Source organism: Lactuca sativa, chromosome 3, assembly GCF_002870075.4.
Source record: "Lactuca sativa cultivar Salinas chromosome 3, Lsat_Salinas_v11, whole genome shotgun sequence".
In the NCBI taxonomy this organism is placed as follows: domain Eukaryota; kingdom Viridiplantae; phylum Streptophyta; class Magnoliopsida; order Asterales; family Asteraceae; genus Lactuca; species Lactuca sativa.
Genome location: NC_056625.2, coordinates 154,347,793 through 154,419,881, shown reverse-complemented (window position 1 = coordinate 154,419,881; position 72,089 = coordinate 154,347,793). Strand labels below are relative to the sequence as shown.

General features: G+C 40.9%; 1 protein-coding gene and 1 pseudogene across 1 annotated transcript; both read left to right on the top strand.

Moving 5' to 3' along the window:
- The first annotated feature begins 14,924 nt into the window (after positions 1-14,924).
- On the top strand, positions 14,925-16,653 carry LOC111896318 (probable E3 ubiquitin-protein ligase BAH1-like 1; annotated as a pseudogene).
- Positions 16,654-18,054: 1,401 nt separating this feature from the next.
- LOC111896321 (protein translocase subunit SECA2, chloroplastic) lies at positions 18,055-20,218 on the top strand. Its single transcript, XM_052770067.1, has 4 exons — positions 18,055-18,693; positions 19,161-19,256; positions 19,337-19,422; positions 19,551-20,218. Exons 1-4 carry the CDS (start codon positions 18,616-18,618, stop codon positions 19,672-19,674), a joined length of 384 nt encoding a protein of 127 aa, XP_052626027.1. The 5' UTR covers positions 18,055-18,615; the 3' UTR covers positions 19,675-20,218.
- Positions 20,219-72,089: the final 51,871 nt, after the last annotated feature.

Genomic DNA, 72,089 nt, shown 5'->3' with positions numbered 1-72,089 from the left:
AATTCGAGATAGAAGCTTGGATCTGAGGATGCTACTTCAGATCTAAGCTTGTGATGGTCCTATATGTCATAAAGTTCCTGTATAAGAGTTTTTGGTGAAGCTCTTTTGTCCTTAGCCTTAACCCTAGAGCATTTTGGGCTCATAGCTCCTAGATTTCGCGAAAAGTTTGCCACTTTACGTGAGGAATGGCTTGTAGAAGGGTAGATCTAGGGATTTGAGCCCCTGCATGGCTTGGAAAGGCTCTGTATGGAATGAGAACTGAAGAGACTCAGCGAGTTCCATGGGTGAACTCGACGTGTTGGATGAAGATAGGCATGAACTCAACGAGTTGGAAGAACAACTCGATGAGTCTGTTGAAGATTGCCTTGGACTCGGCGAGTCTGTTCTTAGACTCGACGAGTCATGTCATGAAGTCCTAACCTTTTTGGTTGAGCTGTGAATCGGTGAGTCCAGGGACGACTCAGTGAGTTGAGTGAGAAAGGACTTAGAGTTTGTTGGACTCGGCGAGTTGAGTCGATGATTGGAAGTTTTCTGAGTTTAGGGACTCGACGAGTCAGCGGGTTGACTCGGCGAGTAGAGTCTTTTGGTAGTTATTGGTATTTATTGAGTTGACCAGTTGACTTCCAGGGGTATTTTGGTAGTTATTGGTATTTATTGAGTTCAGTCTTTTGGTATTGATCAGTGGTGGAATTCGTGTCGGAGGTTGGAGCAGCGTGATCTTATCTTTTTAGTCAGCAGTTGCGAGGTGAGTTATCCTCACTATATCAACAGGGTCTAAGGCACCAAGGCCGGCCCTTTGTCGGATGGAATTTTGGGTAGTTGTTACGTTATTGATTTGTTATATGTTTGCATCTTGGTTTTTAGGATGGTGTATGTGAGAGACCTGGTTAAGGTCAGAATCCTGGTATATATAGGATGATATTATGTTAGTGACCGGTTAGGTCGGTATCCTGGTTAGAGTATGCTATGTATGTGATCTGCTAAATCGGTTGGTTAGTGATGAATTGCTATATGATTATATGTTTATGTGTACGTGGTTGGTTGACTGGGGTTGCGTTGAGGCGGGTCCTGCTTTGTGCTATAGGCCAACATACCCAGGGCGGACCGGATATTCCGAAGGCCCAGAGAGCGGTCCGGATAGGCTGTAGGCCCCACGAGGGTGGACCAGACGTGCCGAGGCTCGGAGAGTGGACCAGGCCGACTGAAGGCCCGGTGCGGGCAGACCAGTCATATTGAAGACTCAGAGTGTGGACCAGGTGGGTTGAAGGCCCGGTGTGGGCGGACCAACCACACTACATACTTGAAGTATATGGCTAGACGCGAAGGGTGGACCAGGTGGACTGAAGGCCCGGTACGGCGGACCAGTCGCACAGTAGACCCGAAGTGCATGGCTGTTCTGTTATGATATGACATGTTATGTGTATGGTATATGTGGTTGGTATTTTAGGGGTATCTCACTAAGCTTTCGGGCTTATAGTTGTGGTTTAACATTTCAGGTACTTCAGGAGACCGTGACAAGGCAAAGGCATGATCGTACCGCTCCTCATGTTTATGTTTTATGATATGTTTTTGGGAATACTCTGATAATAAATGTATTGAAAACCTTTTTGTAATAACTTAATGAAATTGGGTTGTTTTTGAAAAGTTTAAATTGGTTGGAAATTTTAGAGCGTTACAAGTTGGTATCAGAGCCTTGGTTTAAGTGAATTGGAGGAACATTCGTGTGAATCCAGTCTCAAATCAAGGAGAGTTTTTAAAAGAGAATTTAAAATGGTTTTAAAAAATGAGTAAAGGGGACGCGGAGGTACGATCAATCGGAGCCAGTAAGTAACCCTAAAATGCCATACAAGTTATTTGTTTATGAGATATGATAGAACAGCATGCTAGTACTAGGCTAGGGATCTTCAGGAATTGCATGATAGAGTTTCCTGATTTATGATGCCTGCTAGCCTAGGTTTCTTTATGTAAGAGATTTCCAGTATTCCTCTAGGAGTGAGGGTTGAGTGCTTGTAATGCATGTTCATCACTAGGGTGTTGTGGTGATACTTGAAATAAATATGGGTAGGTGTGGAAGGTAGTATGGGCTCGTACTACTGAAAGCACAGGACCCATACGCGTATAAGGGAAGTCACAACCCCTAGGGCTGGGTTAGGAGTTGGTTCCCAGGTTAGTGAGAAGCATCTGATGTTTTGTAGTAATTTCAGTATGGTGGTTACGAGGCATGCTGGGAGCGGATCCGGGTCAGGATCGGGAGTAGGAGGGGGCGGTTAGGGTGGATCAGCACCACCCGAGGTTATCGGTCAGATGAGCACAGACGAGTTGGATGCTAGGATTCGTGAGATCTTGCATGATGAGGTTGCTGCTATGTTCCGGGTCGAGTTGCCGGAACTGTTTCGGTCGATCAAGACCGCCATGGTCGGGTATTTTGATGAGCGCTATGCAACTATTACAGAGACGGCGGCCGCGGCGGCTACAACGGTAGGGGGAGGATCCAGTAGAGGTTTTCAGTATCGGGATTTCGATAATACAAAGCCCCCTACTTTTGATGGAGTTCAGGATCCGATTGTTGCTATGCGATGGTTGTTAGATGTGGAGGGATGTTTCTTCACATGTTCATGCCCTGCTGATCAGAGGGTGAGGTGTGCTCTGAACCTGTTAAGGCTCGGGGCGAAGGATTGGTGGAGGTTGACTACGGGGTCATATTCGGATGCGCAGCAGGCTGCGGTTTCTTGGGATCATTTTCGGGAGATGTTCAGCACTCGTTATGTTCCACGGGTTGAGAGAGAGAGGTTGGCTCAGGAGTTCTTGGAGCTGAAGCAAGATTCATAGTCGGTGACGAAGATCACCAGGATGTTCACTGAGAGGGCGATGTTTTGCTCGGAGTTTGTTTCGGAGCAGGCTCAGATGTCCCGATATCTGAGTATGCTCAAGAGGGATATCAGACAGTTTGTGTCTACGCAGAGGTGCGAGACCTTGCTGGAGTTGCAGGAGGCCGCTCGGCGGCGTGAGTTGGAGATTGAGTTGCAGTTGAGAGAGTAGAGGCAGGCCCCGGTGCAGTCGCAGCCGGGGCCGAAAAGGTCCAAGACCGTTGATTCTAGGTTGGGAGATCAGAGCAGCCGCACTTGTGGGAACTGTGGGAAGGGTCACACCAGATTTTGTAGGTCCGGTGGTGCGTGCCGCAAGTGCGGGAGAGAGGGGCATTATGCGAGGGATTGTCGTTAGTCAACCCTAGTTCAGGATATGAGGATTTGTTATCAGTGCCATCAGGTTGGTCACATGAGGGCCAACTGTCCACAGCTTACTGCAGGACCGATGCAGGCTCCAGCACCGACCACTTTGAGGATTACGGGTGGAGGTCAGCGTGGAGCGGAGCCCCCGAGGGCTCAAGGGTGCGCTTTTCAGCTTACAGCAGAAGAGGTCAGGGCATAGCCGGATGCAGTTGCGGGTATGTTTTCGTTTTGTTGTTGTCTGGATATCTGGTTATTTATGTAGTGTTGTATTTTATTCGCCGTTTTGCGTGCTTCATGGTTTGGTTGGGAGTGTTAGTGTTGAGAGAAAAACTTTGAGATACACTTGACAAAAAATGGTTAGAAAAAGTATATAGCAGAATAGTTAATCTCGAAGGATCTGTTAGCTCAACAATAATATTAATAATTAGAAGTTAGTGAGTTAGATGCGGAAAGTAAAGTAATGTAAATGACAACAATTATTTTATCAAGAATACATGTAAGTTGATTCATAAATTGGAATGCATTCAAACCAATGTTAGTAAGTGAGATCAAACTTAGTGAAGAATTCACAAGGACTTGCTCCGAAGAAAGATTATGATCAGATATGATAGTGAGAAATGAGAGACAAGAAGATTTCTGAGATAAGTAGTAAAGAGACTTGAAGATGCGTATTTGATTCAGAACAAGTGAGTTCTATTTATAGAGACTCAAGCATTACAAAAGATAACTTCTAGAAGTAGCCATGCAAGGCATACTGGAAAATAGAAAGCATAAATAAAAGACAAAAAAGACTAAGTACAAAGGCTTGCTGTCTTCTGACTTCGGATGACTACGGTAGATGCTTTCATTGCGGTAGCAAGCTGGTTGCGGTTCCAGGAAAGTTCAAGAGGGTCACTTTCAGTGTTCTAACAATTTCCCCCTAAGTGACCTCTTTAACTTTTATCACTTATCAAGACGAAGATGCTTGATTAGGATCCACCAAAACTTCCTGACACTTTCTAACCAAGTGATCCTCCTTAGAATTTCAAACTTTACTTCTGGAGTGGTATATTTTGACTTTTCAACTGCAGTCCAATAGATGTCAAGCTGCTTCTTTGTTAGACGATGAATAACAGAGGTAGGGATGAAATATTTGACATTATCAGTTTTTCTTTTGAAGATGACACCGAGTTCAGGGAAGTTGGATGCACCTAAGGGTCTTTCTTCAAAGCCTTCGGAGGGCATCGGTGCTGGATCAATTGGAGGTAACTCATGATTCTCCGCAGTGATAGGATAGATATCTACATCGATTTTAGCAAAATCGTAAACAATATCCATCAGAAAGCTATTGACTCTATCAAGTGCAATTTGCATCTTCAGGTATTTCTCTGCCTTGCCCTGGAACACTCTTGCAATGAGGAAAATCTCCTCCGGATTCGTGCAAGGAAAATCAGCTTGGTTTCAGACATAATCTTGTTCCCTTCGGGTCAGTGTGTATTGGAAAAACTCTGCCTTCATAAATTTTCTGGCTCTGTAGTTTACCACTGCGGATGGTCGATCATTTGACCAAATGTGCTCAAAGGGAGAAGCATGCTTTGCATAGAATTGAGAAAGTCTCTCAAATTCCATAGGCAATCATTTGGCATCTGGAAGGCTTTGATCAAATGGCTCAAACACAGTGAAGTATTTGGCATTGGGTGAGATGGGGATATCCTAGTAACTATCAGTAGGGGGCTCAACATATGTAAGATGAGGAACGTAGTCTTCATCCAACAGTCTTCGGTGTGGATTAACCGAAGAATTGAAGAGAGTTTCATCCATGACTGTATCAAATCCGCATAGCCTCCATATCTCTTCACCAAGTTTGGCTACCCTCCAGTCTTTCTTCCTTTGGGCGGTGGTGGGAGAATCTGTTGAGCTTGGAGATGACATATGCTCCTCAAGATGTTTGAAGTGTGGGGGAGTTTGAGGTTTCTCCGGAATGTGAGGCGCAGTGTGAGATGATGGTTACGGTGAGGTAATTTTGCCAGTGATGATAGGTGGAGTTTGATGTGGTGAAATTGATTGCTGAGATTGATGATCGTGTTCTGATTGATGAGATTGACGGGCTTGATCTTTTTCACTTCCCCCTCTTGAGGAAGTCTAAACTAGAGCTTCCTCAAGCCGTGTCCAAAGGCCATCAATTTTGGAGAAGGCCTCCTGAAATTGAGCCTTGATAGCGTCTGTGAGTTGTTGATTCGTTGGAGAGGATGATTTGAACAGTAGGCGATGAATCTCCTTAGTGAGGTGAAGGATTTCGGGGCCATGGAAGTTGGTTGTTAATGGTCGTTGAAGGCGGTTGATGGTGGAGTGAAAACTGAGATGGTAGGCTCATAAGCGGTATGAGTTTCATCTATTATTTTTTGAGACTGAGAGGCTTGATCTTTGATAGCAGTTTAAAGATCATTTTTTATTGCAGTGACCTCGGAGATAAGGCGTTCAGTGGCTTCCATGAAGTCTTTGTGGTCTGCTTTGTGATTGTTGTCGAGGGATCGGATTCCCATTTCGACCTTTAAAGATATGCGCTCTGTCACACCCCAAAACCACGAACGGCGGAAACGTTCAGGGGTGGAGGACGTCATGTACAGTATCACAACAGTGTAATATAATAAACAAGCAACAACATCATCCATTGCATTATAAGTAGAGTTTTAATACATGTGTGTTATTTCATAATGTACAACAGTAAAATGAATAATCAAAATAAGGCAAGTCTTGTCTATGCTCCATCTTCTCAAAAACCTGGCCATCGCACCTGTCTAACTGATGACCTGAGAATACAAGTTATTTTGAAAGCGAGTATCAGCTTTAAAGCTGGTGAATTCATAGGAAATTAAGTGACGTTGTCTTGCTTATGAAAAATCTGTTATGAAGGCCATGTAAACTTTTAACTGAAAATGTTGATGTAAGTATGAAATCCCTAGAAAAACCCTTATTTTCTATAAGTATGAACTGTAGTCTTCTACAAAGACCCGAATGTTTTGTAAGTAAAATGATAGTTTTTCCTTTCTATTGACTAGTACTAGAAGTGCTTAGTCTAACTCATCGTTTATGTGAAAGTATCACAAATTAAAGTAAACAGGAAAATGTACTACTGCAAGTGTTGTCACTGGGTACTAGGACTAACACAACATCGCCTTAAGCGAAATATGTAACCTAATGAACATCCGAAGATTGTCCAAAACAAGTATTAATGTAAGTTGTACTACTGTAAGTGTTGTCACTGGGTACTAGGACTAACACAACATCGCATTAAGCGAAATATGTAACCTAATGAACATCTGAAGATTGTCCAGAACAAGTATTAATGTAAGTGTCATCGCTGGGTACTAGGAGTATCACAACATCGCAATAAGCGAAACGTATAACCTAATGAACATTCGGAGATTGTCCAATTGTCCTCTGTAGCAGCTGCAGGTGGGTGGAAGGGTTAGTCCCAAATCGATCTACCTAATATAAGTAGTAACCTTAGGCCTCCGTAGATGGTCATAGACCACTGGTGCTAATCAGTGGGGTTCGGAATGGTAAGTCCCGCCTAGCTATCCCATTGAACCGAGACAGGAAAGACAATTTACACAGTAAGTACTAATAAATCATCCTCTTAGTTCTAAGTACAAGTATCCAAGGTAAGTAAATACAGGATAATGCACCTATGTAGAAGTGTTCCTATATGGTATTCATGTAAGTGTGTTCATGTAACGGGTAAGTATATGTAAACATATTCATGTATCATGTAATCCTAAGTACGTGTACTCATGTATCATGTAAGGTATTGGTATAGACTCATGAATGAACTAACTCTTGTGTGATTCCTTGTAGTAGTAATAATGTTTGATATCTTCTAACTATCCCTATGATAATTAACAGGAAGGTAGGTGGTTGTTCAAGTAGATTTATGCACCTTCGATACACCAGGGTGTGGGAAACTGAACGAAGGATGAAAACTATAATCTCTATCATATAATGAACATATGCACATAAGTATAGTTTGATTCAAGAAGGTAAAATAATGGTTTTGCAAGATATCTAGGAGTTTTGAACAATAATTATGAATGACTTGATGTCATTTTAATAAACATTTCAAAACTAATACTTTTGTTATCAAGGTATTTTAAGATAGAAAACCCCTTCATGTGTCACCTTTTGAAATATGTGAAATCTACTGAGTGAAAACACAGTTACAAAATACATAAGATTGATTTAATAACATACTGTTTTCTACTTGTATTCCCCCCCCCCCCCATTAAAACGTTTAAAATCATTTAAAACATAGATTAAGGGGTATGAACTCACCTGTAGTTGGTGATTGGGATGAACTGAACGGTATAGGATTGCTAGGTGTCAAGTGAGGACTTGTACACACACTACGATCCTAATGAACATACAATCACACATATATGCATTCAATTAGTCTTAAATCACTAAATGATAAATTTAAGACATCCTAGACATAATAAACACTTTATAGAAGTGTTTTAAGCCCTAAGGATTGCATCTAAGCTATTGTGGGACAAGGTACTTGTGTTTAGGGTTCCAAAGGACCCCATATATGAGTTTACTCCTCATATACTAACACACATGGAGTTTACGGTTGTAAACTCTTGAGTTTACGGCCGTAAACTCCCAACCATGGGGTATTTGTGTGTTTTGAAGTCCCAAATGCTTTCTAGAATTATTCTAACTTGGTGGTTCCATCCTTGAAGGGGTTTAAGGTCTAGAAATACTCCAATTAGGAGTTTACGGCCCCAAGGCCATTCCCCTTGGAGTTTACGGCCGTAAACTCCCTTGGGGTGTTGTTTTTGTTGTTTTCAAGCCTCATGCATTTGAAGGATAGGTTCTAGTCAATTGTTTAAAGCTAATGAGGATCCTAGGCACACTTTGGTGCCTTTGTTTGGTGTTTACGGCCTAAGAGCATTACCAAGGCCGTAAACTCACTTCAAGAGGTGATTTTGATGCTTTCAAGTCCCTTGCACATATGGTATAGGTTCTAGGCTTTTATTCCAAGCATATGAAGGCATTAGGCACACTTTGGTGCCCCTTTAGTGAGTTTACGGCCCATGAACCATGTCATGGCCCTAAAATCTCTTTGAAATGTGATTCTTATGTGTTTAAGGCCTTAGATTAAATGGGAAACAATTCTATGTAAAGGTCTAGGGCTTTAGGTGTATTAATAACACCCTTTGGTCCATTTCCATGGAGTTCACGGCCTAAGATTGCTCTTGGGCCGTGAACTCCCATGTGTTTGTGTTCTTTGATTGTTTTCTTGTCCTTAATACACCTACAATTGAGTCTAAGGCAGTATCATAACATAAGGAACAAGCTAGGCTCGGTTTCAGGAGTTTACCGCCCAAGAACACCTTGGGGAGTAAACTCCTAGATCTAATGATTTAGCCATCTAAATCATGTTATAAGCACCTAATAAGAATTCTAACATTACTAAAAAGAGTTACTCACGTTTTGGTATGAAAACCCGAAGATCCGTGAGAGAGAAAATGGCTTTTCTCTAGTTGGAAATGTGAATAATGAATAAATTTGGTTTAGAAATCTATTTATAGTCCTGAGATATTTTTGGCAGAAAATATTTTTATTCCTGAAATGATCTCTAATATAACAAAGTGTTGGAATAACAGTGTTGCACAAAGCCCTAGTGCACCCACTCTCCTGATATTTCCTGAAGTGTAAACCCTGAATTACTCAAACTTACGCGAAAAGTCTGAAAATTAACTGTGACTGCTATAACTTCTATTGAAGTGATATAGTTTGTACAGAATGGAAATTTCAGATTGTCACACGCTCCGTAGCCAGTCGTTCTCTTGCTTCTAGTCTTTCTATCCTTTCAATCAGCGATTGAGGTCCAGGAACATCCTCTGGTTGCGGTTGAGTTGGCTTGACCGCAACCACGATTTGATCGACTTTTGCCTGGAGAGATAGAAACTCTTTTCTGATGATTGCGTTATTCTTCTTCTTCTTCTTGGGCTTTGAGGTGGAGTGGTGAGAACCACTTGATTCTTCACCTTCATTGAACATCATGAGGTCGTCGTCAGAAGGAGAGGGTTTGTTTGCTTCTTGTACCTCATCATCATCAAGACCGAAAGTAGGAGCTGAGTTGATTGTTATTTCAGGACCTTCGTCTTGTGACGTTTCAAGAACCATAATGGGAGGAATTTGGGTGGTATGTTGGACTGCGAATGCTGCTTGAGCTTTGAAGAGTAAATCAGCCTTCTGAGACATCCAGTCTTGAATATGAAGAATTCCTGCTACAGTATAGGCATTGTTGATTGCATCATCCCAATACTTAGCAACCACCTGAAGTTCTTGTTCCTTTTGCTGTTGCTGTTTGATTTGTTGAACCTTTCAGGCTTGGAATTCCCTTCGAAAAGTAGCATATTTCTTGATTTCGGCATCAGTAGTTGGTTGATATCGACTCCACGAATCACTTGAATCATCTCCGTCAATTCTTTGAGTGCGCACCAAGGTGTCCCTTGGGTTCACGGATCCTTGCACATGTGTGCTCACCGTGGCTAAACCACCTGTAAATGATGGAAGCAGAGTAGGATTTCCGGAGCTTCCTTGGTCTCTGTGACCCGTAGTCACATTTGGCCTTGGCTCCGTTCTGGCATGAGCGAAAGAAATGCCCTGCGGATGGATTGGTGTTTGAAGTGTTTGGGATATGTTCAAGTGGACGGAGTCTAACTCCTCGGGAGAAAAAACATGCAGTCGGGAAGCCCTGGAGACCTTAGGGCGATGTCCAGATTTATCTGCTTGAGATAGAACTGGGGGGCTGTCTCCACGTTCAGATGATGATGATGATGATGAAACAAGCTCACATGATGAGCTTGAGTGGTATTCGATGGTGGTATTTAATGGAGCTGTGGAAATCCCAAGGACTACTTTCACCTGTGGAGAGGCTGAGGTATCAGTCCGGTCACGCATTTGGCTAGAGGTATTGGTGGTTTTTCTTTTCTTGAGGATTGATATTGGTTGTCTATCTTCCTTATAATCACTGCCAGATACAGTGGTGGGTTTGGTTTTGCGTTTATTAGAGGGTGCAGTTGGTTTGGGAGCATCCTTCTGTGGTGGTTTTTGTTTCATTTTGGATGCCAACGTCTTTCTTCTTTCAAAAAGATTGGATAGAGTAGTGGCAGAGGGGACTGCGGTACCCTCAGGGATAATGGTTGCGGATGGAAGAGGCAGGGAAAAAGGGTATGGGGCAATACCCTCTGTAGCCTCAATATGGTCTGAGACATCAGCAGTCTCAGGACCAAGAGTAGAGAGAATATGGGTGGGAAGCCTGCGGATTGGTCCAAAAAGAGATTGATCGGATGAAGCATTGTACCTTTTGAGATCTTTTGTAGCGAAAAGATTGATGTCGTTGTCGATGGGGATGGCTGCATCGGCATGAAGATCCAGGATGCACAGTGACCAGAACCTAGCAAAGATGAGTTATGTTGGGTTTTCCTTGCAGTGTTCCTTAGGGATGTATTGAAGGAAGTCATCTCATAGAATTTGCCCGTAATTCACATCATGCCCTGTGAATATGCTCTAAACCAACTCAATGAGCTTAAGCCCCATATTGTCGGTTCCTCCGGTTCTGCTGGATAGGCTTCGGATGATGAAGTGGCACACATATTGCCATACTGCGGGCAGTTGATTTTTCTTGAATTCGCCGATACCGTTGATTCTTTTCTGGTATCCCATTTAGTATAGTGCAGCAGTAATATCCGACATTGATGGAGAGAAGAACTTGATCGACGGATGAACCAGTAGATTGATGGACCTTAAAAACTTCTCCTTGGTCAGAATGACCAATGCGTCATTCATAAGATGGAGATGCACTTCTTGTAGGGTTTTGGAGTGGTCGATATGCCGAGAATGCACACTTGAACAAGGTGGAAATTTGTACGATTTCCGTAAGTGCATCAAAGGATCCAAACAGAGGGTGATTCTTAAGGAACTTGATCATGAGCTTGATGGGAGCATTGTATGAAGGATGATCTTCAAATACAGCTCTGAAATTGCTGGAGGCGATTGATGGAGAGTCTGAACCTGTTGGATTTGCAGAACCTGAAGCCTTGGATTGCTTCTTGGATGCACCAGATTTCACCATTGTGAGAAAAGAGAAACAGAGTTCTTGAGAGTTATGGAGTTTTTTTTGAAAGTTGAGAGACAATCGATATTCAGAAAGCGTAAAGGATTGGTAGAGAAGAAGATGGGTTTATAAAGGGGGTGGGGTGAAAAAGGTTTTACCCTAGGTAAAGGGTAAGAAGAGGATAAAATGATGATTGGGTTTTATTGAGGGAAACGATGAATGATGGATTGAATCTCAGCCACAGATATTAAAAAATGGGTTGAAAAAGATTTGGGAGATATCCAAAAAGTGTTTGCATTTAATGTAAAGACGGACGCATGTTTATACGTCAGGTAATCGTGGGGGTGATGGGAAAGGAAGTGGTAACGGATGGGACGTGTTTGGGAGATGGGACGTGTTTGGGAGAGGAAAGGACAAATTAAGAATGAGTTGGATGGAAATATGCTCTTTTTGTCATCATCCCTAAAATAGGTCTGATAATAGTTTATTTTTTTTTAAAAGAGGATGACGGTTTCAATGAGAATGTTTTATTTTATTTAATGAAGGATCATTAAATAGCACACAAGTTTTTTTTAAGTTGAAAAACAGCAGTTGAGAAATTATCACAAAGATCACGGATGAAAAACTTCATTGCGGTCGGAGGTGTCATTGCGGATGAACAAAGGAAAGATTGCAGTGAGAAGCTGAGAGGAAAACACTTTGAACAAAAATTAGTAACAACAGACCATTAGGACCCCTGAGCGATACGTATGACTAGACCTGGCAATTTCAGACACGAAGACACGAATCTGTGAGAGACACGACACGACACGAATACACGACACGAATACATCTTAAAAATTGATATAAAGCTTATTTTTCATAGTGTAATCGTATCGTGTCAAATTTGTGGCTGACACGTTTTCATGACACGAATACACGAATTGCCAGGTCTACGTATGACATATGGTTGTGGTACCTAGACTGCGGTACAAAAACCATCCATCATATGTAATTCTCAGTTAGAACCGCAACGGAGACCAAGGATGGTCTGTGGTAGCTAACAATTCAAAAAGAATTGCGGGTCTGGATTCATCATTCCCAACATTTGTAGGAATACATTGAGTTTTGTAGAGTCAAGTGCTTTTGTAAAAATATCAGCGATCTCTTCATGAGTAGGAAGAAAGATGAGTTCAATATTACCTTTCAGGATATGATCTTTGATGAAATGATACCGTAACTCAATATGTTTTGTCTTGGAGTGCTGAATAGGATTGTGAGAGATCGCTATGGCACTTTCAGAGTCACAGTAAATTGGTATCCGCAACATTCTGTACCCATAGTCTTGTAATTGTGTCTTCATCCAAATGACTTGGGAACAGCAGCTGGCTGCGGCCACATATTCTGCTTCTACGGTAAATAAAGATACACAACTTTGTTTTCTCGAGGACCAGCTGACAAGTCTTCCTCCTAAAAATTGGCAACCACCAGATGTACTTTTTTGATCAAGTTTGCATCCGACATGATCTGCATCAGTAAATGCTTGAAGACTGAAGTCATTGCCTGCGGGGTACCATATACCCATAGAGTTACTTCCTTTTAGATACCAAAGAATTTGTTTGGCTGCGGTCATGTGTGACACTTTTGGATCAGCCTGGTACCTTGCACACACACCGGTTGCGAAGACAATGTCAGGTCTGCTTGCGGCGAGGTATATTAGCGAACCAATGATACCTCTATAAGTCTTGTGATCCACAGATTCACCAGAGAGATCAACAGAGATCTTATATCCGAAGGCCATAGGGACCTTAGCAGAAGAACAATTGTCCATTGAGTATTTCTTCAGAAGTTCAGTAGTGTATTTCTCTTGATGAATGAATATTCCTTGCTGAATTTGTTTGACTTGGAGACCTAGAAAGAAGTTCATCTCTCTATTCATGCTCATTTGAAATTTTTTTGTCATGAGCTTAGCAAATTCATCCACCATTCCTTGATCAGATGATCCGAAGATGATATCATCCACATATATTTGTACAAGCATAAGGTGAGTCCCGTTTGATTTTCTAAATAATGTGGGATCAATCACTCCTCTTTTGTATCCTGAAGAGACTAAGAATTCAGAAATAGTTTCATACCAAGCTCTAGGGGCTTGTTTCAAACCGTAGACAGCTTTCTGAAGCTTGTAACAATGATCAGGGAACTCGATACTTTCAAATCCGGGAGGTTGTTGAAGATAAACCTCTTCTTTTAATTCCCCATTGAGAAAAGCACTCTTAACGTCCATTTGGTGCACTTTGATGTTTTTGTGAGAGGCATATGCTAAGAATATTCTGATTGCTTCCATTCTAGCTACCGGAGCGTATGTCTCATCGTAGTCAACACCTTCCAGTTGTTCCACAGTACGTCGCGGATGAGGAGATGAAGAAAGCCCGATGCCACAAGATGTTAAGGGCTGACATCAGGGAGTTCGTGAGCAGGTCCGGCTGCAAAATGTTGGAAGATATTATGTCTCGGGCCAGAGAAAGGGAAATTGATTTGGAGCAGATCCGGAAGAGGAAGTCGGATGAGGTTCAGGTAGCCGCGGGTTCGGGCAAAAGGCCCAAGGGGTCGGATTCGAGATCATGGGATTATCAGGACCGCAGTTGGTGCGGGAAGTGTGGCAGGGCGCACAAGGGCGCGTGCAGGAGTGGTAGCGGTGGTGAGTCTTGCTGCTTCAAGTGCGGTCGGACTGGTTATTTTAGCAGGGATTGTACTATTACCACCACTCAGGGATCCGACTTGATATGCTTTCACTGCAACCGGCGGGGCCACAAGAAGGCCCCACTACAAGAAATATACCCTTTAATGACGCGCAAACAATGACACTCGCTGATTTACGATACGCTTTTTCTGTGTGTCCTAAAAATATTGTTAGTTTTTAGAAATATGAAGGGTAGTGGACGCGCATTTTTGCGTACCCTGAAATTGGTGTCCAATAGAAAAAATTTAGAAACACGGAGGGCACCTATGTTAAACGGGTATCGTGTAACAATGTCGTTTTATATTTTTTGGGTGAAATGCGCCTCCATCCTTTAATAAAAGGTGGGAAATGAAATCCCAAAAAATTCAAAACCCCGCTTGTTCTCCAATCATCTCCCTTTCATCTTTTTGATGTTGATGTTATCAAAGTGATGCATCTCCTCCTTCTGATGTAAAATCCTCTATCGAAGAAACCCTATTAGCACTGTGCAGTTATGAATCTTTCTCCCTTTCAGATTTTTGGCGCTCTGCAACCATGATACCAACTACAAACAACAATGAGCCCTAGATCATATTCAATACTCATCCATCCCCCATTCACCACTTGCTACCAGCTATCAGCATTTTTACGGACTCCAAGCTCTGAATTAGGGTTTACTTTGGCGATAATTTCAACTTTTCTTACACCAGCATCCCAACTCTTCGGTCCTAAATCCCCTGCTGCTACTCCGCCTCTTTTCTTCTGGCTCTACTGCTCTTCGAAGCTCGACTCCACTTCACTCTTCATAACTCAATCACCCTTCCAAAATATCAATTCTCACATACGTCTCTCCTTTCCTTCTAAACGAACTTACACTCTTATAGTCGCCATGGACGGTACAGGGAAGGTATATAAACATGTTTTTTTTTTCATTTTAGATATTTTTTATGTACTATCAGATCTATTGGTTGATATATCACAAACTTACTTTGTCTGCTTATAACACGATTTTGTATGGTTGTTTCCTTGAACAAGAATCAGTTACTGATGCACACAAGTTGCTCGACATAATGTCTCTGTTAGGTGTTCACCCCGATGAGACCACTTTTGGCTATCTTGTCTATCTATATGCAACAAAAGAACTCGAGCACAAGATGATTGAACTACAAGACTTGGTATCTAGGTTCAATTTGCCCAATAAATCCATTTTTATTAGTAATCTGCTCAGGAGGTTATATGAATCTTTCTGGACAAAAACATCATTATAATATATCAACATCATTTGTAACCTCACTTTTTTCACAAGACAAACTTTTTTGACTCTAAAAGTATTGGAGATTTGACTAGTCGGTTAGGATCAGATTGTCACGGGAAACTATAACTAGATTGGATGAGAGTACTTCTTACTGTTGGTGGTGGGAACTGGGAAGTTCCATCCCTAGCATCAATGTCTGATTCTGCGATTCTTAATGCATTTGTTTGTATTGTTTATAATTAGTAATCCTGCTCTTTACACTTGCTGACTCTTATGAACTACCAATTTTGACATTACATAAATTTTAAGAACAGACCATGAATATGTGTCTTATGTATTGTATACGATTGTGATGTTTTTATTCATGATTTGTTTATGAATGTAGGGTGTGATCGAATGTTCTTCAGCGAGATAATGAAAGAAGATTTTGATATAATGGGGTGTATTAGCTCTAGAGTCAGACATCTTGGCCAACTTAATTGCAAAACTCGTATGCTAAGACAGTTACTACACTTGTTTCAATGTTTCAAAAATGATCAACAAGCACTTGTACTAGAAGGGCAGATGTTAATCAAATATGTTATCATGAATGCTATAGCTCTTAGGAAAATTCTTAAGAAATACGACAAAGTAAGCAAATATCCTATTCTTTCTTTAGATTGCTATTTTTTCTTTTCTTTTTGGATTGACGTGTTGCGATTATGATTTATGTTTGTTTTTCAGGTGCACAACTCTGTAAGTGGCGTGAACTTTAGGTCTAAGCTTCAGGCTGAACACTTGGAGATCTTACAATCACCATGGTTGACTGAACTGGTGGCTTTTTATATGAATTTCAGTGAATCAAATGAAAAGATCTGCTATGAGCTTTGTAGTTATTTCTCTTGTGATCTCAGCGTTATAATTTCAAAACTTGTATTGAAATTGGTGCTTCCAGATTATGTAATTCTGGAATACAGTCTAACTTGTGCTCTATGCTTGGTATGACTGACTATATATTGAAATTATGAAAAGTTCATAGCTTAAGATTACATAAATTGTAAAACGCTTTTACTCTTGATCCTCAGCTACTGTTTTTCATCCATACGCGTTGAGCCGTGGACATATCTTTTGCATGATGTGTGCTTGTTCATCAGGATTTGTTTTGATGTTTAAAGGGGTGAAATCTGCAAGCCAAAGATGAAGTATTTGGTAATGCAGGACGCATAACTGAACTAGATTTACTTCTAAAACAAAGGTAAACAAGCAGCGTATTTTATTGCAATAAACTCTTGACATATTTACATTTTAAATGAATCTTACTGAGCATTAATGTGGCATTTGCAGGTTTAGAAAAGAATGGGAGGAAAGACTTAATGAACATTGATGTGGCCGAGGGTAATTATGTCAATGCAATAGATGGTTTGAATAATAATAATAATAATTATACCTGAAGTAGGGTGACTGCGATTGTGTAAATTTGAGTTCCGTTTTAAGTTTTAAAATTTTAAATAATAATAATAATACCTGAAGTAGGGTGACTGCGATTTTATACTGAGCACTAATTGTGGCTTGTTCCCTTACATCAGCTCCACGAGAATTGTCATTTGCTAATGCAAGAAAAGCTTCATCAAAACAAGATAACGCATCTGGTAGTTGATTTTGTTCAAGATGCACTAGCCCAATATTGAAACAAATTGAAGCACCAGCCCCACGTGGAACCTATTATTTATGAAAACAATTTTAATAATGCATATTCTTTTTCATTTAGTTATATTTTTGGTCCTTCAATCTACCTCATTTTTGCAATTCACGTCCCCAAAAGGTTTTTATTGCATTTTTCATCCTTATTTGACTATTTTTTTAGTCCCTGAGTACAACAGATTTTTGCAACTTTGTTCCCCAAAACAACATATTTTACTTAGAAACCAAAAGGACCAAAATTGTAAGAGACAAAAGTTCGGGACCGAAACTGTAATCTACTTATTTTATATGATAAAAAATTTTAAAAAGAAAAACTTATCCACCTGTCCAAGTCGCACAGATGTTGGAAGAGGAGGCTCAGAAGGTTTCACTACATTAACAGCTCCCAGACCTTCAAGGGAGCTTAAATCAAGTGGTTGGGTCAACGTCGGAGCGTTGACCACCGCCTGAAGTGGCGGCATGGCAACAGGTGGAGGAGCCATGGATTGTGGCGGCACACCGCCATCCGGAAGTCCAAACGACTCTTTAGAAACCAAAACATTCACAGGCACTTGAGGAATTTCACTAGCGGGACCCACCGATGACTCCCTTGAGGATTCTGATCATATTGCGAAAGATAAGTGCCAGGTGGCAGCAATGCAGCCGCCACCTGTAACGACGGAATAGTATTTTGAAAATAATCCTCTGGAATTGGCCGCAGTCCCACCGCCGCTCCGGTTGCCACTTCCGGACCACCCGCCGGAGACATTCACAGTTTGTTCGTGAGGTACATTTAAACTGCACAAGTGCACCACTCTATGGAGGAAGTGACGACCTGCTTTCTGATGCCCCTTCATTTGACCTACCAGTTACATCAGATGTGAGTTTCTTTACAATTCTTGCCTTTTTCTCTTTTCCTTTCTACTAGATATTAAGTGAATGTATATATTGCTAAAACACTACATCAAATCCTTTGCTTCAGTTTGATGGATTTCAGAAGAATTCTATCCAAATGGTAAAACCAGCAAAGGGAACAACAACTTTGGCTTTTATTTTTAAGGAAGGTGTGATGGTTGCTGCAGATTCCCGAGCTAGCATGGGAGGCTATATATGTATGCATTTCTCCTTCTAAATTATAATATATCTTTACTTGATTAATAATTAATTATGAATCGAAAGCAACATGATTTGAAAGCATTAAATAGTCTTCAAAAACACTCGTTTAATTTTGTTTTTTGTTTTTTTTTTTTGCAGCATCTCAATCTATGAAAAAAAATCATTGAAATTAATTTGTATATGTTGGGCACAATGGCTGGAGGAGCTGCAAATTGTTAAAAATGGGAGTTCTATCGCCAAGATGTCTAGTACATTGTTAAAAATGGGAAAGTTCTTATAATAAACGAGGTATTAAAAACATCGTATTTTTATTTTAGGAGAAAAAACTAGTTATATTGCTGTAAATTAATGTTCATTTGAAGTTGACGGGGAGAGTGGAAGAAAAAAGACGATGGTCAGAGGGGATTCACCTGGCTGTGGAGGCAAAAGAAGGGTTACCAATCCAGGTATATATTGCGATTGCCTGCCACATCATCATTCTTTTTGACAACTCTTGTTTAAAGCTATTACCTTGTATTCCTCTTGGGCTTTGCAGGCTGATTCAGTTGTAATGGCACAAATCACATACCAATCAATGTTTAAGCTTTATCCAAAGCTTTCAGGGATGACAGGAACTGCAAAAACTGAAGTAAGTATTCACTTTCTATATGGGCTAAAAATATAACAAGTAACAATAACTACTTGTTTTCATCTATTTGTGTGTTATAGCATCCTACTTTCATTGCTTTCTACCATACTAGCATACTCTTTAAAAAGATATCTTTCATAAGGCACTGTACTTTGAAAACTATACCACTTATGGTTATAGCTGTATACTTTCATTTTTTTTCTTTTTAGGATGTTGTACTTTAAAAATTCTATCAAATTATAGCCGTGAAAAGTGCTGTTCATTTTGAAAGACATTGCTATTATTGTTTAGATTTTTCAAATCCATTGTTGTAATATGAAAAGGATGATAGTAGGATTCTATTGTAAACAGATATATGAAAGTACGTTGTTATTTATTTCATTTATCCTCGAATTACATATTGTTCTCGAGCTGAATCAACTACAGGATATCTTTCTCGACTTATGATGCATTGTCAATATTTACAGGAAAAGGAGTTCTTGAAAATGTTCCAGATGCTTGTTATTGAAGTTCCCACAAATATGGCAAATATTCGTCACGATTTACCTATCCAAGCTTTTGCAGTAAGAAATTATTATTCTGTTCAATAACCATTCTACCCTTTTATCATCTTTAACAGTGCTTCTAATTGTTTTGCAAATAGAATGCTCGTGGTAAATGGGAATATGTTCGTGCAGAAGTTGAAAGCATGTTCAGAGTTGGTCGTCCTGTTTTAGTGGGGACCACTAGGTACTACTACTTCAATGAAATTCATTCTTCACTTGTGATTTTGTAGTATTCATTCTGCATCTTTATGCATGCAACCAAGTGTGAAGATATTTTCTTATCTTTATTTATTTATTTATTTATTGGTGCAGTGTCGAGAACTCAGAATATCTATCTGCTTTGCTGAGGGCTAGCAAGATTCCCCACAATGTCCTCAATGCACGACCAAAGGTTTGTTGTCTACTTTTTATAGGATTTATCAATGAAAATAGATAGGATTTTGGGTTAACCATGTATGTAACATGGCGACTTGATTATTGTTTTCAGTACAATGTCTTGATACGAAAAAAAAAACTGAGAGTAGGATGCTGGTAATTAGAAATAGGTAGCTATTCTTTCATTTGGCCCTAACGTTAATGTGAATGATATATGGTTTTGGGTAAATAACGCAGCTAAATACGTGGGCAAAAGTGAGAACAAGAGTTGGACATATGAGAAGGCAAAATCTATAATTTCAGAGTCAATTGAAATGAGCCAGTCAATGGGTTTAGATGAACTGCAAAGGCTTGTGGAAGAACAGTCAGAGATGTACCCTCTTGGTCCTTGCATTGCAATTGCCTATTTATCGGTTCTAAAGGACTGTGAGATTCATTGCTTTCATGAAGGATTGGAAGTCAAACGACTTGGTGGTCTCCATGTCATTGGGACATCTTTGCATGAGTCCCGAAGATAGAAGTTTTTGAGCATGTTGCTGATGAAAAAGATAGAAGTTCTTTAGGATGCTGCTAATGAAGTTTATGCAGAGAAGGAAAAAGATAGAAGTTGTTGGCACATAGTAAGCTAGATAATGCAATTGTATATAAATGAGTTCATTTTTTTATAACATTTACTCACTATTGGAATAATTATTTGTATTTGACATATTAGTGAAATGAATTATCTTTGTTATTTATGGTATTTTATTTATTATTATGAGATTTCAAATGTATTATTTAATATGAAAAATTAGTAAATCTATAAATAATATTTTTTTAAAACATTTAAAATTATGATACGCAAAAATGTGTGTCATCTTTATTTATGACATGGCCTTTCTTGACAGGGGCTTCCTTGATACGCATTGCGTGTCATAAACACGCGCGTCGTAAGGTTACGACACGCAAATGCGTATCGTCTTCCTTTATGACAGGGCCTTCCTTGATACGCATTGCGTGTCATAACCGCGCGTCGTAAATGCGCGTCATAAATGCGCGTCGTCTATAGACGACGCGCAAAAGCGCGTCGTCTCTCTTTATGACAGGGCCTTCCTTGACACGCATTTGCGCGTCGTCTAAGCGTTTTACGACGCGCAATGAGCGTCGTAAAAGGCCTTTTTTCTAGTAGTGCCCAGTGTCCCAGTTTGCTTTCGGCAGGACGGGTTATGGCACCTACCCCTGCAACCTTGAGGATCACGGCCGGCCGGCAGGGCTGTGCAGAGGCGCCTGCGATAGGAGGCAGGGATTTTCAGATGGCCACCATGAAGACGCGAGCAGCGCCGGACGTTGCAGGTATGAAATTACCGTTTTCGGTTCTTTTATTTGTGCATGATTATATTGTTATGGTTCTGCATCAATTTTGGTATGAGTATTGTATTATGGTGTGGCTTGCTTGTGATCATGTTATATGCCATCTGCATACCTTGGATATTTGTATGGTAGTTAGGGGATGTGCTCTATTGAAGAAGGTTGCAAAGGATGCAGTAACTATAGCATGCTTGGGAGGGACTTGGTACGTCTCGCTAAGTTGGAGTAGCATAGTTTTAGAGATGGTTTGGTTAGATCCTGAGCTATGGTAAGCTTGGGTTCCTCAGCAGATTGTCTATGGAATGGTAGTAAGGATTGGGATTTCCTTTGAGTTTTAACATCAAGGGGTAAACAGGATCGAAGTGGGGGAGAATCCTCCGAGTGTGCAATGGTGGGAGCACACCGACCCAAAATGGGCGCGTGACCTCCGAGAAGGAAAAGGAGTAGTTCAGCCTGTGATGGATTGAGGATTCAGGGTTGGGAGTTTGAGAAACTCCCCATCAGCTGGTGCGTGTGATGGTAATGGTTAGTACGTGGTTGGGAATTCAGGTTGTGGATCGCCCTAAGGACTCGAGGGAGTCGGAATGAGGACCTTGAGAGCTAATGGCACATGGGTGCCTTGTATTAGCAGTCAGTGATGTAAGACTATGGGGCAGCCGTAGCATTCACTAGCAGTCAGTGGTGGAAGTGTTGTAAGACTACGGGTAAGCCGTAGCATTCCTTAGAAGCTTTGTTAGCAGAGTTGGGGTGAGGCCCTTATCTCCTAGTGATCAGTTAGGGATCGGGAATGGGTAGTGGATGAGAATGATAAGGAGTTTTCCTGTATAGCCCTAGAGAGGTGAGACCTTGGGAGAGGCCGCTCCAGGATATAGTAGGGTGAGACCCGTGGGCGAGGCCCGAGCGAGAGTGGTTAGACTAGTGGGACTAGAAGGTTAGAGACGGGTGGGACCCGTGGGCGAGGCCCGAGAGTTTTAGCAGCAGGTGGGACCTGGTAAGGACCTTAGTGTTGAGATAGGGGATTGGGGATCCCACATTTGTTGTGCCTGAATGGCAGATTAGATTGAGCAGTCATAGGTGGTCGAAGTTTCTTCGGAAGTCGCTGGGAGCGACTAGTAGTGGTGTTGGGACTAGCTACCGGTGGGGGCCGGCAGTCCAGGCATTGATAGGTTGGTAGGGACCAGGGTGGTCTCAGTTCATCCGGAAGGCGGATGAGGGATAGCAGAAATTCTCAGTCAGTAGCAGTGCGGGTATGTAGTGTATGGTGGAATTCAGTTAGTTGACCGGGAGGGCTCGACACCAAGTTTCGACAGAGAGGAGAGTCAGTGGTCACTGACGGTGATGACCCGGGCTGGTTATACCGGGGGTGATGGAGTTCGTGAAGGATAGGACCTTCACAGGGACAGAGGAAATAGTTGGTTATGGAGCTTTGCCTCGGTAAGGCAAGGAAATTGCGCAAGGAAAGAAGGGGTGAGTCCCTGCGGGTTCAGTGCAGTAATCAGAGGGTACCAGAAGGATTGTCGGTTGCGTAAGTTGTGCTTTCAGGATGTTCAGGGTCAGGGTTAACCCAGGATTATTATTCGCAGGGATTAGTGTTAGTCGGAATGACCGGGCAGAAGACCAGCAAAGGTAGGCCGCGGGTGTTGGAATAATTGGTGGGGTATTGGAGGCAGATCGCAGGCGGTGGGCCATAGCAAACTTCGAGGACGAAGTTTAGTTTAAGTGGGGGAGAGTTGTAACACCCAAAGTTTTGAAGGTCAAGAAAGGAAAGGAAACCATAACTTTAAGGAGGGACTCGGCGAGTCATGGACTGACTCTGCGAGTCCGAGCGGGATCCGGGTCGAGGAGTAAGTAACCGACTCGGCGAGTCTGGTCTGTACGAGGAAAACCCTAAATTCGGGGCTTGGAGCCTTTTTAATCGTCTCATTCTCTCCCCTAGGGTTCCTTTACTGTCTCTCACACCCAGAACACCGCACCCTAAGTCTCCATTGTGCTTATTCACGATTTTAGCCATTTTGAGTGATTTAAAGGAAGAAGAAGAAGTGGGAATCATTGAAGCATCAAGGAGTGGACTTGGATCTGAAGATTGGGGAACCCTTCTGAGGTATTGAAGGTATTAAGTCGTTCCTCTCCTTTAGATCTTCTTTGGTTATGAGTTTTGGGGCTTTTAAGCCATGTTTAAGATCTATCTCGAGCTTGAAGTCCAGATCTGAGGTTGCTACCTCAGATCCATGCTTGTTTTGGTTTAGAATCCGATAAAGCATCAGCCGTTGAGTCGATTATGGAGCTTTCTTGCCTTAAACCCTAATTTATGGTGTATTTTGCCTAGATCTCCTTCTCTACACGTAAAGTTTGCAACTTTACGTGAGGAATAGGCTTGGGAAGGGTAGATCTACAGTTTGGAGTCCATGCATGACTCAAAAGTCCTCTGCATGTATCTAGATCGGAATGGACTCGGCGAGTCCTTCGAGTGGACTCGGTGATTAGCTTGAAGATGAGGAGGAACTCGACGAGTGGGATGAAAAACTCGTCGAGTCGGATGAAGTTGGGCATGAACTTGGCGAGTTGGAAGAACAACTCGGCGAGTTGGATGAAGATTGCCTTGTACTCGGCGAGTCTGTTCTCGGACTCGGCGAGTCAGTTCATGAAACCCCAAAACCTTCGAGTTAAGACTCGAGTCAGTGAGTCGAGCAAGGACTTAGTGAGTTGGACAGGACAGGATTCGGGAATCAGTAGACTCGGAGAGTCAGGGGATGACTCGGCGAGTCAAGTCGTGATTGGAAGGACTTTGAGCATAAGAACTCGACGAGTAGGGTTGACCTGGAAGGTTGACTTTGACCAAGACTTTGACTTAGACCAGAATTGACTTGGTTGACTGTCGGGGGTCAGTTAGACTAAGTGTTGCATTGATATTGGTAGCTCGGGGAGCTAGTGGAGCAGGAGTTCAGAGAGTTGCCGGTTGGCAGCAAGTGGGATCATCAGCAAGTTTAGCCAGTGCAGGTGAGTTTCCCTTTTGTATGAATGGGTCTACGGCCACAATGCCGGCCCATGTAGTTATGAGTAGAAGACCCGGGGGTTAGCCCTAGGCACAGTATGCTAGTATGATATTCAGGACGAGGTCCAGTGATAGCGGGCGGGTGCCCAAGGAATGGTTTATGTGATAGTTTATACTTGTTGTCTGTGTGATACTTGTATGTGCCAGGTAGGGAGGTGAGTGTGGGTGAGGTCCCGCATCTCACCAATAGCAGAGTGTGGATGGTGTTCCACATCTCATTAGCAGCAGACCAGGGGCGAGGCCCAAGTTAGGGAAAGAGTGAGTGTGGGTTGGGCCCGTATCTCACTATCAGTGGTAGCATGGATGGGGTTTCATGACTCATCAGTAGAGATCGGTTGTTAGGACCGAAGGGTAGTCAGACACCCCAGATACGTCTGACAGTATGTGATATTATGTTTACATGCTAGCATGATCTGTTATATGAGTTAGAGGCGGTAGGGGGAGATAGTCCTCCAGACTACCGGTCGATAGGGCCGAAGGGGCGGTCGTGCCCAGCCATGCTAGATAGATTATGTGATATATGTGTTATGTGGTAGTAGTAGGGGGTGAAATAGTCCCCAGTACCCGGTCGAGAGGACCGAAGGGGAGACCAGCACCCAGATATGCTAGTCAGTACCCGGTCGAGAGGACCGAAGGGGAGACCAGCACCCAGATATGCTAGTCAGTATCCGGTCGAGAGGACCGAATGGGAGGTAAGCTCCCAGATATACTAGTCAATATCCAGTCGAGAGGACCGAAGGGGAGGCCAACACCCAGATATGCTAGCCAGTATCCGGTCGAGAGGACCGAAGGGGTAGGTCGGGCACCCAGGTATGCCTGACAATATGTGTATGTTATGTGATTGTATGGTATGAGGTATGATGGGGGAACTCACTAATCTTTGTGCTTACGGTTTTCAGTTTTGGTTTCAGGTACTTCCGGTAGCGGATGATGGAGCTCGGGATGATCGCATGGCACACACCATAGATTAGTCAGCCTAGGAATGTTTTACTCTGATAATGAACATGTGTTTTGAAAACTATTACTTTGATTATGCTTCGAATCGATGATTTTACTTCAATATTTTATTAAAAGAAATTTTTAGTCTTGAATTTTGGGACGTTACATCTTTGGCAGATCGAGTTTGTATACCTGCGGATGGAATCCCAATAATTTGACCTGGTGGGTGATCCTTCATCCATACATGTAGGCGAGGCATCAGATGATCAGCAGCTGTGGTAGAAGGAATGTTTTCAATATCAGAGGTTGCTTCAAGTGAGGAAGGAAGTTCCCCTGGATTTGAGAACAGCCTGCTGAGTCATCTTGACTTGTTGGAGTGAGAGAGACATTTTCTTTGATAGGTTCCCTCTGGATTGTTGAAAGGAGTCTATCTGGAACCTGAGAGGGTTCCCCCTGGACTGCAGGTGGGAGAGTGACAATTCTTGGATCGGTTCTAGTATCAATATTCTCTCTGAGTTCATCATCCGAATCTGATGATTCATTTGATGGAAATGCTTCTCTGCTGGCAGGAACTTGAACAACATCAAGTACTGGAACCTCGATGGTTGCAGCTAGATCTGGAGTAGAGCTTTCCCCCTCAACCGGAGAGGTGGAAGTCTTGAGAGAAACTTCTTCGGATGTAGATGGTCCAGAGATGTCAACATGTTGTTGTTAAGCGGTGGGAGATATAAGAACTTCTGATAGTTTTGCCGTTTCAACCGGTTCAAAGAGATCATCAGAATTGACTTCTACTAGGTTTAAAGGGCCAGAAGATGCAGGAATGTCACATTCCATGATTGCGGTGGTTTCAGTGGATGAAGGGGCATCGCGGATGTGAGAATCATCGAATTTCACATCGAAGCTTTCAATGATCAGCCTTGTACGTCTGATAAGGACTCGATAAGCAACCTTGTTAGTGGAATAACCAAGGAAGATGCCCTCATCAGACTTTGGTGCAAATTTATTAAGCTGATCTCTGTTGTTGATCACGAAACATCTACACCCACAAATATGAAAGAAACGAACATTCGGCTTGCGGTTGTTAAGACCTTCGTATGGTGTTTTGTTGAGACGTTTGCACACAATGCTTCGGTTCTGGACAAAGCACGTAGTTGCTACAGCTTCAGCCCAAAAGTAGAGAGGAAGATGGGCGAAGTTAAGCATGGATCTGACTGCTTCTACTAATGTGCGGTTTCTTCGTTCGACGACACCATTTTGTTGTGGAGTGTAGGGTGCTGAGAAGTTGTGAGAAATACCCTTGGACACCAAGAAACTGTTGAGAAGATGATGAGTAAACTCGGTTCCATTATTACTGTGGATGCATCTGATTGGAAGCTTGATCTGAAGTTCTATTTCTTTGATGAAGTTAATAAAGATCTGCGTTGTCTCTGATTTGAGTCTAAGGAAGAAGACCCATGTAAAGCGAGTGAAATCATCAACAATAACTAGTATGTATTTTTTGTGGTGGAGACTGGCTACAGTTGAAGGACCGCAGAGATCAATGTGTAATAGTTCTAGAGGTTCTGAAATTGATGAATCCATTATCAGAGGGTGACTTGCTTTGACTTGTTTTCCACATTCACAAGCTGGACAGAGAGTATCGTTGTTGAATTTGAGAATAGGGAGACTGCGGACTAGTTCTCCAGTGACTAGATTGTTGGTGTATCTGAAGTTGAGATGAGCTAGCTTGCGGTGCCATAGACAGCTGACTTCAGATACAGCTTTAGAAAGAAAACACAGTTGCGGTTTACCAATGATGAGAGAAACATCCAGAGGATACATTGTGCCTTCGGAGCGAGACTGGATTAAGCAATTGCTTCGGTCACCCGTCATTATGTAACAGAATTGATCATCAAATTCCACTCGATGACCTGCTTTACATAGTTGGCCAACACTGATGAGATTGTGTTTAAGACTTTCTACATAAGCAACCTTTTGAATGGAAAAATTCCCCGTGGTGAGAGCACCGTAGCCTCGTATGATGCCATTTGCATTGTTTCCAAAGGTAACATTTCCACCATTGCATATAGGCCTGAAATCCCAAAGGTATTCTAACCTTCCGGTCATGTGCAAGGAGCAGGCACTGTCAATCAACCATTCTTCTTCTTGATCCTCCTTGCACAATGCCTACAAATTTAAGTGGTTAATTTGGGCACCAAAGTGAGTTTGGAGCCCAAGGTCACATACGATGTGTTAATCAATGCATGATGGGAGGTGGCAGGGACAGGTTTTAAGTCAACTTTCAAACCTAGTCCTGGGTGTTTGAAGATCTTTGGAGTTTTGTGAGATTGTGAGTAATTATTAGGATTGACCCTGAAATCCTGGGTGTTGGAATTTTTTTGAATTCTTTCACATTGACATTGACAAGAGAACTTTTTGTCATTTTTCCTGACCTTTGACCTGGTCTGAGGTTTTGAAGATAAAGTGTGTTTTTGTCCATTCCGAGGATTGTCAGATTTGACCTTTTTGTTTGTGTGTTTTGAAAAGGTGTTTTGTGCAGGTCTGGCAGGTGTGAAGATACGTGATGACCTTTTGTGATGTGATTTCTTAAACGTTTGAAATGACTTTTTGAGTGCCAGAGTTGGCAAAATTCCTTTCCATTTTTAGGATTGTGATACTGAAATGGTTGGAATAGGTAAGATACCCTTCCATTTTGGGTCATTAATAGAATAGATTTGAAATCCATTTGAACGAAAAGACTTATCCTCATGTTTGGATTGTTTTTGAGTATTGTCAGAAACAGTGAACTCCTTTCTTTTTGTTTTCTTGGAAACAGTTTTCTTGAAATGATAATTTGAGAAAATAAACTTCCCAAGACTTTTTGATTCAGGACATTTCATAGATTCCTTGAATTTTGAGCAAATTTCTCGTTGCTTGCCACAAGAAGGAAATTCTTCTTTATAAACTCTTTTTGCTTCGGTCTTAGGAGAACCGCAGTCAGTGATATTTAATTGCGGTTTCCAAGAATCTTTAGAGGTTTTTGAAAAATAGTGACTCAATTCATCCGAACTTGAGAAATTAGGACTTTGAGAATATTGACCAAACTCAAAATTTTCAATTGGTAATTCATGATTAATTGGCTCAATGATCACAGAACTCTTGACTTCAATTAGTGGAGTAGTGTTTTGGACTACCGTAGAGTAAGTCTTAGTGAATACTTCTTTGGGACAATTGATATTAGGTAATGGGACAGATTGTGGTATGTGAATGCAGTCAGAGATACTGCGGTCGGACTATAAGGACGGGAAGTCTAAAGAGACTTCAGGACTTTCAATAACGATTTCCTCATCAACTACGGATGATGTCTGAGAATCTATGTTGTTGACATGAGTAGAAGATTCAGGGAGAATTTCCTCTATAACACAATTATTACTCAAATCATGAAGTTTTCCAAAGTGGGCTTGGATATACTCAGGAAATGTTTTGTTATTGACTGGAAATAAGAAATTGCGGTCTGGTGGGACATAGGGACGTTCCGGTGTGAACCGAGGTGATGAGTCCGTTGCGGTTGGGTAACCATTGGACCAACCCCAGTTAAAAGTGTTATCAACATTCCCATTATTGACAAGATTCTCAATGGCCTCAGTATGATTAAAGAGCTTTTCAATTAAAAGATTTAAACGTACGATTTCATTTTGTGCTAGATCTCTTTGATTTAAGGCTATTTCTAATTGAGTTTCACTAAGCATTTTAGCATCCTTTTCTAACATTAAATCCTTCTCTAACATTTCCATTTTGAGTCTCTTATTGTCCAAACGTCCTCTAACATGGAACATCTTCTGCGAAGCGATGTTCTTCTCATCTAGGGCTTTATTGTAGCCTGTAAGGACGGCAACACAAGTGTCATTGAGTGTGTCTATGAAAGGTTGACAATCATGCATGTTGTAATTTAAAGTTTGAATCATGAGTTTTACCTATTCCACAATGCTAAGAGTTCCATTTTTAGCCATATAGCAATGGTTCTTCTTTGGATTGGATGAGCCATCTTCATCAGCAGTTGCTACCATACAGATCTTGCCTTTTCCATTGCTAAGGACTTCTTCATCTTCATCTCATGATGACCACACTTGATGATTCCTTTTCACTTGAGCAACGTAGGCCTTTCCCTTTTCTTTATCTTCCAATTCTTGAGCCTTTCGAAGATAGAAGGCTCTATCTTTTACTACATTTGCCTTCCAATCTTTGGCAAAATGGTTTTCCTTGTTGCATTTGTGACATATGATGACAATTGACATCACTATTGTCTTCTATAGAGGTACCGAAAGTCAGTTGATTGGGACTGCGGTGGTACTTCTTTTGTCTGTGTCTGCTGAGACTGCGGTGGAGGGAGGGAGTTTTTAGTGGAACAAAAGTGATTGTTCTGAAAGTTACGGTTGAAAGGTGGTCGATTGAATTGTTGGTTTTTGCGAAATGAAGGTGGTAAGCGATTGGATTTCTGACTAATAAGAGCAATGGCATTCAGAAATTCTTCTTCGTCGTCATATTCTGAGTCAGCTTCATAGGACTACGGTGGAGAGTCATATGAGGTGGAATAGGTTTGAGTGTGAGGTGATTAGGCTACTAATGCGAGTGGTCCTCCGAAGTCTGAGCATTCCTTGAACAGTGGAATCTTGAGCTTGCAATTCTCCATAAAGCTTATAGAGAGATAAGGAGTGAATCTTCCTGTCACCTTGTACAATCATTTTGGTTGTTGTCCAGTGTCTTCCTAATCCATTAAGAAGCTGCATATTTGTTTCATGATTGATGCGGATGGTACCCGCATTGGACATTTTTGTGACAATCAAGTTGAACCTTTTAAATGAATCTTCCAAACTTTCACCGGAGTGGGCTTTCAAATTATTGAATTCGTTGAGTGCTGTAGTAAGGTTCTTGTCTTGAGCTTGCTCTGAACCTTCATACAAGTTTTTGAGAACATCCCAAATCTCCTTTGCTGATTTGCAATTTATGATGATGTCGAAGTTGTCAGGAGCAACTCCAAAAGAGATTTCATAAAAGTCAATAGCATCACTTTCCATTTTGTCTAGATCATCTTTTGTGGGACGATTCAAAGGCTGGTTGACCTCCTCCAAGTCTTGTTGTGGCTCCATCAGTTTGAACAGGAGTAAGCACTAGAACATGGGGTCCTTCTTCTACAGATCTCCAGACGTCTCTACCAAGTCGTCTGAGATATCTCTCCATCCTTTGAGACCAGTGGTGATACTTATTTGCAACTAGTATTAGGGATCGATTGGAACCACCAACACTGTTGGAAACATTCAGTGATAACGATTGTGCCATTTGAAATTTTGTTTAGAAATGAGCTTCAGTGGTATAGAGTGCTTTTTGAAAAATCAGAGTTCCGATATTCAAAAAGCAACCACTCTGGCTCTGATACCAATTGTTGAGAGAAAAACTTTGAGACACACTTGAACAAAAATGGTTAGAACAAGTATATAGCGGAATAGTTAATCTCGAAGGATCTGTTAGCTCAACAATAATATTAATAGTTAGAAGTTAGTGAGTTAGATGCGGAAAGTAAAGTAATGTAAATGACAACAATTGTTATATCAAGAATGCACGTAAGTTGATTCATAACTTGGAATGCATTCAAACAAATGTTAGTAAGTGAGATCAAACTTAGTGAAGAAGTCACAAGTACTTGCTCCGAAGAGAGATTATGATCAGATATGATAGTGAGAAATGAGAGAGAAGAAGATTTCTGAGATAAGTAGTAAAGATACTTGAAGATGCGTATTTGATTCAGAACAAGTGAGCTCTATTTATAGAGACTCAAGCATTACAAAAGATAACTTCTAGAACTAGCCATGCAAGGCATACTGGAAATTAGAAAGCATAAAGAAAAGACAAAAAAGACTAAGTACAAAGGCTTGTTGTCTTCTGACTTTGGATGCCTGCGGTAGATGCTTTCATTGCGGTAGTAAGTTGGTTGCAGTTCCAAGAAAGTTCAAGAGGGTCACTTTTAGTGTTCTAACAGATAGTAACTAGGAGTTGTAGGCGATTAGCATCCAAGGGATTGATGGTCAGAATTTGGTTGTATGGTCTTGTTGTCGGGTATAACAATTGCGATTTGAGAAGTGTTCAGCAGAGAGTCGAACGCGCTTAGAGTTTGTGATGTGTGATGTCGGGAAGTGGTTTTGTGGAGGTTGTTCGTTTAAGAGGAAATTAGTTCATGGATAAGAGGAGTATGTTGAGTAGGGATGATTGATTTATGCCAGTCAAGTCACCGGTGGTTGGTAGGCAGTGTTCTGAGTGGGGAGAATTAGAAAAATTCTCAAGAGGACCGACAAGCATTAGAGTTTGATTAGCTATTTGGGATTCAGCAGTGTTTCAGTCAGCCAAGAGTGTGGGTTGGTATGAGTAAGTGACAGGCAAATGGGGTGGGGTACAGACCAAGGTTTTTAGGAAATGGTGATTGGTTGTTGTGAGGCCTAGGATTAGGCCGAGATCTGAGTAGGTGGGATGGAGTTAGAGTTCGGAACCCCTAGAGGGCTAGAACAATATGTATGGGAGAGATTTCTGGAAGGAATGGTTCAGGGTGACGTAAGACAGCTTTGAGCGGTCCGGACAGACTGAAGGCCTGTGGGCGTATCAGTCAGGCTGAAGGCTCAGGGAATGGTCCAAACAGGCTGAAGGCCCAGGAGGGCGGTCTAGACATGCTGAAGGTTCCGAGAGTGGTCCAGATAGGCTGAAGGTCTGGTAAGGCGGTCCAGCCATGCTGAAGACTTTGTATGTGTTAGTGGATCGGTTCGAGGAGAGTGAGAAAAGGCGTCACCATGAGATGATAATTGATATGGTCTGGCCCCAAGTATTGATCATGTTAGTGGAAAGCAGTGCATGGACCCGAGAGTTCTTGCAAGAAAATTCAGAGTTTATGGAAGTTCGAGAATAGCAATTGCTCTACATGGATAATGCAGAGTGAAGTATAGCTTAGTGGCACGTGCAGGTGCAGTAACGGTTGTTGAGTGGATTTCCTGGAAAGGAAAGACATGTAGCTTCGGAAGGAGCATGGGTACTCCAAAAGAGGAGGAAGTGGAGTAAGTGGATTATCGACAGTACTTCAGCTATTGGTAGTAAGTACTGGGATGGTACCAGTGGTATGGGAACACATCCGAGTTGGGTGTCTGTTGAGGTTGCAGAAGGATTTCCAGTAGTGTAGAACCAGAAGAGTTCGAAGGGGATACAAGGAGGGAGCCTTGGATTTTCCAGTATGTATGTGATCAGAAAGTTATGTATGTAGCGGTAATTCATCCTGGGGATGTGTGAAGGTATCGTCAGTGTGTCGGGTTTCCAGCTTGAGGATGTTAGAGCAGGTTCGGCATGCGTATGTGACTGCAAGGGAGAGCTCATGGGAGTTGCTCAGGAGCTGAAGGATGTGCCATCCTGTCAGCTCAGACAGAAACAAGTTGGTTTCGGAAAGGAAAGCGGGATGAGTCCCAGAAGTGAATTCGATAAAGGATATTCCAGTCGATGAAAGGGGTAGCAGTTTGGTACCAGGTCAGAACCCGGTGGTTCAGGGTAATAACTAGCTTGGTAAGGGTCAAGTGATTGTTGAGATTTGGAGTGATGAAAGTATCATTGGGTGATCATTGGTTAATAAGGGCTATTATCAGAGAAAGAAGCCGGTGGCCGGCTTGAATCAGTCGTCATAGCTCTGGGAGGGAAGAGTTGGAATTTATAGAGGATGGTTAGCAGTGATCGGAGGAACCTGGGTCGGTTGAGACCAGGGGCTGTATTGAGGGAGTGTCATCTGGGATGTGTTGTTGCAGGCTTCGAGGGCGAAGCCTAATTTAAGAGGTGGAGAATTATAACACCCCGAGTTCAGAAGTGCAAAGTTCAGGGTGCTTGGTGTAATTAAGGAGGATAGACTCGGCGAGTCCATGGATAGACTCGGCGAGTTGAGTCGCGATTTTGGTCACGAGTTTAGTGACCAACTCGGCGATTCGGTGGCTGGACTCAGCGAGTCTGTGCTGGAATGAGAAACCCTATTTTATAGGCTTTGCACCCTATATAAGGAACCTTATGTTTTCCCCTCAGCCTCTTTGTTGACCTTTTGAGATCCAGAAAACGCTAATTCGTGAGGAGACCCCATTGTTGAGTGAATTAGAGCTTGGAGGAGGATCTTTGGTGCTTGAAGCTTGAAGGTTTGGAGGCTTGTATCAGGAAGCTTGGGGAGATCAGAAATCTACAGTTGGTTGGGCTCATTTCAGGGGTAAGGAACCATTTCCTTAAGTTATTTCTTCATGGATTCATGTATGGTGATTGATATGAGATCTAATTCGAGATAGAAGCTTGGATCTGTGGATGCTACTTCAGATCTAAGCTTGTGATGGTCCTATATGTCATAAAGTTCCTGTATAAGAGTTGTTGGTGAAGCTCTTTTGTCCTTAGCCTTAACCCTTGAGCATTTTGGGCTCATAGCTCCTAGAGTTCGCGTAAAGTTTGCCACTTTATGTGAGGAATGGCTTGTAGAAGGGTAGATCTAGGGATTTGAGCCCCTTCATGGCTTGGAAAGTCTCTGTATGGAATCAGAACTGAAGAGACTCGGCGAGTTCCATGGGTGAACTCGGAGAGTTGGATGAAGATAGGCAGGAACTCGACGAGTTGGAAGAACAACTCGATGAGTCTGTTGAAGATTGCCTTGGACTCGGCGAGTTTGTTCCTAGACTCGGCGAGTCCGGTCGTAAAGTCCTAACATTTTTGGTTGAGCTGTGAATCGGTGAGTCGAGGGACGACTCGGTGAGGTGAGCGAGAAAGGACTTAGAGTTTGTTGGATTCAGCTAGTCTTGGGGCGACTCTACGAGTTGAGTCGTGGATTGGGAGTTTCTGAGTTTAGGGACTCGACGAGTCAGCGGGTTGACTCGGCGAGTAGAGTCATTCAGGAAGGTCGACTTTGACTGAGGACTTTTACTTTGACCAAGAGTTGACCAGTTGACTTCCAGGGGTATTTTGGTAGTTATTGGTATTTATTGAGTTCAGTCTTTTGGTATTGATCAGTGGTGGAGTTCGTGTTGGAGGTTGGAGCAGCGTGATCTTATCTTTTCAGTCAGCAGTTGCGAGGTGAGTTATCCTCACTATATCAATAGGGTCTAAGGCACCAAGGTCGGCCCTTTGTCGGATGGAAATCTGGGTAGTTGTTACGTTATTGCTTTGTTATATGTTTGCATCCTGGTTGTTAGGATGGTGTATGTGAGAGACCTGGTTAAGGTCGGAATCCTGGTATATATAGGATGATATTATGTTAGTGACCGGTTAGGTCGGTATCCTGGTTAGAGTATGCTATGTATGTGATCTGCTAGATCGGTTGGTTAGTGATGAATTACTATATGGTTATATGTTTATGTGCAATGGTTGGTTGACTGGGGTTGGGTTGACGCGGGTCCTGCTTTGTGCTGTAGGCCAACATACCCAGGGCGGACCGGATATTCCGAAGGCCCAGCGAGCGGTTCGGATAGGCTGTAGGCCCCACGAGGGCGGACAACACGTGCCGAGGCTCGGAGAGTGGACCAGGTCGACTGAAGGCCCGATGCGGGTGGACCAGTCATGTTGAAGACTCAGAGAGTGGACCAGGTGGGTTGAAGGCCCGAGGCGGGCGGACCAACCACACTGCAGACTCGAAGTATATGGCTAGACGCGGAGGGTGGACCAGGTGGACTGAAGGCCCGGTGCGGCGAACCAGTCACACAGTAGACCCGAAGTGCATGGTTGTTATGTTATGATATGACATGTTATGTGTATGGTATATGTGGTTGGTATTTTGGGGGTATCTCACTAAGCTTTCGGGCTTATAGTTGTGGTTTAATGTTTCAGGTACTTTAGGAGACCGTGGCAAGGCAAAGGCGTGATCGTACCGCTCCTCATGTTTATGTTTTATGATATGGTTCTGGGAATACTCTGATAATAAATGTATTGAAAGCCTTTTTGTAATAACTTAATGAAATTGGGTTGTTTTTTGAAAAGTTTAAATTGGTTGGAAATTTTAGAGCGTTACACTAAAATCGGCTATACTCTTGCTATATGGCTTGTGCATCCGATTTTGGGGTCTATGGGGTTACATATATAGTGTTAGAATTCCAAGAGTCATATGTAAACCTAATTCTTACACTTAGGCTTATGATCCATAACTCATGTTGACTAACTCTTCATGGACTCTCACATAAACTTAGCCCATCATGGATCAATAGCCCAAACCATATGTATCTCCGCCATGGTCTTTGTCGTCTGTCTCACGTCCAGAAACTCCGTAGCCAACTGTTGTACCTCCACAGCTGGTGTAAACTCTGCTCGAAACCTGGTCACAAAATCCGACCTGATCATGGCCTCAATGGTTAAGGATACCAAAACATAACGAATCTCCTCCCACCAATCCCTGGCTCGCTCCCCCAAACATCCCACAACAAACCTGACCATCGACCCCTCGAGGAAGAAGCTCGTCATCTGAGCACACTCAGTGTCTACTATCCAACTACTAGCTGCGATGGGGACCTTCACCCCGAAGAAATCTAGTGCCCCACATCCCCTGAAATCCTAGAAGGAGAGCATGTAGGTCCCAGACTAGCTAGCTGCTATATCACTCTTCAAGGCCCTAAGACGATCCTTCATCAGCTCGATAATTCCCTCCTTGATTGACCCAAAAATCATCGGGGTCGCATCAAGGATGCCTCTAGTAATCTCAGATGCAATGAACTCTCATAGGCCCTCATCAATTGGCTCGAAACTCGTATTAAACCAGATCTAGATCCTGAACTCCCTACTCCCTGTCGTATCATCACCGTTCTGAAACAAACAATATAAATTCAGGATCATGAATAAAAAGAATTGAAAAATCTCACATTCTACAAGCCCCCTGGTTTCCTCGCAGCTCTCCTCGAATTGATCACGGAACCTCTGCTTTCAGTAGTGCGGGCCCATACTACTTTCTACATCTATCCATACTTTCCCTAAGGATCACCTTGAATCTCCCGAGTTACTTCCTATTCAACATATAATTTGCAATCAAATAAGGCTCCTGAAACTATTCTCTTCCTAGGCATTTCCTAGGGTAAACCCCTCACTATTTTCTACCATCAACGGTAGAAGGAACTCATACTAGCTTCCTCTAACTAATTCACGAATACAATTACCTATTACTAAAACCAGATAATTCTTCGAATGAGAGGTCTTACTCTACAACAGTTGGACTCAAATAAGAGATGCGCAATAGAGCCAAACCTAACCTTCTAAAATTATTTGGTTCTCATAATATGTAACTTGGTATATTCTCTTACTAGCTAACCGAAGTTAGTTAGAACTCCTAAAAAGCACAACGCAAGCAACATTCGGGCATTGAGTAACCAAAAACAAAAATAATCCAATCAGGCTATCCTATCACTGACTGATCAGTTCTAGCATGCAAGTCTACAAGCTCATGCCATAGGCATACAAAGGCATCTCTCCTAACATTCTATGCAAAACCTGAGCAGATCCTTAGCCCTAACTAGCATGCGATTCACATATTCATAAACCAAATCATAACAAATAACATGTATGGGTATCTTGGGGAAAACTTATTTGAGCTTGACCGATTTCACGCATCACACCCCTTGTCTTTTACTAAAATCCTTAGTTTTTTTTATGAGAATGTTTTTCTTATAAAAACCTATCAAACCCTCGATTTAAGTTCATACATACCCGAGAGTATGTCTAAATCCATCAAACCATGGCTCTGATACCAACTTGTAACATCCCCCTCTAGCACATATCACAATATTGTCCGCTTTGGGCTCCTAGCATGAAAACTTCCCAGGGGGGGTCACCTATCCTTTGATTTCTCTCACTCAGGCATGTTTAAATGCAGAGTTGTTATGGGATCTGCTGCAATCATGACTTTAAAACACATTGTGACAAGGAGGGTATCTACACACCTTATAAGGAATGCTTAGTTCTCCTTCCCGGCTGATATGAGATCAGGTCCAGCTAACTTGCCTACCTTCACCCCCCCCCCCCATTATAGGTTTCGATGTCCCCGTCAAACATATCGACTCGTGTCATGTCTTTGATACCAACTTGTAACATCCCAAAAATAAGATCCAAAAATTTCCTTTCTAGATTAATAAAAACTAGTATCCCAAAACATCATTATTTTCAAAACTCATGTCAACACACGATAATCACATCAGGTAATCAAAACATGTCATAGAAAAATATTATCCGAGTACAAGCCCTCAAAATCTCTATTGCAGAAAATCATAGTCCGATGTGATGCGATCATGTCAGCCCTTTTCCCCTCGAGCTAGAAGTACCTGAAACACAAATTGAAATGGTAAGCACAGAGCTTAGTGAGTTCCCCCACCATACCACATACCAAAACAACATACTACCATGCATATCTGGGTGCGCGGCCTACCCCTTCGGTCTATTTCAACCAGATAATGCCGAGCATATCTGAGTGCTCGACCTGCCCCTTCGGTCTATTTCAACCGGATATCGGGTCTATTTCACCCCTACCACTACCAAATAATATTACACATAGATCACAGAATCACCAAACAATACATGCATTAGACAATTATCACAAAGATAATCATCACATTATAACATAACTAGTGGGTCAGCCTTGGTGCCTTCGACCCATGCATTCTGCAAAGGGAGACTCACCTCTCAATCGAAAAGTCGACTACTGCTGCTCACTCTATCAACTGCACCGGGCTACTCAGCACCTAGATAAAGATGCAATGCAACCCTTAGTTTTCCCTCCAAGAACAGAGTAAACCAAAAATCCACTTAGGTCAAAAATTCAACACCTAAGGTCAAGGGTCAATCTCCTTATAAACATGTCCTCACATCGTGACCTCCAAAGGATCATGTAGTGAGATTCAACTCGACTCGAACTCGCTCAGCGAGTCAACTCAATCTCTCTCTACATCGGGTCTTCTGATCGGGACAACAGCTAGGTTCATGTCGTGAAGTTTTCTTGCTCACGACGTGAGTTAGGTTTTTACCAACTTTTGAGCATTAAGCTCTTGATCCATTAGAACACGCATTAGGACTTTCCAGAAAATCTTGTTAAGTTTAATGGACCATAAAAGTCAAAGCTTTTTAGTCATGCATGACTTAAATACTAGCTAGGTCAAAAGGTTAGTATAAATTTCAAGATTCAAACTTGAAGTCCATAAATTGAAACATCACAAAAATACGGTCCAAAAATTTCGTTTTAAATCATTAATAAAAACCATAATTATCAACCATTTCATTCATAAACCAAAATCGTTATATCAAATCAGAGTATCATCTTAAAAGATCTTCTTTTTATCAGAGTAAACATCCCAGGCTAAAACTTATTGGTGTGTGCCATACAGTCATCTCGAGCTCTTCCCTCCGTTACTGGAAGTACCTGAAACTAAAACTGAAAACTGTAAGCATGAAGCTTAGTGAGTTCCCCAATTTACCACATAACATACATATAACCACATACTGGGCCCCCACCCGCTGCATCGGGACTTTCCCGACATCGGACTCCCTCCGGCATCAGGCCCCACCCGACATCAGTCCCCGCCTGGCATCGAGCCCCGCTCGGTATACAAATCTGTCTCTCTTAGGTCCCGCCTGTCTCTGGGCCTCGCCCGCTATACACATACAAACATAGAACATACTAGCACATAAAGAAATATACTCTACTTTACTTCCATTCTAAGGCCTCACCTAATTTGGGCTCCGCCCCTGGTTAACTACTGAAGAGATATGGAACCCTGTCCACACTCCTGCTATCTGTGAGATATGGGTCCCCGCCCACACTCACTCAGCTAGTGATGAGATACGGGACCTCGCCCACACTCACCTCCCTACCAGGCACATACAAGTATCACAAAGACAACAAGTATAATCTAACATGCACATATAAATCTTTCTCGGGCTTGCCCCTACATCGGACCCTAGTCCAGAACATACTACCATATAAACATACTTCAGGTTTACCCCGACATCGGAACTTGGTCCGGAATCTATCATACCGACACATGCAAGAATCACAAAGACCTCTAGCATAATAACATTCCTCGGGCCTCGCCCGACATCAGATCGTAATCTGAAACATATAACATATAGTGCCTTGGGCTAACCCCCGGGTCTTCCTACTACCCAAACATAATGGGCCGACATTATGGCCTTAGACCCATGCACACAGTGAGGAGACTCACCTTGCACTGCTGAAGTCCTGCTGATACTCCTCTGGCTGCTATCTCAAAATCCCCGAACTGCTGATCCTTCGGCTCCCCGAGCTACTAATACCCAAAATATCACTTAGTCCAAAAAAAATCCTTCTTAGGGTAAAATGACCATTTTACCCCTAGTCCAACTTGGTCCATATCTAAGGCTCAAAATCATATTATAAAAAGGCCCAACACTAGATGGGCTTCCCAAACCCACTAGTGGCCCAATTTGCTAAATTGGGCCCAATCCCTCTAAATGGCCTTACCCTAAGCCCAAATATCTTCGTAGCCCACATTATATGACTTCTGATGGCCTACTAAGGCCCAAAGAACCAAAATCCCCCTGCATGGCCAAAACCGAGGCCCAAAATTCACAAGGCCCATATCTGATGAGTACGATGGGTGTACCCTATGTACGCTAAGCGTACTAGCCAAATGGTACGTATGTTGGGCATACTTGCATGTACGCTCAGCGTATTCCTCTGTTAATTCATTATTCCATTAAGTGCTTAATACACAAATCTAGAAACTATAATCACAGATCCAAGTCCTTTTCAACGTCTTAATCCATAAAGTCACTGACTTGGTGACTTTGCATGCCCCAAACAAGTCCAAACTCGAAAAATGATATACTACTTCCATGAAAGTGGTCTCAACTCTTGCATTAACCCATTAAGAACACCAAGATGACATCTTTTCTGACATAGGGAGTCATTTAGCACTAAGGGTGGCAACCCTTAGCCTAGAAATCAGATTTGGACTATAATGTTAGGGTACAAAGTTTTCCATGAATGACTTTGTAATGTTTGACTTTTGTAAAACCCACTTGCATGTGGAGTATTAGCCTTGTGACACATGAGAGATAGAGAGTGAGAGAGAGAGATGTAAACACCTCTATAAATAGTGGGTTCATACCACTTGTAGAGGTGTGCTTGAGAGATGTAAAAGTGAGTGTGTAAGTGTGTGTTATTTATTTAGTCTAGATCTAGATCCTTTTTGTGTAACACCATATACAATCAATACATCTCTTAAACACCCAAACACCATGTTCAATTGTGCAAGCTTTAATTCCGCATGCCAAACCATGTTCTTTGTCACTACAATTGATATCAGAGCGGGTCTTCAAGATCAAGGTGATTTTTGAAGAACGATTCTCGGTTTGGCAATTTTTGTCGCAATTTGAACAATTTTGGTGAGTCTCTCTCTATGATCTCTCTTAATTTCATTGAATCGTGCATTACGTTTTTTTATTTGTGATCATTTGACTCATTGGATCAAATTTTCTTTGAAAAACCCATTTGTTATGATCCAATAATTTTTTTGTTGATCAAATCCTGATCCACTCTCATAATCGTTTGTTTGATTTGATTTTCAAATTGCAAATATTCATTTGAATCGAAATCTAGCTTCAAATGAAATAAATCAAGTAAATGTTATTGTTCATACTGTTCATTTCTATCAAATAGTTTGAAGAGAATAGTCCAAAATCTTGATCTAAACAAATGGAACCCAATCACGTCATCACGTGTGTGTTACTGTTCATCATCCATATTTCTAGCCCATAATTTTTTTATACGATATCTTTACTTGAGCCCAAATGATTCTCCAAAACAAATTTGATTATCTGCTTGCGTCGTCTTTTTGCATCATACGCATAGATCAATTGTACATCTGGTCTACATAAGTAGTATCCAAGTTCTTGTGTATCGATTTATTCTCATAATCCTTGCAAATCGATTAATTTTGTTTGAGATGTTAAAATTGTGAATCAATTTTATTTGATATCTTCAATCTCAAAAGTCGATAACGATCAAGTTTTTTTTATCGATCCAAATTTTTTTTGATTTGGATTAAATTGATCAAGAACGTTGAAAGTTTTGTGAAGAACAGTTGTTTGAACACCTTTTGATCTGAAATCGGACCTCAAAATCATTGATTTCGTGTTTATGATTCGTTGACTTTAAAAAATCAAACTGTGAAATATCCAAATTCGATTTTCTTGAGCTGATTTAGTGAATTGGAGATTGATATTGTTCAATATAAGTTGGTTTGGGGATATAGATCTTGAAAACAAGTCTAATTTGTGATGGGTTTTAGCTATATGAAAATTCCTATGTGCACATGCAAACCCTAATGCTTTGATCTAGGTTTCTCTAATTAAACATACATTCAATCCAAGACTTCTAATGGCTAATAGACTATAATAACAATACGAAATCAGAATTAGAAGTTTACCTTGAATCACTTGCTTGATCTTCTTGTCCTTGGAGCTTTAGAGTCACAATTGTCACTCCTCTAATGGCTTACAAACACCAACTAGCAAGAGGATGATTTGAGATAGAGGAGAGGGAAGAGAAATCGGCCAGGGTTTCTTTCTAAAGCACAAGTGCCGATTTCCCTTGACCCCTAGGGTCTATTTATACTAGTGAGGCTCCTAGGGTTTCACCCTTAAACCCTAATTGGATAACTTAGGCCCTAAGCAATCCAATCCCCTTCATGATAAGCCTTTGGACGACTTTCAAGGCCTATCCAAAGTCCTTAAAACCGTCCACCATTATCCATAAGGGATTTACAGCCCAAAGTACAACTATCATACAATTGACAGTTTATGCCCCTTTATTCAATTAATCCCTTTAAGTCACCAAATTAATTCTTAATTAATTTATGACTTATATTAATCAAATAATAATATTATTACTCTTTATATTATTCTCATAATATATTAATAATATTTCTTCTCTCATAATAAATCATCCTGTCAAGTTGCTATGGTGAAGGCAACCCAAAAGGACCATGCACAACCGGGTCAAATACTTGCCTAATATAGTTGCAGCCTTAGACACTATTCCAACAGTCTCCCACTTGGATAAGTCTAGTAACTATATACACAAGTATAATCCGATTAGGAATCGTAGCTCTCAAAGACGCTGTCAAACTCTGATCTAATCAATCTTGTCCTTTAGATAAGGGATCGTACAGTCCTCTGTTTAGATATCATGCTGACAATTCTATGGAACTAATTTGTCTAGCATTTGGTTTCTCGATCTTCGATTTATTTGACATAGAACTTAATTGAACACATCAATTCAGTTCTGACCGGGCCCGACACATAAGTCAAATCAAATCATTGAGCGGCCGAGATATCGCTTTTACCCTCGTAGGATAAAAGTAACAGATAAACTTCGACTTATATGCATTTACTTATTCATTAATCAACTATACACAACAATGCGTTTTATAACATCAAGTTACTGATGCGGTTTCGCATTATCAATGCACAAACAATTAACAAATAACAAACCATATATCTAGGTTTTAAGACCATATGATATTATCGTCTTGCGATCACCCTTTTATCATATTCCATAAGGTGATTCCAGCAAGTGCGGGTTTGTTCCAATGCTCAAAACTAGTTCATAAGCACTCATGAACGTTGCAACAACCTTTTGCTATGTCTAATACCATTTAGAAAATCTACACACCAATTCATGACAATCTTCATTCATACCTACTTCCAACATATGAACGATTGTGGACAATTTGAATAATTTGATTATTCTTAATAAACTCAATTATTCTGGAAGTCAAAACATGCAAAATGAAACAATAGTTAAACAATTAACATAAGACAGTAACATTACTCATAAATAATACTCTTTAATTTAATCATCAAATGTTAATTACATTTATCAATTACACGTTTCCAATACTATCTAATCTATACTAATATCATCCTTCAGACCAATACTCCTAGCATGCTGCAAGTGCTTAACCCTACTCAGTCCCTTCGTAAGAGGATCTGCTGGGTTATCTTCTGATGATATCCTCTTCACCACGAGTTGTCCTTCTTCTACACGATGTCTAATAAAGTGATATTTTCTGCCGATATGTCGAGATCTACCATGATCCCTTGGTTCCTTGGTCAAGGCAACCGCTCCTTCATTATCACAGAAAATCTCCATGGGCTCCTTTATGGCAGGTACAACTCCAAGATCACCGATGAAGTTCTTCAACCATATTGCCTCCTTTGACGCTTCGCTCGCTGCAATGTACTCTGATTCACACGTTGAATCAGCTATGGTTTCCTGCTTGGAACTTTTCCAAGTTACTGCTCCTCCATTCAGGGTAAAGACCCAGCCCGACTGCGAATGGTAGTTGTCCCTATCGGTCTGAAAGCTGGCGTCACTATACCCTCGCACCTTCAAGTCATCACTCCCTCCGAGGAATAAGAGCCATTCCTTCGTCCTCCGAAGGTACTTAAGGATATTCTTAACCGCAATCCAATGGGCTATGCCATGATTCCCTTGATATCTGCTAACCATGCTCAAAGCAAAGCTACATCAGGGCGAGTACAAGTCAGAGCATACATGATTGAGCCAACTGCAGAAGCATATGGTACTCGTCTCATTTATGCTATTTCAGCTTCGGTACTCGGATTATGAGTCTTACTCAATTTGGCATTACTTTGTATCGGTAATTCTCCCTTCTTCGAGTTTTCCATATTAAAACGTTTTAGTACCTTATCTAAGTAAGTGTTCTGACTAAGTCCTATTAGTCTCTTACTTCGCTCTCTCACTCTCCTTATTCCCAGAATATAGGAAGCCTCTCCGAGGTCCTTCATAGCGAAGCACTTCCCGAGCCAGGACTTAACCTCCTGCAGAGTCAGGACGTCGTTTCCTATGAGTAGTATGTCATCGACATACAGAACGAGGATGCTTACTATACTCCCACTGGCTTTGACATATACACATGATTCATCTTCGCTTCGTACAAATCCAAACTCTTTGACTTTCTCATCGAAGCAAAGATTCCATCTGCGAGACGCTTGCTTAAGTCCATAAATGGACTTTTCAAGCTTACACACTCTATTTGGATGCTTCGGATCGACAAAACCCTCTGGCCTCCATTTGCCAAATCTCATAATTATGAAATGCGGCAATGGCTAGCATCACTCTAATAGACTTTATCTTCGCAACTGGTGAGAAAGTCTCATCATAGTCAACTCCGGGAGTTTGAGTAAAGCCCTTTGCAACCAATCGCGCTTTATATGTGTGTACGTTTCCATCCACGTCGGTCTTCTTCTTGAAGATCCATTTGCACCCAACGGTCTTACGTCCGGGCACATTATCAACCAAATTCCAAACTTGGTTGTCATACATGGACTGGATCACGTTGTCCATTGCCTCTTTCCATTTCGCAGACTTCGGGCCTGCCATGGCTTCCTTATAGCTATTAGGTTCATCAAGGTTTATTAGTGTACCATCACTAATATACGTGTCCCCTTCGGTAGTAATATGAAAACCATAAAACTGGGGTTGAACTCTAACTCTTTCGAAACGTCTAAGAGGTCATGACTCGTCAATCAGTTCAACCGGAGTTTCCTCCTCCGGTTGAGTGCCAGCAGTAGAGGTTCCTTCATCTATCAACTCTTGAATCTCTTCAAGCTCGATTTTCCTCCCACTGTCTCCTTGGCTTATGAGCTCTCGCTCTCGGAAAACTCCTCTCCTCGAAACAAAGACAACATTGTCCTTCAGTCTATAGAAGAGATATCCAAAGGATTTCTGCGGGTAGCCGATGAAAATACATCGCTCACTACGAGGTTCGAGCTTGTCGTGAGTATCTCGTCTTACGAAAGCCTCACAACCCCAAACCTTGATATGTGCTAATGAGGGAGCTTTCCCTATCCACATCTCGTGAGGTGTTTTGGCAACCTTGTTAGTAGGGACTCGGTTAAGGATATGGGCGGCAGTCTCTAAGGCATACCCCCAAAAAGAGATAGGTAGTGAAGCACGACTCATCATAGAGCAAACCATGTCTAACAAGGTTCGATTATGCCTTTCTGCCACACCATTCAACTGCGGTGTCCTAGGTGGCGTCAATTGTGAAACTATTCCACACCCCTTGAGATAGTCGTGGAATTCAAGACTTAGGTACTCTCCTCCTCGATCGGATCGAAGCATCTTGATTTTCCTGCCCAATTGATTCTCCACTTCATTCTTGAAGTCTTTGAACTTTTCAAACGTTTTTGACTTTTGCTTGATTAGGTAGATATACCCATATCTACTATAGTCATCGGTAAAAGTCACATAGAAGCGGTTCCCATCCTTCGTGGTTGATCTAAACGGTCCACATACATCGGTATGTATTAGGTCCAGTAGACCCTCACCCCTTTCACATGTACTAGTGAAGGGTGACTTAGTCATCTTTCCAAGCAAACAAGACTCGCATGTATCATCTTCCCTAAGGTCGAATGATTCCAACACTCCATCCTTTTGGAGTTGGGCTATGCGCTTCTTGTTGACATGTCCAAGACGACAATGCCACAAGGATGCTCGATCCATACCATAAGAATCCATGCATAAAACATCATTTCCTAAGTTATCTACAATCATAACAGTTTCGTAAATTCCATTACACGGTATTGCTTCAAAATATAAGACACCATTTAGATAAGCAAGAATAGAACCATTCTCATTATTAAAAGAAAATCTAAAACCTTGTCTAAACAAACCATGAAATGAAATGATGTTTCTTGCATTTCTGGCGAATAGCAACAATTGTTCAAATCTAAACATAAACCATTCCTAAGCACTAAAGAATACACTTCAATCTTGGTCACAGGCGACGATCTTCTGTTCCCCATGATTAGATTTATTCTTCCATGCTCCACATCCCTATTTCTTCTAGTCCCTGCAAATCAGAACAAATGTGGTAACCACAACCGGTACCCAGGACCCAAGAAATAGCATGAGATGAATCATTAGATTTAATTGTGTATATACCTGCGAAAGATGGCTTGATTTTCCCTTCCTTGATAGCTTGCAGGTATTCTGGGCAGCTTCTCTTCCAATGTCCTATTTTGTGGCAGTGGTGGCACTCTGCCTCCTTTGGGTTAGGACAGGGTTTAGCAGGATCAACTTTGGTCCCACTAGAAGAGGCACCATCTCGGGACTGAACCTTGCGATGGTTCTTAGTCGAAGCCTTCCTCTTCTTTCCTCTTCCTTGCCCAATGGCCAAAACAGGAGCAGCGGGTGGATTGGGAGTTGGTGCAGCAGACTTGTCCTTGAGGTTGCTTTCAGCAACCCTAAGGAGACCTTGGAGCTTACTTAGGGTGACCTCTTCTTTGTTCATGTCGTAGGTCATCCTAAATTGATTGTAACAAGGAGGAAAAGAGTGAAGCACCATGTCGATCGCCAAGTCTTCCCCAAAGTCAACATTCAACTTGCGAAGACGGTCGACATACCTTTGCATCTTTTGCAGGTGCACGGTAAGAGATTCTCCATGACCCATTTTGGTGGAAATCATGTTAGTGAAAATCTCGTAACGCTTTTGCCTCGCGTTTTGGTGGTATCTCTCCAATAAGTCTTGGTGCATTTCGTACGGATACATGTCCTCATAGGACTTTGGGAATTCGGAGTTCATAGTGGCTATCATGATGCAATGAACCTTCGTTGCATCACCTTCATGAGTCTCAAAAGCAGTCATTTCAGCCGGAATAGCGAGTTCTGGGTTAATCTTCTCGAGCTTCTCATCGAGGACATACTCCTTGTCCTCGTAACGAGCAATTGTGCGAATGTATCTTATCCATTCGCTAAAGTTCGTCCCATCGAAAGTCACCTTTTGGCAAAGGCTCATCAACATGAATGAACTAGCAACAGCGTTGTTCGTGTTTGACATCTACAAATAGAAAGGACAAAGATAGGTTAGAATTTGAATCCCTAATTATCACCCAATAAGAAAAATTAGGGCTAGGATCCAACAACAATATTTACATATTAGAAAAGGGATACCGTAATCTAACATGCAAACAATTTGAAGGTAAGTGAATGACGATTCACTAATTCTCCACCATGAAAACATAACTTTAAGTTCTAAATGTATTGAGAATTCCTAGGTTTGGATGAGATTCATTGAAACTTTTCAATGGCATGTTTAAATCTCGATATGCCCCTCTCGTTTGTGACTGGGATACCGAGGATCACAAAGTGGGTGTGAATTACCACTCAAATTCACATGGTGCCTTCATTGTAACAATCACCTATTTGATGTGCCGGTAAACCACACACGCTCCATCGAACTATGATAAAAAATGAATCACCCTTTTCCACCTTTGCTTAGAACCAATTAGTGTGTCGGTAAACCACACACGCTCCACTAACTTCTTAGCAAGGGTGCAAAGTGTAATTTCATGGGATTGCATCAATTCACTTTTCCTAAAGTAACTAGGATTGGGAAATTTTGAAAACATGTAGTTAATTTGTATTTCATATTATACTTTTAATAAAGAGATGAGGTTTCCCTATCCTACCCGTTCGGCTAACGACCCTCCATCGATCAAGCAAGCGGTGGGTGTGAGTGTACACCCATTAAGCGCCATTTTATAGGCAGCAACCTTATACCCACCTTATAGACCGGCTTCGTGAATGAGGCCTACTAACGGTAAGACTAGCATTTTAATTATACATATAGATATATTAATCTTGTAATATTATATTAGTATAGGGTTGAATTTTAAACTTGTAAAATTCTAGGGTTGAATTTTAAACTTGTAAAATTCTAGGGTTTGAAATTTAAAATTGTCTAAATTAAACTTTTAATCACAAAACATAAATTTCAAAACTTGAGGGCAAGTTTTAAACTTTTCAAAACATAGAGGATCAAATAACAAATAATCCAAATTAACAATTAATCACATAATTATCCATATTTGATTTATTTAATGATTTCTTACAAAACAATTTACCAATTAAATTAAAATAATTAATCAATTATCACATAAGGAAATAAATATTTTATTAATTGATAAATATCTTCAATTAGATCAAAAATATACTCATATATATCATAAAATCGGATTTATATTGATCTAATATGATTAAGGCAAGTATCACAAAGATAAACAGCAAGAAATCCTGAAGTTTCCTCTTTCTGACGCTTGGACTCGCCGAGTACCCCAATGGACTCTCTGAGTCAAGCCTACTCGCCGAGTCCACTATGGGACTCGCCGAGTCCATCAGACAGAAACACAAAAAACGAATTTTGAAGGCATCAAACAAGCAACCAATGCATCAATTCAATAGAAACCAATCTAGGCTCTGATACCACTGATGGGTTTTAGCCATATGAACATTCCTATGTGCACATGCAAACCCTAATGCTTGGATCTAGGTTTCTCTAATTAAACATGCATTCAATCCAAGACTTCTAATGGCTAATAGACTATAATAACAATATGAAATCAGAATTAGAAGTTTACCTTGAATCACTTGCTTGATCTTCTTGTCCTTGGAGCTTTAGAGTCACAATTGTCACTCCTCTAATGGCTTACAAACACCAACTAGCAAGAGGATGATTTGAGATAGAGGAGAGGGAAGAGAAATTGGCCAGGGTTTCTTTCTAAAGCACAAGTGTCGATTTCCCTTGACCCCTAGGGTCTATTTATACTAGTGAGGCTCCTAGGGTTTCACCCTTAAACCCTAATTGGATAACTTAGGCCCTAAGCAATCCAATCCCCTTCATGATAAGCCTTTGGACGATTTTCAAGGCCTATCCAAAGTCCTTAAAACCGTCCACCATTATCCATAAGGGATTTACAGCCCAAAGTACAACTATCATACAATTAACAGTTTATGCCCCTTTATTCAATTAATCTCTTTAAGTCACCAAATTAATTCTTAATTAATTTATGACTTATATTAATCAAATAATAATATTATTACTCTTTATATTATTCTCATAATATATTAATAATATTTCTTCTCTCATAATAAATCATCCTGTCAAGTTGCTATGGTGAAGGCAACCCAAAAGGACCATGCACAACCGGGTCAAATACTTGCCTAATATAGTTGCAGCCTTAGACACTATTCCAACAATTTGGTGGTTAATTTCGAATTTGATTGGATTGAAATTCTTGGTGCCGATGACAGTTCATACTCTTTTTGTTTGATTCTTGAAATTGATTTCAAAATTGAGAATCAAGGTTCAGAGGTTGAAATCAAATGGTTACATATTAGACTGAGTTCGATGTTAAGCATCTACTTGGAAGATGTTGTGTGAGTTCGCAAGTTCGATTTGTCTGAGTTCGATCGATGACGATTAGAGTCGATTGTTTAGTTTCATTTGGTTTTGACAGACAAATTGTATTTGGGAAAAATTTGAAGATAGTCACAGGTTAGAATCGATTATGCGAAGTCAAGGATTAAAGGCAGTCAATTTTTGATGTTATGGATTCAATGGTCGAACAGTTTCTTGGGATCGTTAGATGCGAATGTTTCAGGTTGGAATCGATGGTTTTATGAGTGATTAGATTTTGATTTCGCATTTGGTGAGACAATTTTATGATTGATTTGTGCGAGTTCACATCTGGGTTTCAGAAGCAGTTCGCATATAAGGTCAAGAATGTTCGCATTTGGTTAATTGGGTTAGAGATGCAAAGTCTTCTCATCCATGGTTCGCATCCATGTTTCAGTAACGTGCGAAGAATTTGACATGTGAAGCGTTCCTGTTATAACTCGTTAATGAAGAAGAAAACTTGATATGCGAAGCGATCGACCTGTATAACGTGAATTGGGGAAGAAAACAGAAGTTTCGAAAAGAGTCCCTGCAGTTCCGTAATATTGGTAGTTTATACCCAACTTCGCAAATGGGTAATAAAAGCTAAGAAATTGCAGAATTTCAGTTCTGGTCTCTACAGTTTGTGCGAATTTACACATTCTACCCAGTTTCGCAAATGGGGGTGTGTTTCGCATATTTGGCTGTTTTTGGCGCAACACGTCACTGCAGAATTTTGAAATTGACAATTTTTACCCATTTTTGATAAATTTTGTCAAAGGCAATCCGTCAACGAAAATAAAATTGATTATTTTTTGGATTTTCTGGATTGAAGCACAAAGTTTATGCCACATGTTAAGGGGGAGTTTTGACATGAAAAATTCCGAATAGAGCACGTTCTTTTTCCTTGGAGTTTTATAATCAAATTTCGATTATAAAAAGGGGGAGAAGTTTTATATGGAAATTCGAACTTTAATTTTTCATATTACGCGGATTTCAAGACCGGAGTGATCTTGAAGTTTTGAAGCCTACAAGATGATGTAATTTGAAGTTCGGAAGTGATGTATTCGAAATGGGTTTGGAATTATTGAAGATTTTTGGGGTGTGTTTTTATGCGCAACTTTAGGGTGATTATTTAGAGTTTGGAATACTCTTGATCATTCGTTGCTGCTCGGATTGTATGGTCTCACATCCTAGAGCCGAAATTGAAGAATCATGGAAGAATTGAAGATTGAAGTTCGTTTCGACATGTGTCACCTTTGAGGCTCAAACCGCGTAGTGCTTGACTTTGGAAGATTTGAAGTGGGTCATTCATTCCTAACTTTGAGGGGGAGAATGTTAGGGTACAAAGTTTTTCATGAATGACTTTGTAATGTTTGAATTTTGTAAAACCCACTTGCATGTGGAGTATTAGCCTTGTGACACATGAGAGATAGAGAGTGAGAGAGAGACATGTAAACATCTCTATAAATAGTGGGTTCATACCACTTGTAGAGGTGTGCTTTAGAGATGTAAAAGTGAGTGTGTAAGTGTGTGTTATTTATGTAGTCTAGATCTAGATCCTTTTTGTGTAACACCATATACAATCAATACATCTCTTAAACACCCAAATCACCATGTTCAATTGTGCAAGCTTTAATTCCGCATGCCAAACCATGTTCTTTGTCACTACATATAAAGCTTCAACCTTTGGACCAAAATGACATAAAAAAACAAACTACACTAGATCTAAGCACTCTTAGGTAAATTTCATAGCTTTATCCCTCTAAGTGATCTGAAATGGAACCCCAAACTCGGATCTACTACTTCCCCTTTGATCCACCACCTTCTTATACTCTTTACTTTCTTGAAAATAGCTTCACAATCACCAAAATGCTCTCTAGTGACCTCCAAATCTCCAAGAACACTCAAAGGAGGGTTAGGTTTTCGTGGTGGCTGTCTAAAGATGAGAGGGGGCTGATAACTAGAGTGTTATGTTTCTTGTATAGTGACACGCCGTAAAAATTAGGGTTTAGGGTCTCTGAGAGTACGCTGGGCGTACTCCTCCCACACTCGCGATCATTTACTCTACTACGTTGGGCGTACTGCCAGCTTACGCTAGGCGTACCCATTCAGACACGTGCATGTTTCCCTTGTTGGGTTTTGAGCATTCTAACACTCTTAAGTGTACATGCAACCCTAAATACCTTGGATCTATGTTTTCTCTATTATACATGCAAATATGAACTTCCAAGTTATTATCCTAATCTAGCATACAAAACAATGAATATAACAAGATAGAATACATACCTCTTTGATGTAGAATATCTTCATGAAGCTTGAGTGCCTAGTGCCCCAAGTGTGACACCTCAAATGGTTCACACAACATCATATGCTTTTGGAATAACCTTGAGAGAAATGTAGAACACTTGAAATCGGCTAGCCCTTCTCTATCTTACATAGTGGCCAATTTTTCCAAGAGTATGATCTTTATATAGTGCTACAATTAGGGTAAACCCTACTTGTCATGACTTTCCATTTCCTTGGATCCATGGGTTCAAATACACCATGGAGCATCCTATGGGTTTTAGCCCAACTTGATAATCCATGGAGCATTAGCCCACTATATAAGTATGGATGATTTACACAATCAACCCATATATTTAATTAGTCTTCTTTTGATCACTTAATTAATCCTAGATTAATTCTTGATCAATACTAATTAAATAATCCTATTAATATATTATAACTTATAATATATTAATAATCCTTAAGTGTTATTTCTCTCATTATAGTCTATCCAAATGCATGATGCCATGCAACCCAAATGGACCATGCCGGGTCGGGTCAAGTCTCACCAATTATAGTTATGGACTTAGACATTAATCCAACAGTCTCCCACTTGGATAAGTCTAAAACTATTATTGTGTGTGACTTCAAGAACCGACTGGCAATCGTAGCTCTCAAAAGCTTCTGTCGAACTTTGGCCTTGTAGATGAACTCTGACCTTTGTCAATGACTTGTCCATCAGATAAGGAATCATATATTCCTCCATTCTAGATATCATATGGACTGAGCATGGATTATAATCATTATCTCTGTCCATTTGTTGTTTCTTGATTTCCGATTTATGACGACTGACTAATTAAACAAATCAAATCAGTTCTGGCCAGGCCGAGCACTTCCATTTGTCATCATCAAATCATCGAGGGGCCCACAGATATCGCTTTTATCCTGAAGGTAAAAGGAATGGATAAACTTCGACTCATATGGCTTGTTCTACTACTTGTTGAATCATACACAAAGGCACGTTTTATAACATCGAGTTACCAATGCGTTTTCGTGCAATCAATGTACTATCACCTCATAGTAACAACTCATATCTCTAGGTTTGAAGAATATAAGATATTATCGTCTCATGATCACTCGTGATAAAATCCATGAAGTGATTCCAATGAGCGCGGGTTGAATCCAATACTCAGAACGTATGAGCACTCATGAGTGTTGTAGCCCTTTGTCCAACACCTTAGACCTCTACAAGCCAACCCATGACAGTCTTGATTCATATCTACTTCCAACATATGACCGACTGTGGATGGTTTGAATAACTTAGACATTCCAGAAGAATAACCTAGTTTATTCTAGAAGTCAAAACATGCAAAATGAAACACAAGAATAATTGAATCCAATATGGTATCAAAACCTATGAACATAAATAAAACGCCTTTTATTTATCACCATATGATTACACATTATTCATTGTATACTGTTTCAACTATCAACTTTATTCTTGAATTTAAAACAATAGTTGTCCCATGTTCCAAGCATGCACACTATGTTTCTAAACACTAGTCATGCCACACACCAAGTATGCATACTATGTTTGTCTATGATCTTTAATTTGTGAAATAGATCAACTGAACATAACTCCAATGATCCTTTTTTCATAGTCCCAAATCCTTACTGCAAATGCAAGCATTCCAAATTCATGCCATTTACTGAAATGTGTTAGATTCTAAACTTATATGCATTGATCTTCTTGTAATGATTATGCACAAAGTCAGAAAGACTTGACAACAACCATTACAGAGCATTCCAAAGGAGATCAGCTCCTTGGAAACATCCTTCTTGCATTAAGTTTCCTAATCTTACACAGATTGAATAATTTCTAACTTTGAAACATTTGCAGAGTCCATTTTGACTATCACTTCTGAACAAGAGTTGCCTCCTTACAGATTATGTCAATATGGTCCTTCCAGAATTATCACTATACTTCCAACTGTCCTTGATCAACCAATCTTTGGTAAACCTTAGATTGTCCTCGACAATTGTTTAATCCTTTTAGTCATATCCAATTCTAGACCTTTTTCCCTTCTTAATGCCCCAGGCATTTGGAAAATTTTAAAAAGGATGAATATAGCACATGTAATCGATCCTATATCCGAAGCATATGGGACACGATTCATGATGTCTCACATAAAGACTAAACCAGTCTTTTGCTATAACATTTCCATTTCTATTTGCCAAGTTCTCATAATTCAGATTATGAAAAGGGATGTCGTAATCATAATCGAATTTTAGAACACAAATAATGGACCCATATATAGAATTTTCTTATGTTGAGCCATTCCAACATAACATTCATATATATATTCTTGACTAAATACGATTAAAACCTCAATCTAAGCTTTTAGATTTGAGATGAAGTATAATTTCCTCTCCCTTAATTATAGCAAAACAACTTTTTCCCAATTGAAACCTTTTGTTTTCTATAATTAACATTGCTAACTTGCAATACTTATCATAATTATCATGCTCCCACTAACATGATGATTATTAGCATAACACTTATGCTCCCACTAGCTTTGATATGTACTCAGAAATTAGCTGACTTTCTTACCAAAGTTCAGATTTCTGATACTAGATTGTTTTGATAAAACTTTATCAAAATCATACACCTCCCTTAGATAGCACACTTGTGTGTCTAAATAATTATGAAGAGGGATGCCGTAATCATAATGGTTAGACCTTTTTGCTACTTCTTACAAGTCCAGGTTAGTGTGCCAGTAAACCACACACGCTCCACTAACGACTTTGAGAATGCAAATATTACAATTGCTATCTAGCTAAAATCTACTTAGTGAAAGTGTTTCCTCACCATCATTTTCATGAATCGGAGAGAAACCTTATGACACTTAGATTTACTGGTGTATGTGTTCTTATCCATGTGAATTGTCAAAACCATAGTCACAAGACAAGGATAATGACAAATCCAAACTCATATGGACTGAACTTAATCTTAATTTCTTGCCACCTGGCAGCTCAAGGGCCTGCCATTGCTTCCAAGTTGTTGTGCAACAAATTAAGAACTCTAAGAACTCGTATGCAAAGCCAACTATAACTGGAATGGGCACAGAATATGTCAACATGATAGGTTATAAACCTCAAGTCATGTGCTAGTGAAGAACTTCAGGTTTTATTCTTGATTAGTTCTTGAGACTTTCAAGACCTTTAAGACTCCCACTGTCCTCTTGACATATAAGACTTTCTTGTCAGATATTCAAGAGATAGTGTGGATTCTAATCAAGACAAACACTTCACACAATTGGCCTAAGTTGATCTTTGTTTTATCTAAAACATCACAACTTACCAATTTCAAATGTACAAGAGTAGAAAACTTTTACTCTTACATTTGACAAGTGTTTTAAACCTTCTTTAAGACATGTCACTCAAATTACAATCTTGGAGTATGACTTTAAGACTTGTATTGGAACGAAGTATGACTCATCTTCTTGATTTAACCATTTCAACAATTCAAGTTCCTCTTCTTAGTCATAAGAATGCACTAAGATTTCCTTAGAGAACTAATTGTGCTATGGTTTCTTAATCATTAAGATGATCACAAAACTGATACTAAAGTACTCTCCCATCTTTTCAGATTTGAGAAACTTTTATCTTTCTGCCTAAGTTGATTCTTCTTATTCGCTCTGCCTTACATTGGAACCTTTTTCCAATGTCTCGGAATTACACTTAATCTTGTGAGTATAATCATATTTACTGAGCTTTAGTAAACTATGACGAATAGTCTTATCGGTCTTTTGTGGTGGACTTAATCAGTGCACAATAATGTGTACTCGATCCCTTAGTCCATTACTTGACTCACACATCCATGTGAATAAGTAATTAGTCTTAATTTTTCAATACTTGAAAGTTCTCATTCATCATGCTATACAACTTGCATGATTCCAAGTTCCGGTCCAATTGAAACTTGGGTGATGAGAATCTTTCCTTATTTGGTAAATTTAGACATTACCACAAATGAAAGAATCAATTTTATATTTCCACTCTTGATATTAATGGAATCCTATAAGCAACAAAAATTTTCACAGATGCCATTGTAAGGATATTTTACAATAAATAAAATTAGAAATTTTCCTTTTATTTTAAAAACTTTACGGAAAAACTTATCCTTACAATCCATATGAAAACTTGTTGTTGTTTATTCCTAAGCAAAAATATCATAACTCCTAAGAAGTAGCTCAAGAATCCAATCTTCAAACTATGCGATAGAAATCCATCTACGAGATCAGATTCAACATATTCTTTCTTTAAGTTTCTTTACTTTTCTTTGATTCTTAAAACATCAACATGTGACCCAGTCACATCATGTATCAAGAATCTCATAATAGAAACTTAGCAGAGTTAGATAGTGGATTTTACCTGAAATAAAGTCAAACTTATTGACTTTACCATCCTTAGGTAAAATTGGCAACTTCACAACTAATGCCCCTTCCTTTGGCAATATAATCATATGGACTCTTTGATAATGGTACATGGGACTATCACAGACTTAGCATTTCTCTTTACCATTTGGTCAACTGAATTGACTATGGCCGATCCCTTTCCATTAGGAAGAGAGAGCCTTACTGGATATCCAATGTCATCATTGTCAATGTCCATAAAGTTTTAGGAAGTTGATCTTAGTAAATGGATAAGATCATTAAGGGTCTTGTCTTAGTCTGTTTCATAGGAGTCCCAAAGGAACTCACTATGTGACTTAGAAAGTGATTGAGCCACCAACTTTCTCAAGACTTTGACACCCAACTCTCCCGCCTTGTCAATATGTGACTACATCTCCAAGATGTGACCACACCTAGACCTTGCCTTGCCAATAGGGCTTGAGTGACCTTAAACTTTTCAAGAACTTGTGGGTTAGGGAGAATAATTAGAGGAGATGAAAGAAGTATGATTTCCATGGAACATCATCTTCATTTAGGAAAACTTGTTTCAAGAGATTTAGGAAGATCATAAATGTCTAAACCAGACATCTTTTGGGAGATATTCAAGATAGTTGATCTAAAGTCCTTAATATAACACCCAACATGAAATATTAAGGCTAGGACCCAACAAACTATTTTATAACTTAGAAGAGGGATGTCGTAATCCAAGCTATAAAATATTTGAAGGTAGGTGAATGACGATTCACCAATTTCCACCAAGATAAACGAAATGTATTATTAGGTTTTAATTGGATTTGAAACTCCTAGATCTTTGAGATTCATTGAACTGTTCAATGGCATGTTTCAATCTCGAGGGTGCCCTTCAGGTTTTGTGACTGGGATGCCGAGGATCACAAAACAAGGTGTGAAGTAACCATGCAAATTACTTGATACCCTTAAGTGTTTACCCCTCAATCGATGTGCCGGTTAACCACACACACTCCATCGATACTATCATAAACATTAAATTACCCTTTGCCTACCTTGTTAAATACGAGTTAGTGTGTCGGTTAACCACACACGCTCCACTAACCGACTTAAACAAAGTGCAAAGTGCAATTTCATGGATTAGCACCTTATTCACATTTTCCTAAGTAACTAAGATTGGGTATTATTAAGAGTTTAGTTACTTAGTATTTATCATTAATACTTTTAATGAAGGGAGAATTACAGTCCTGTCAAAACCGTTCGGCTAACGACCCTCCACCGGTCAAGGAAGCGGTGGGTGAGAGTGGACACCCATTAAACTGCCATTTTATAGGCAGTAACCTTATACCCCCCTTATAGACCGGCTTCGTGAATGAGGCCTACTAACGGTAAGACTGACTTGCTCTTATACATACATACATATATATATATATATATATATATATATATATATATATATATATATATATATATATATTATTAACTTATAATATTATAAAGTATAAGGGTTGAATTTTAACTTTTAAAATTCTAAGGGCTAACTTGGAATTAAAGTATCCATAAGAGAAAACTTTACAAATTTCAAAACTTGAGGGCAAGTTTTGAAACTATTCAAAACTAATTAATTCCATAACTTATGTGTTTAAAGTAGTTTTAATCCAAAAACTCTTCAAGTTCCATAACTTGAGGACAACTTATGGAAGACTTTAAACTAATAAAAGAATTAACTTATCTTTATTTTATAACTTATGGAATTAATTAAGGTTACACATTTTATTACTTAATGAAGTGACTCTTGAACTTCCATAACTTAAGGACAAGACTCTTCATTTTTGTAACCATTGCCAACTTTTATGAGTTTTATGAAACTTAAATGTGACTTTTCATATAACTTAAGGACAAGTTACAAAAACACATTTTAGAATCAACTCTTAGATTAATTGGATTGAAAACAATAATTTCACATAACTTTCTATTAATCTAAGAAACTCATAAGAACAAGATAATTCAAATCAAACTTTTTCATGTAATTAGCCTAATCACTAAACTAATTCAAAACATGAATCTATTGACAATTATCTTTGAAATTGGATTAGCATGAACATTACCACATCAAAAACAAGTTTATAAGTCCAAAAACATCTTAGGGTAATGTTCCTAGTCCAATTCCAGCCAAAAAACTCGAAAATATGCTGTCTGGGGCTCTTACTCGTCGAGTGCATGAACCTACTCGACGAGTAGGATGATTTTACTCATGGACTCGGCGAGTTCATCAGTGGACTTGGCGAGTCCAGTGCCCAGAAAGCCAGAAAATTGAGTTTTTCAGCATTTTGCATCAAGTATAATTGAAAACAAGCCTAGGCTCTGATACCATTGTTGGGTTTTGAGCATTCTAACACTCCTAAGTGTACATGCAACCCTAAATACCTTGGATCTATGTTTTCTCTCTGATACATGCAAATATGAACTTCCAAGGTATTATCCTAATCTAGCATACAAAACAATAAATATAACAAGATAGAATACATACCTCTTTGATGTAGAATATCTTCATGAAGCTTGAGTGCCTAGTGCCCCAAGTGTGACACCTCAAATGGTTCACACAACATCATATGCTTTTGGAATAACCTTGAGAGAAATGTAGAACACTTGAAATTGGCTAGCCCTTCTCTATCTTACATAGTGGTCGATTTTTCCAAGAGTATGATCTTTATATAGTGTTAAAATTAGGGTAAACCCTACTTGTCATGACTTTCCATTTCCTTGGATCCATGGGTTCAAATACACCATGGAGCATCCTATAGGTTTTAGCCCAACTTGATAATCCATGGAGCATTAGCCCACTATACAAGTATGGATGATTTACACAATCAACCCATATATTTAATTAGTCTTCTTTTGATCACTTAATTAATCCTAGATTAATTCTTGATCAATACTAATTAAATAATCCTATTAATATATTATAACTTATAATATATTAATAATCCTTAAGTGTTATTTCTCTCATTATAGTCTATCCAAATGCATGATGCCATGCAACCCAAATGGACCATGCTGGGTCGGGTCAAGTCTCACCAATTATAGTTATGGACTTAGACATTAATCCAACATCCCTTGCATGCATGGGACTTGCTTGCTGAACATTGTCATTAGGGACCATTTATGCCAATAACTTCAAATTGTTATAACTCCTTCGTTCTAAGTCCGTTTCCGACAGACTTTATATCCACGAAAAGGTGGCAAAAAGCCCTACCCTCCTAGTTACATACTCGGGTCTTAAAACCTTTTGAATAGAACCCCAGGCCTACGAGATTGCCACCAAAGTACTTTTCAAAATGGGATGTTACAACTCTCCCCCACTTAAATTAGACTTCGTCCTCGAAGTCTGCTACGGCCAACTACCCCACAACCTCTCATGGTGCTCCGATACGATGCATACTCTTTCTGCCCGATCCAATCCTCGAAGAACCGCTTCTATTTTTCTTCCGTCCAATCTTTCTTGAGCAAAATGCTAACCCTAGAGGGCATCCTTTGGAGAACCATCCAATCGCTACAAATCTTTAGGGCATCACTCTTACCCAACCGATACTCCTTTCGGTACTCCCCGAGTACTTATGTTGAACATCCTCGGGGTTCACCCATTCTTTTCTTGCGCATTAATTGGCCTTCCCAAGGCAACTTTCCATAAACAACAACCTTCTCGATCTCTTAGTAGAACAAGCCCTTTGCTATAGTCACTCCCAATGATGGTTCCTTCGCTATCAACTACTGAATGCTTCCTCTTATCACGCCTCAGTTCTGAACGCCCAACCCAACGGATGGATCAGATAATCCTTCAAGTAAAAGATTCGTTCCTGCAACGGTTAGAATCCGATGAGATCTGCGCAACATAATCAAATCCTTTCCTCTGATATTATTTAACCCTACTGTGAGAGGCATCGCACCACTCGGTCAACTAACTGCTCCCATACATGAATTCCCTTATTGCTACCCTTGTCTGAAGATCCTGCTATCTCTTATCCACTTTTTGGATGAACCGAGACCACCCTGGTCCCAACTAATCTACCATTCCATGGTTTATCGGACTCCCACCGGTTACTAAACCCAATCTCAAACTCTCTGTCGCGCCCAGCGACTTCCGAAGAAACTTCGGCTATCTAAAACTGCTTTATCTACCTTGCCACTCTTGCTCTATAAGTTCTGGGATCCTCGATCCCCTACCTTGACCCTATGGTCTCTACCAGGTCCCACCTGCGCTGCTATAAGTACACGGGCCTCGCCCATGGGTCCTACCCGAACTATATTTCGGAGCGGCCTCTCCCACAAGTCTCACCTTTCTAGGACTATGCAGGCCCACTCCTCCTGAAACTCAACGAACTATCCTTCCTCAATCTCTATCATGCTAACTAGGAGATATGGGCCTCGTCCGCACCCCGTTGCTAGGAGATACGGGCCTCTACCCACACTCCTCTAACTAAATTACTAATAAATGCTACGGCTATCCCGCGCTCATACAACACCTTCCCACATTGTCTAACTGCTGGCTACCAGCCTGAAAACATCCAACGAGCACTCCACAGTCTAACATCCTGATTAACTCGCGTGCTACCAAAAGAAACCCCAACCTGGTTTTCCAAACCAATCATCGACTACTGTCAATACACGAATTCAACATTTGGAAGTCTCCCAAACTCCGGACCTCCATACTGCTTTATCAAACAACTACCTTGGATGCTTTCCTTCTTAGCAAGGATGCAAACACATCCAATTTGTGTTCCTACCTCAGCTCCTGACTACTGGGATAGTACTCCCCTACTTCGATTCAACTAGATCCCTACAGCTCCCAACTTGGAAAGGATTCTCAATCCTTCTCTCCATCAAATGGTCATTTTGTGGATAACTGTCACACCCCCAAACCAGAATGGCGGAAACATTCGGGGGTGGATGACTTCACGTAGTATCACAACCATTGAATATTGTAAAGAAAGTAACACAACCATCACATATATAATGAAAACGTATGTTGTTGCGTTATACATAATAGCAAAAGAATATTACAATGAGATGATAAATGTTCCATAATAAAACATCTTTAGTGTTTCCTTCTCCAAAAGCTGGTGGTTACCTGTATTACTGATTCCCTGAGAAATACAAGTGGTTTCGAAAAAGTGTCAACAATTAAGTTGGTGAGTTCATAAGTGTTTTGCATTGAAAAGTATGTCCTTTTTGATAGTAAATCGATGAACGAGGTTTTCAGAAAATCCAATATTTTCTTTAAATGATTTGAAAAGTTTCCCGTGTTGGAGTGCATTAGTGTTTTCCATGCTTGAATAATAGAGATAAAATTTGTGTAAACAATAAAATGGAAAACTGAAATGCATGTATGAATCTCGTAAATCAAACTTGTTTTTATACTTTTATGTGAGTTTTATAACCATGCTATTGACACTGATGGCCTGTAACAACGTTCTTCAGGCGTTGGAACTGTTATGACATTTGTCACCCCAGGCCTGCCGGCCTAGCTGTAGCTAACAGCTTAGGTGTGGGATTGTCAATCCCGTATAGATCTATACACAAGTATCACGCTCCCCCTACAAGGGATTATGGTATATAATACATGACTTAATAATGCATACTCGAACGTACGTGAAGCTGTCTCACATTACTAGGTATAAACATATTTACGATAATAAAGACTTTACTTCTTTTGAAAGCATTTCGTTTGTCGAGATGTATATGTAAAACGTATGAATCACTTGAATACTACACTCATTATAGTTTCTCAAAAGTATTTCCCATTTGGTAATAACGACTTGGTGATATAATAGCTCTTTAAACATAAAGTTATTTTTGTATCAAAACTCTATAAGAATGATATTATAAAAATGATACTTTGATTTGTAATGTACTTGTATCCCCCCCCCCTAAAACGTGAAAAGAATTGAAAAGTAGGGGTATGAACTCACTCGTTTCGAAGAGAGAGGCTAGGGTTGAGCAGTACTTCGTCCGCGGATGGTTGCGTCGTCGGGCTTCGGGGATCTCTGCAGCGTAAATCTTTCGTCGGGGCTCGAGTGCGGAAACCGAGGTGAGGGAATTGTCTCTGGTTCTTGAAAGGGTGTGAGAGTGATTGAATAATTGAGAAAAGTGTGCAAAGACTCGAGCTCATGCCTTCTATTTATAGGGCTGGAAACCCTCGTACGCGGCGCGTACTTCCGGAGTACGCTGGGCGTACTCGGTACGCGGGGCGTTCTTGGTTACGCGGAGCGTAGAATGGCGTCATGGCTTACGACTCGGGTCTAGCTAAACGTAGCTTGGGCGGGCCGATGGGACTCGACTCTGGGTCTAGTACGCGGGGCGTACTCCCAGAGTACGCGGGGCGTAATCCCTGCTTCCGACTTCTAAATTCCGTAACTTTCGCGTACGAGCTCCGTTTTTTCGCGTTCTTTATATCCACACGTAGGTGAGATTATGCTCTACAACTTTCATTTAGACTCCGTCGGCTAGTTTTGACTTTATTTTTAATGATATATTTTTAATAGGCCGGGCCTCCTAAAGTTCGTTAAAAATTCATTGGTTCTTTATTCGACGTCGGTTTTCGTTTGTCTTTTTATCGTTTTATTACTACTGAGGAGATCTTCAACTTCCGTTTAGGTGGCGATAGCTAAATAACACTCGATCTTAAATCCGAGTTTTTAGCTCTCTACTACTGTTGTGAAACTTTGAAAATCCGTAACTTCTTCATACGAGGTCCAATTTGGGTGATCTTTTTATGCACGCTCACCTTTCAACGAGATCTACGACTTTTGTTTAGATACTTAAGGCTAAAATGCATTTTATTGAGATTTTACTTTTTACGTCAAATAATGTTTTAACGTCGTGTCGTAAATACACGAGTGGTTATAATTTCTTCAATATAACCCGATTTTGAGCGTTCTTTATGTTTTTGGAACCCTTGGCATGATATCTAATATTTGATGCATCCCAACTTAGACACTTGAACACTTTATTTTCGAGGTTAATTTCGTTGTTTTTAGCTTTCGAGTGTTTACAATGCCTTTTTGGGAAAAATAGGGTTGTCACATCATCCCCCTGTTAAGGGAATTTCGTCCCGAAATTTAATCTAAGATAGAATTTACAGTATTAGGAAAAAGATGCGGGTACTTTTGTTTCATCTGATCCTCGCGTTCCCAGGTGTATTCAGGTCCTCGCTTGGCGTTCCAGCGGACCTTTACAATGGGTATGCGGCTTTGTTTAGTCCTTTTGATTTCCCGATCCATGATCTCTACTGGTTCCTCCACAAATTGAAGGTTTTCATTTATTGTAATTTCGTCTAGAGGGACGACAAGGGTCTCGTCAGATAAGCACTTCTTCAGATTCGATATGTGAAAGGTAGGGTGTACGTTGTGGAGCTCCTGAGGTAGTCTAAGTTTGTAGGCCACTGGACCGATCCTGGCAAGGATCTCGAATGGTCCGATGTATCTAGGGTTCAGTTTCCCACGTTTTCCGAAGCGTATTAAACCTTTCCAAGGTGAGACTTTGAGTAGGACATGGTCTCCAACTTGGAATTCCAAGGGTTTGCGTCTCTTATCTGCGTAACTCTTTTGTCTATCCCTTGATGCTTTTAGACGTTCTCGGATTTGAACAATTTTCTCTGTAGTCTCCCTTATGATTTCTGGTCCAGTGAGCGTGTTGTCAGTTGCTTGTCCTTTTGCTAGTTGCGTGTCCCCCACTTCGGCCCAGCACAACGAGGACCTGCATTTGCGGCCATAGAGGGCTTCGAACGGGGCAGCTTTGATACTGGTGTGGTAGCTATTGTTGTACGAGAACTCGACCAATGGTAGATGTGTGTCCCATGCTTTGCCAAAATCAATTACGCAAGCTCTCAGCATGTCTTCTAGGGTTTGTATAGTTCTCTCGCTCTGGCCGTCGGTTTGTGGGTGATAAGCGGTACTCATGTCTAGTCTTGTCCCCAAAGCTTTTTGTAGCGACTACCAAAACCTTGAGGTGAATCTACTATCTCGGTCCGAGATAATGGATATGGGCACACCATGCAATCGTACAATTTCTCTGAGGTATGTCCTTGTTAACTTCTCCAATTTATCCGTCTCTTTAATCGGTAGGAAATGTGCTGACTTAGTCAACCTGTCGACAATTACCCAAATGGTGTCGATTCCGCTTGTTGTCTTGGGTAACTTTGTTATGAAATCCATGGTTATTCGCTCCCACTTCCATTCGGGTATTTCTGGTTGTTGTAATAAACCCGAGGGCTTCTGATATTCCACCTTGACTTTGGCACATGTCAGGCATTTGCTTACGTAGCTAGCAATTTCGGCTTTCATGTTTTGCCACCAGTACAACTTCTTGAGATCGAGATACATCTTATCGGAGCCGGGATGTATGGAGTATCGTGTTTTATGGGCTTCGTCCATAACGATTTCTCTGAATCCACCAAACTTCGGTATCCAAATTCGATCCATGAAATAACGAATTCCGTTGTTCTTGGTCTCAAGGTTCTTATCCATTCCCCTTAGGGCTTCTCCCGTCAGGTTTTCGGATTTCAAGGCTTCTATTTGGGCTTCCTTGATTTGCGTGGACAAGTGTGAATGGATCGTCATAGTTAGGGATTTTACTCGGCGACCTGAGTACTCCTTCCGACTGAGTGCATCAGCCACTACATTAGCCTTTCCGGGGTGATATCGAATTTCGCATTCATAATCACTAAGTAGTTCTACCCATCGCCTCTGTCTCATGTTGAGTTCCTTCTGGTTGAGGATATGTTGGAGGCTTTTATGATCAGTGAAGATGGTACATTTTGTGCCGTAGAGATAGTGTCTCCATATCTTCAGAGCGAAGACGACTGCCCCTAGCTCAAGATCATGCGTTGTGTAGTTCACTTCGTGCGTCTTTAGTTGTCTTGAGGCGTAGGCGATGACCTTCCCTCTTTGCATTAAGACACACCCAAGTCCTTGGTTTGATGCATCACAATAGACGACGAAGTCCTCCGTTCCTTCTGGCAAGGTTAGGATGGGTGCACTACATAAGGCTCGTTTTAGTGTCTGAAATGCGTTGTCTTGTTTTTCTCCCCAGTCGAAGGTCGTATTTTTCTGGGTTAGGGTGGTAAGTGGCTTGGCAATCCTTGAAAAGTTCGGTATGAACCTTCGGTAATACCCGGCGAGTCCCAAAAATTGCCGGATTTCTGTAGGGGTTCTTGGAGTAGTCCAACTATCTATTGCCTTTATCTTGGAAGGGTCCACGTGTATTCCTTCTTTGCTTACAACATGTCCTAGGAAATCCACTTCCCGAATCCAAAATTCACATTTGGAAAATTTTGCGTAAAGTTTCTCTGCCCTTAATGTTTCCAGTACTTGGCAGAGATGTTTGTTGTGTTCTTCCTGGCTTCTTGAATAGATGAGTATATCATCTATGAATACGATCACGAATTTATCCAGGAAGGGACGACATACTCGGTTCATTAAGTCCATGAACACTGCTGGAGCATTCGTCAATCCGAAGGGCATTACTACAAATTCGTAGTGACCATAACGTGTTCGGAAAGCCATTTTGGGGATGTCTCCTTCCAGTACACGCAGTTGGTGATAACCAGATCTTAGATCGATCTTTGAGAAGTAGCTTGCTCCCTGAAGTTGGTCGAATAGATCGTCTATGCGCGGTAAGGGATATCGGTTCTTGATCGTGAGTTTGTTTAGTTTCCGATAATCGATGCACATGCGAAAGGATCCGTCCTTCTTCTTCACAAATAGGACTGGCACTCCCCATGGTGAGAAGCTTGGTCTGATGAATCCCTTGCTCAGCAGCTCATTTAATTGACTGGATAGTTCCTGCATCTCGGCTGGGGCTAAACGGTACGGCGACTTTGCTACAGGGGTAGCCCCGGGGATTAAGTCGATTCTGAACTCGACTTGACGTTCCGGTGGGATTCCTGGAAGATCTTCTGGGAAAATATCCGGGAAGTTGCAGACTTCCAGAATATCTTTAATGTTTTTCGATTCTCGTTTCTTGTCTACTACGTGGGCTAGAAAGGCATGATATTCCTTACGAAGATATTTTTGTGCTTTAATACAGGAAATGATTTGTAAACTTGAACTAGGTTTGTCGCCATAAATGACAATAGATTTTCCGTTTGGCAGATTTAGGCGAACAGCCCTTTCGTGGCAAAGGATATCGGCATGGTGAAGGCTCAACCAGTCCATACCGACGATGACATCGAAACTTCTTATGGTAATGGGCATAAGATCGACTCGAAACAAACGCTCGTTTAAACTTAGTGTGCACCCTACGTACAAATCGTTTGCGTGTTCTGTTTTACCGTTTGCCATTTCTACAGTGAATATTTTATTGAGTGGTTGGGGTTCTTGATTAAGTAGGTGTTTGAATTTATGACTCACAAAACTTCTCTCTGCACCGCAGTCAAAAAGTATGCATGCATAAGTGTTGTTGAGTAGAAACGTACCCGTAACCACCGTGGGGTCCGCTATTGCTTCTCTCTGTCCTACTGCCAGCACTCTCCCCACACCGCCAATATTTCTTTCCTTGGGACAATCCCTCCTGAAGTGTCCAGTCTCTCCGCACCCATAACATGCCCGGCTTACTCCAGTGCCAGAAATTTGAGTGATTGGTCGTGCCGGTGCTTTACAGAAACGGGCTGTGTGCCCTTTCCTGTCGCAGTTCTTGCAGTGCATCTCGCGACAAATACCATGGTGATGGTAGTTGCACTTGCTGCACTTGGGCAGAATTCCCGCATATGGTTTTGTTGGCGCAGAGGTAGCAGGAGTTGTGGTGGGGGTAGTAGCAGCATGAACCGCAACCATTTGTTTCTTTGAAGGTTCTTGTGAAGTTTGTCCCTTCCTTTTGTTCCAAAGTTTCTTCTTGTTGTTGTTGTTGGTATTGATTTCATTGTTGTTGTTCCCTTTGGTTGGTTCAGCCACAATAGCCGCGGCTCCTTGACAGACACCATGATCAACAAGAGATTGCGCTAGTTCCTTGGCGCTGGCGAAAGTCAAGGGTCTGGAAGCTAGCACACTTCCTCGAAGTTGGGGTGATAGTCCCCAGATGTATCTTTCGACCTTTTGGCTCTCCAGGGTTAACATTCCTGGGCAAAGTGTTATTAAGTCACTGAACCTGTTGGTGTAACCTGCTATATCCGAACCTATCATCGAGAGGTTCCACAGTTCCTGTTCAAGCTTCTGAATCTCGCCCCTTGGGTAGTATTCTCGAAGGAGCATTCTTTTCAGGTTTTCCCAACCCATGGAGTTTGCCACCACCAGGGTTAGTGTTTGAACGTGGCCGTTCCACCATGTCAGGGCGCGTTCAGAGAAAGTAAAAGCGGCAAACTTTACTTTGCTTTCTTCAGGACATGCACAGATTTCGAATACAGCTTCTGTTTTCTCTATCCATTGAGATAGAGCCAATACTCCCCTAGTCCTGTAAAAGGGAATAGGTTTTCCGTTGGTGAAGTCTTTGTAAGTGCATACCCCTGAACGGCTTTGACCTTGGCCATTTGTAAAACTGTTTGTTCCTCCCCCTGATCCGTTGTTGCTCATTTGTGCCATTGCTGCAGTTACAGCAGCGGTTACAGCAGTCTGGAACATAACGGTGTCCATAATTGGAGGAGGTGGTGGAGGTGGTGTTGAAGTTGAGTTTCTGCATGTTGATCTACGAGGAGGCATGTTCTGGTAGAGAAAAATAAGAATGAATACTATAAGTTTCTAATTTTTTGACAATCGTGTGTTAGTTGCATCTTGTAATTTGTTTTGACTTTAGTTTATGGTTTCAAGGTAGGCATAGAAATTTAAAACTCGAAATTTCTGAGAGGTATATAATAAGAAATACTTCATATTTATACATATAGGTCACACCTGAGGTGTGTTACATTGCATATTTTGTTCGGGAAAATTTGATCCTCCTAGAGATCTCCGATTACGGATACAACAGGGAAAACAAGGGAAATAAAGGAAAAACTTTTATCCGAAATCCTAATCTATAACAAAATTGTTGGGCATCGAACAAGCTCTACTTGCGGCGTTTGGAGCTAGACTCGGCATCCGACCGTTTGACTCCCATCAGTCGCCTCTCAAGATCTGCTTGTTGTTCCTTCATCTCTCTTATTTCTGCCAGAGCCGTTATCATTTGATTCTGAAGCGTCCCCGTGTAGATTTGGGTATTCTCGTGTAGTCCTTCCAAACGGCGGATGTCAGCGGCGTTACCTTGGGTAGCAGCATTGACCTCGCGAACTCTGGTTGCTTGCCTGTCCGTTTCGTAATTCTGGGTAGCTATAGCGTTCACAAGAACATGAAGTTCTCGATCAACTGAGCTTCCCCCACTAACATTGTAAAAATCTCGGCACATGCCGAAAGGAGGGCGTACACCTTGTTGGCGGCTCCAGTAGTAGAGGTGACTTCCCCACATGGGAATGGGTCCCGGTTGATATGGTCTGATTTCGGGAGGGTGAGGGACGGGAGGGTCGTACACTTCTGGCTCGGAGTCGGTCCCGCTAGAAATCTCCTCGATCTCTTCGTCGACTTCGTATTCTTCTCCGACTTCGACTTCGAATTCTCCCTCGATAACCCCTTCGGGTTCTTCCTCGACCTCTTCTTCGATTTCCTCTGGGTCTTCCTTCGGGTCTTCTTCTATCCAACCGCCGTTGCCTTGGTTTGGGTAGTAGGGATCTCCTGGTAAATGGAATCCGGCCATTTGTCTGTACTAGGATAGACGTATGAGAACTTTATGAGAAAAGAAAATTCTATTTAACGACTTACTATCTCTAACTATAATTTGTACAACTATTTTTTTATAATACTCCTATAATATTACAATTGGGCGAAACTAAATTGATTTGTATTTGGGTAAGTTCTTGGCTTGTTGTCCACTACGACCATTCCTCGACGTACATTGGTCAAGTCCAGGATAAATATAGTTGATCAGGCTATATTTATTCTCGACCTAATTACATACCCCGAGGCTCAATCGTAGTGTCGAATCTTGCCTTAATACTTTTTAGTAAAACCTGTTATGATACGAGATTAATGCATGCTTGTAAAAATATATATCTTTAAGAGAAAGTATTTTGTTCATGAAAATGTTTCATCAGAGGGTTTTTGGTCCCCTTCGTATTTATAGTTTGTATATCGTATGTGGTTCGATATACTTAGTTCACTATAAACAATGCTCTGATACCAATCTGTCACACCCCCAAACCAGAATGGCGGAAACATTCGGGGGTGGATGACTTCACGTAGTATCACAACCATTGAATATTGTAAAGAAAGTAACACAACCATCACATATATAATGAAAACGTATGTTGTTGCGTTATACATAATAGCAAAAGAATATTACAATGAGATGATAAATGTTCCATAATAAAACATCTTTAGTGTTTCCTTCTCCAAAAGCTGGTGGTTACCTGTATTACTGATTCCCTGAGAAATACAAGTGGTTTCGAAAAAGTGTCAACAATTAAGTTGGTGAGTTCATAAGTGTTTTGCATTGAAAAGTATGTCCTTTTTGATAGTAAATCGATGAACGAGGTTTTCAGAAAATCCAATATTTTCTTTAAATGATTTGAAAAGTTTCCCGTGTTGGAGTGCATTAGTGTTTTCCATGCTTGAATAATAGAGATAAAATTTGTGTAAACAATAAAATGGAAAACTGAAATGCATGTATGAATCTCGTAAATCAAACTTGTTTTTATACTTTTATGTGAGTTTTATAACCATGCTATTGACACTGATGGCCTGTAACAACGTTCTTCAGGCGTTGGAACTGTTATGACATTTGTCACCCCAGGCCTGCCGGCCTAGCTATAGCTAACAGCTTAGGTGTGGGATTGTCAATCCCGTATAGATCTATACACAAGTATCACGCTCCCCCTACAAGGGATTGTGGTATATAATACAGGACTTAATAATGCATACTCGAACGTACGTGAAGCTGTCTCACATTACTAGGTATAAACAGATTTACGATAATAAAGACTTTACTTCTTTTGAAAGCATTTCGTTTGTCGAGATGTATATGTAAAACGTATGAATCTCTTGAATACTACACTCATTATAGTTTCTCAAAAGTATTTCCCATTTGGTAATAACGACTTGGTGATATAATAGCCCTTTAAACATAAAGTTATTTTTGTATCAAAACTCTATAAGAATGATATTATAAAAATGATACTTTGATTTGTAATGTACTTGTATCCCCCCCCCCTAAAACGTGAAAAGAATTGAAAATTAGGGGTATGAACTCACTCGTTTCGAAGAGAGAGGCTAGGGTTGAGCAGTACTTCGTCCGCGGATGGTTGCGTCGTCGGGCTCTTCGGGGATCTCTGCAGCGTAAATCTTTCGTCGGGGCTCGAGTGCGGAAACCGAGGTGAGGGAATGGTCTCTGGTGCTTGGAAGGGTGTGAGAGTGACTGAAGAATTGAGAAAAGTGTGCAAAGACTCGAGCTCATGCCTTCTATTTATAGGGCTGGAAACCCTCGTACGCGGCGCGTACTTCCGGAGTACGCTGGGCGTACTCGGTACGCGGGGCGTTCTTGGTTACGCGGAGCGTAGAATGGCGTCATGGCTTACGACTCGGGTCTAGCTAAACGTAGCTTGGGCGGGCCGATGGGACTCGACTCTGGGTCTAGTACGCGGGGCGTACTCCCAGAGTACGCGGGGCGTAATCCCTGCTTCCGACTTCTAAATTCCGTAACTTTCGCGTACGAGCTCCGTTTTTCGTGTTCTTTATATCCACGCGTAGGTGAGATTATGCTCTACAACTTTCATTTAGACTCCGTCGGCTAGTTTTGACTTTATTTTTAATGATATATTTTTAATAGGCCGGGCCTCCTAAAGTTCGTTAAAAATTCATTGGTTCTTTATTCGACGTCGGTTTTCGTTTGTCTTTTTATCGTTTTATTACTACTGAGGAGATCTTCAACTTCCGTTTAGGTGGCGATAGCTAAATAACACTCGATCTTAAATCCGAGTTTTTAGCTCTCTACTACTGTTGTGAAACTTTGAAAATCCGTAACTTCTTCATACGAGGTCCAATTTGGGCGATCTTTTTATGCACGCTCACCTTTCAACGAGATCTACGACTTTTGTTTAGATACTTAAGGCTAAAATGCATTTTATTGAGATTTTACTTTTTACGTCAAATAATGTTTTAACGTCGTGTCGTAAATACACGAGTGGTTATAATTTCTTCAATATAACCCGGTTTTGAGCGTTCTTTATGTTTTTGGAACCCTTGACATGATATCTAATATTTGATGCATCCCAACTTAGACACTTGAACACTTTATTTTCGAGGTTAATTTCGTTGTTTTTAGCTTTCGAGTGTTTACAATGCCTTTTTGGGAAAAATAGGGTTGTCACAATAACCAACACCTACCACTGCTTAGTGCTCCAAAACTAGCCAATACCATATCTTAACCACTTTAGAAGACTAATAGAATACTTCCCGAGCCCAACTCACACTTGCTACCGTGACTGCATCCTGAGAACCTACTCTAGGGGAAACATCTTCGAACTACTACTATAACATCCATGGTATGCAGATGGCATATAACTTAATCATAAGAAGGAAACATAATGTTCTGAAATACACTTACTAACATTGATACAATACCATAGCAAATAAAATCATAAACAGAAGTCGAATTTGAAACACATACCAACGATCTATTGCGGATCAATCTTGACTTCCTGGAGAACCATGGGCATTGGAACCTGAACTCCCTCTCTCTGCCAAAGTATTTGTGATGAAACATAAGCTACCTTAACCACTACACGGGGGCAATTTGCTCTGAAATGACCAGGCTGATGGCAATAGAGGCACAACTCTTCCTTCGATGTTCATTCTCGGTGGAGGTGACCCTTCTTTCCGTACTTACCGCACTACGACTTGCTATGAGTATTCTCATGTGCCCCTTTACCCCTTTCACATCCACTACGACCATTCAGGTCTCTGGCGTCATCTATCGCAGCGCCCTACTGCTCAACTTGATGAGTCTGACTAGAAGTCTGCTTCCTCTTCCCTAACTGCATATCTAATCCAATATCTTGCTTTCGAACTATTCCGACTACCGCATCAACCGCCTGCACAGTCGTTGTCTAACCCTGAAACCTAGCAGATACCCTGCCATTAACATGCTCAATAATGTCGGGTAA

What these genes read in the sequence shown, in the direction of transcription:
- LOC111896321 (XM_052770067.1), top strand. Translation starts at nt 18,616, where the DNA reads ATGGCACAAATCACATACCAATCAATGTTTAAGCTTTATCCAAAGCTT. An exon ending in CAGGAACTGCAAAAACTGAA is followed by an intron (nt 18,694 to 19,160) that starts GTAAGTATTCAC and finishes CAATATTTACAG; the next exon opens with GAAAAGGAGTTCTTGAAAAT. An exon ending in TACCTATCCAAGCTTTTGCA is followed by an intron (nt 19,257 to 19,336) that starts GTAAGAAATTAT and finishes TTTTGCAAATAG; the next exon opens with AATGCTCGTGGTAAATGGGA.